Source organism: Sabethes cyaneus, chromosome 2 (genome assembly GCF_943734655.1).
Source record: "Sabethes cyaneus chromosome 2, idSabCyanKW18_F2, whole genome shotgun sequence".
NCBI lineage: Eukaryota > Metazoa > Arthropoda > Insecta > Diptera > Culicidae > Sabethes > Sabethes cyaneus.
Genome location: NC_071354.1, coordinates 79,719,648 through 79,780,595, shown reverse-complemented (window position 1 = coordinate 79,780,595; position 60,948 = coordinate 79,719,648). Strand labels below are relative to the sequence as shown.

General features: G+C 40.5%; 1 protein-coding gene across 1 annotated transcript; it reads left to right on the top strand.

Annotated features, from left to right (window-relative positions):
- The first annotated feature begins 1,258 nt into the window (after nucleotides 1–1,258).
- On the top strand, nucleotides 1,259–29,272 carry LOC128733816 (phospholipase D2). The gene is made up of 10 exons (XM_053827625.1): nucleotides 1,259–1,395; nucleotides 23,787–24,183; nucleotides 24,253–24,442; nucleotides 24,502–24,684; nucleotides 24,843–25,511; nucleotides 25,675–25,785; nucleotides 26,932–27,700; nucleotides 27,761–28,331; nucleotides 28,400–28,640; nucleotides 28,710–29,272. Exons 2-10 carry the CDS (start codon nucleotides 23,792–23,794, stop codon nucleotides 29,148–29,150), a joined length of 3,567 nt encoding a protein of 1,188 aa, XP_053683600.1. The 5' UTR covers nucleotides 1,259–1,395; nucleotides 23,787–23,791; the 3' UTR covers nucleotides 29,151–29,272.
- The last annotated feature ends 31,676 nt before the right edge of the window (nucleotides 29,273–60,948 follow it).

Genomic DNA, 60,948 nt, shown 5'->3' with positions numbered 1-60,948 from the left:
TGCATTTCTAGGCGGATTGTGCTTATATGCGGCACATGGTAATCATCTGGAATTTTATATGGAAATTTACCATTAGTTATGTGCAGAATATTTTGAATGTATTAAGCGTATAAAAGATTGTTATAAATATGTTACTATAAAATTGCTGGTCAATTTATCTATCCAATGACATATTAACAGTTATGCGTCGTTCAGTAATATGGCAGCTATTAGCATTTGAAATCTTTCATTCAAATTTTACACTTCTATTTTCGTTTTTGAAAAGTACTACCCGGAATAGTAAACAAAGGCGTAATACTACGTCCAAATGTCACGTAGCGGTTCCCCAAACAACATCGGAATAATTCCTGGACCATGTGACGCATGATCACGGCCACTCTAGGAATTATGAAAATAGAAAAGCTTTTTGGGAAAATTTCCAAATATGGTGAAAAAATAATGAAGAATAAAAAAGTTACGGCCATTTTAGTATTTTTTTCGGAGCTAGAGATGATGTTGACCTTAGAGGAATTAATCTTGTTAATCTAGCCCGCAGAAAGTGTGTCTCATATGAACCTTTATTGCTTCGAGAAAACTGCGGAAACACTGAAACAAAATCAATTTTTACTGCGAACAACACTGAAGTAATTTAAAATTTATTGTGATAGAATTAAGAGGAACATTTTATCCATTTCCTCATTGAAGTTTGCAGTATTTTTGTAAATAAATTTTGTTTCCGATATCTTGGTAAAATATTTTTGAAACTAGTTTACTATGAAATGAACATCTTCGCCGTATATTACGAAAAATAAACATGTTTTGAAGCAGTCCGGTAATTTATTATATCCTGATAACAATGTGTGACTTGTTATCTCTTATTAACAAGAGATATAACAATACCTATGTCTTATTTTATTGTTACAGCGTCCAGGGTATAGTAGTGTCCTCTCGAAGCAAACCAAATTTAGTTTCGACGACATTAGTTCTTTTTCGTTGCATTTGCCAAGTCCTAACCGTTTGTCTGATTTCATTTAGCAATGGAATATAATAGCAAGCAATAACTAAAACGGACCCCATAATAATTCTCACAAAAAAGTTTGTTTTTCTCTTCTCTCGCGGGGCTCTGGCTCTGACGGTCGACGGATTGTTCCTATAAGCAGGCAGACGCGCCCAATGCGAGTCTAGCACGGTGTACCGCTGGTAAACAGAATGCACACTCCTCCAGTCAGTCAGGCAGTCAGTCAGTCAGTCGCACTCAAACCACAGTCGCTCGTGATCGTGTTTTATGTTGGCTCGAGTTGGATCGTCAGTGACCTCGTCGTGCATATGTAGTGTGTAGAGCAGTGTTATTTTTTATTTTATACATTTATAATTACTTGGGCTCTTGCCGATTGCCGATTGAAGAGTTCGAATTGTGTGAGTGTTTGATAACCATTTATGCATCAGTAGGGCATTCATGATCATCCATATTACTCAATGAGGTGTGTTTGTTTGGTAATCGACCTCGTAAAGAGCGTCAAATATCAAGGACAATTTTATGCTCTAGATGAATGGCGTGTAATATACGACAAATATGAGTCACTCGACAGGTATTTGAAATACGATGATCGTTTGTTTCAGTGAAGTTATCACGTCGTAGAACTGTAAGCAAAGAGGTGTGTCGTTTCATCAAAATTAAAAGCCCTTGATAAGTACCAAATCGCCGACCCCGATTCGGAGAAACGAAAATAAACTTTTTTCTGTAACCTATGCTTGAGTTATAAATTGTGTCAAAGAAAAAACAAACCAAGTGTTGATTTTTGTGCGTGTTGGTTGTGTGTGAAAGTGAACTGATTTTGATTCCGTTTATTGCTGTTTGGACAGAAATGATGGATAGAGATGAGTGTCAGTGCGTTGCTGATTTCTAACGAGTGCCTTAATTTGCAACGGAAATTGTGGATAAACTTGTGTCGGCTACTTGCCAAGAAGGTGCCATTTAAGTGATCGATTGAAAGTATAGCATATTCGTTTGTTTGCTGTGTTTGCAATTTATTCCTATCAGTAGATCTGGCGGGGGAAAACAATCTTTAAGACTCATTAAGTCAGTTCATGTAATTCTTGATCTGCTAGGTAATTATCTAGGTATCTATAATGGTTGTGTCTGTGACTTGCTGCTTTGGAATGAAAAAATCAAGAGGGGAGATTACTATGCAATTGAGTTTCAAAGATGCAGAGAATATCTCAAACGTCAATTATGCATCGAGTTAGTTAGTATCTATCTTAACCTGTTGCGTTCCGAGAAAACTTAACACGAGAAAACTCGTTAGCTCTTTTCAAACAAAGAACAGCATCTAACCTGATAACTACAATTAGATAGTGAAACGGCATGCTACAGAATCGAGCATGGAGTTCATAGTCCTACGTCAACCATGCGGTCGTTTCTTGGACACCACATTCCAACTTTTACTTCGTAGTGAAAATTCATGTAATAGGGCTTTCAAGTCCGGTCAGTAATCAGTTTTGTTTTATATTAAAATCCAGTGTTTTTTCATCCACTTACACTTCCATCGAAGACGCAAAGATAATAATGGGATTAGTGCGTTACAGATTCAGGGAATGGTTACGTTGTTTTTATATTTATTTATTTATATTGCTCAATCATTCATCTGACAACTTAATTAAAGGCTCTTGAGAGCAGCAGTTCTTTGAATTTACTACATGAAATATGGAAATTAAAATAATTGTATAAACTGTTAAATAAACATTCATTCTGGCCATATTCGGTGCGTCTAAAGTCCAGTCGAAGAAACTCTGTTTCGTAGGAAACTTGGGATGAGACTGATGTTGATTTGAGCCAGGATCGTTGGGCAATCTAATTCGCCCACTAAAACCTCTCTAATGAAGAGGATTCTTTCAATTTTCTGTCGTCTTTCCAAAATGTCAAACGACAGCGGTCTTGATACGGAGGCAGATCGTATGTGTTTCTCCATAGAAGATATTTAAGCGCGTATCGAACGAATCTACGCTGGATGGCTTCCAATCTGGACGATCAAATCAAATACCTGTATAAGGGCTCCACACTACAGCTGCGTATTCAATTATGGATCGCACAAGAGAGTAGCAAAGAGCGCGCAGGCAATATGGATCTCGAAATTCCTTGGTGACTCGAAAGATAAATCCCAAGTTTTTGTACGCGAAGGTCTATCATAACTGAGGCTCTATCCAGTGACTCGCCATCGATCGTGTAGTTCCATTGAATCGGTTGTTTTTTTTTGCGGCTGAAAAAGATGACCGAGCATTTACGTACATTGATGAGGAGCTCGTTCGTTTTGCGCCAGTCGACGAAGTTGTTGAGCAGCCTTTGAAGCTCGCGACAATCTTCATTAGACTTTACACTGTGGAAGATCTTCAAATCATCCGCATACAAAAGTCTGCACCCTCGAGGTAACACAGCGCATACATCATTGAAGAATAGTGAAAACAACAAAGGGCCAAGATTGCTACCTTGCGGAACACCAGATCGATTAGAAAATTGATTCGAACGTGCGCTGCCCAGTCTGACAGAAATACGCCGGTTAACCAGATTTGACCACACGGTCAAAGGCCGGCTTCAGGTCTGTGTAAACAGTATCTATTTGAGTGCCGTTTTCCATGTTCTGGATGCAGAATGATGTGAACTCTGTGAGATTTGTGGTGGTCGATCGTCCTGGAAAAAAAGCCGTGCTGGTCACAGGAGGTATGACGCTTTACTTCCTAAAATAGCAGCTTATTTACGAGAGTCTCCAGTAGCTTCGATCCTGCGCATAAAGAGGTAATTCCTCGGTAGTTTTCCACAGCCGTGTGATCGCCTTTCTTAAGCACAGGAAACAAAAATGATTCCTTCTAGGCATCTGGGAATGATGATTGATTCAGCGACAAGTTGCAAATTGCGGTTAAGGGTGCACATAACGTACGTGCATAGTTCTTAAAGATGATTGGTGGTATACCATCTGGTCCCGGTTGCAAAGACGGTTTTAGCTTGTTAATTGCAGGTGCAACGTCTGATTCGGAGAAGGAAATATTTCGCATGTCGCATATTTTTCTAGAGAGTAGATATCAGTTTCTCAAAACTATCGTTTCATTACCAGCTATTACTACCAACTGGTGTTTTGGAAAATCTCATATGTTTATAGAGCATTATCCAACAAACATTTTTGCTGCAGAACAGCTTATCAAGCGCTTGTTACCCGGTAATTGGCCATACAACAGTTGAATAAGTTACTATCCAACAAAAAAGTTTGGTGGGTATGTCATCTAAAGCTTCTGATCAATTATATCACCTATTACCGTTGCCCCCGTTCGTTTGACCGTGTTTAATCTGAATACTTTTTAATTTGAACCCCGCTGATTTGCACGACGTGCTAATGAAAAATGGTTCAAATGTCATTCTCAACATGACATCATTTGCTTATGCTGACAATGCACATAAACACGATTTATTTGTACTGATCTAGCGTGTTTAATCTGCTTCACATTACGTTTTCCCAACGATTATGATAGAAATCCGTTAGGAGAATGAAATATTCGCCGCTTGCAACTGCCAACTGAATCAAACCACCAAAGCAATAACAAAGAGCAGGGCGGCCAGTTCATACAAGTTTCAGCATATTTAGGATTGCCAGCTGTTCAAATTAGAAACTATAACGGGGTTTGCATGAGGAATTGTTCAAACGAAGGGGGCTTCACTGTATTTTGATAACCTTCATATGAACATAAATATGAGTGAAGTTTTACACCTTTACACAGATAGCTAACGATTCTTATCGTATATCTGAGTATTCTCGAAATACCAAAGTAACTAACAAACTTCGATGGCGTTAGAGAAAAAAACTGCAGGTCTAACAACCACATTTTTGGTTACTGTTTAAATTGACACGAACAATAGAAAAAAAGCTAATAACACCAGGACAAGAGAGTAATATCAAAATATCAAACTATCAAATCTGTAACAAAAACACTACCATGGAGTGCAACTGATTGCAGTTGTGTTGGCATTAGGTGAGTAGGTATGCATATGGGAATTGATTACGGTGCCGGTTAAATAACAAAAATAATAATAACACTGGCGGTAGCGACGATAGCAACGAGCGATGTATATTTCGCCGATGCTACCAAGCAGGCTACTGACCAGGTGGGTGAAGCTGAAAAAGCAGGAAGTGATCTTTTTTACTGTGCCATATAAGTCGTGGTTTTGCTTACACATTTGGGCTTGTACCATTCAAAAATACGCTTGTGAATAATAATGATCACCAAATTGCTTTCAAGAGGATAACTATTTTTCAGCTTATACTGCTCTTTTCAGTCACTTTCTGCTTGTTTTTTCTTATACATATATGCGGACATCTTTTGTAAGTGTAAAAGCAACCAAAGCTGTATAAAGTAAACTCTAAGTTAGTGTTTGAATAAGCGACTCTTAAGCTAGTTTAAGTTCTTCAAGTCAGCTCTGCCAGAAGCTGATAAACAAGCGTGATCCTTTTGTTCAACAACCTACTTCTAAATAGCCATATAAATCGAGCAACTTTTTAAGGCTGCTTGAAGGTATTAAAGTGGCTTTATAAACTAGTTCAAGCGATAACTGATCGATATTAACGACTGATTTAGGTGTTACGATATTCTCATTATCCGTCCTGCAGATGCAGATTGGACGGATCATACAGTGACAGTGACTGCTTATGGATGAGAAGATGGCAGTTCAATTCTTAAATAAGATATGGAGTGATGTGAAGCGGGATGATGAGCTCAACGAAGATGAAATCGAAAATACTTTAGGGACAAGAAGGTCTTGGTATTAAACATATTTGCTTGAAAATGGAAACTGAGAGAACCCTGTTTCAACCCCGACCTCAGGACCTGGATGTCAGAGTAAACAGGGGCTCTCACAGTGTCTAGTTGCATGCGTGCCGGTCGAATTCCGGCGGCCTCTGATATAATTGGGCTAGTCGGCTCGTGGGCGGTCTATTTACGCGGCAATGGAAATTCTTCAGGGGACAGAAAACTGAGAAATCCTCGCAGACGCCTGATGATTCAGGCTAAATAGACCCCTGCTTCTACTTCGCCTCAGGACCGAGATGACGTGGACGACAGAAAGCAGTACGGCTGCAACGGTTTGTTCTGAAGGTCCCGAATGTTTCAGAATGTTGATTTGTCCTGAAGGTCAACTGAGTCAGAAGCGAACCGCGGCTCTAATGCGACCTAGTTGCGTACGCCCCGGTGTCGCAGCTATCCGATGGAATTGGGTTAGTAGCCGATTTCCACGGATTTCCATCGTTTTTGAATGTGACAGGCAACGTATTGTATCGCGATTTTGCGAAATAAGAGAAAGAAACTGTGACTTTGGGTCGAAATATCGATTCGCATGTTATGATTGTTGTGCTTATTTGGTTTCGAGGTACGATTTACTTACTTACTTATGTGTACATGTCCGCCGGTCCGGCAGAACAAAGTGATGAAATCAGAGATCTCCACTGCTGACGGTTACCCGCCATGGTTTTTACCTGTCCAGGACAGGTTCACGTCTACAGCCCGAATGTCGTTGGCTAAGCTGCGTCGCCATGAGCTGCGTCGCTGAGACGCACTACGTTTCGTAGGCATACAGCAGTGCGGACTTAACGTTTAGATTAAAGATTCGGATTTTTGTACGTAGAGTGATCTGGTTTGAGTGCCAAATGTTTCGCAGACCTGCAAAGGCACCTTGGCCTTCCTGATCCGTGAGGTTATATCAGGCTTGGTACCACCATCGGGCGTTCTCTGGCTACCAAGATATTGAAAGGCGTCTACCTGCTCAACTTGGTGTTCCGCTACTGTGAAGTTGGTGGAATTGTCAGTGTTCACTACCATAGACTTAGTTTTTACTACATTGACTGTGAGACCTGCTGCCTGGGAGTTCTCGGAGAAGTAATCTAACTTGCTCTGTATATCGTTTCGGCGTTGTGCGAGCAAGACAATGTCGTCGACTAGGTCGAGGTCATTTAGCTGCTCCATCGTCAGAGGATGCCAAGAGAATCCTCGATTTGGTCTACTGTCATTTGCTCTAACTAATATCTCATCCATTACGATGAGAAACAGAAGCGGTGATAAAATGCAGCCCTGTCTCATGCTAGCAGTAACTCTTATGGCGTCTTGCGAGACGCCGTCGTGCAAAACCTTGCACGAAAACGCCTCGTACTGAGCCTCGATGAGATGGCCTAGCTTATGTGGAACTCCTTTTCACCTAAGTGCACCGCAGCTGTTTTCGTGATTGAGTCGGTCGAACGCCTTTTCGAAGTCAACGAACACCAGCAGACGAGAGTCCTGCAATTCGTTGAACTACTCCAATATAATGCGGAGTATGGTGAGTATGCGGAGTATGAGTGGTATGGTCTACACATGAACGGCCAGCATCGAGGTATGATGCTAATCTAAAAACAAACCAGTTGTAAGTTCGAATCTGCTGCTAGATAGGATTGTTGCACTAACCGTGCAACTGTCCTGTACTCTAATAGCCGGCTATGCAGTCTGTCGGTAAGGAACGGTCAAGTCTCAGAAAGGACGTTTAAGCCCAAGACTGTTTTTGTGTTGAGATACGTGTTTGTATTATGCAACATACTGTGCATTTGTATTTCGCATTGTAACTCCCGTAATGCTGATATCGGCAGTACAAATGCATCAGATTCACTGTATGGGTTTATTGCTGGATACAGGCGTCGCTTTTTAGAAATAGCCTTTAAACAGCCGTTCCGTAAACGTTGTAGTGAGTTCATCTGTGCTTTACCTGCAGCTCCGCATATCGAGATTATGTACGAAGAGTCGAATATAAGCTCTAAGTATTTAAACTTTTCTTTTCGGAGGGTTTTAATTGTGTTTACTACCATATTGACACTAGTAACAGATGTAGATCATGGTGTTCAGAACATCATAACTCATGCTTTATTTACATTAAGAGATAGAGGGTTTTCAGTGAAATACTATCGGCAGCGTTGGATCAGAAGTATGAAGTATCATCAGCGAATAAGAGCGGGTTTCCGTGTAGCTTTAGATTGGCTATATCATTTGTATAGATTAGGAAAAGTAACGGCCCTAGATTGGTTCTTTGTGGAACACCCACTACTAAAATGCAAAGACTCTTTACTCTATTGGTCTCGATATATTGAATTCGTCATGGAGATAACTTCACTGATTGGCGATGCTCTGTATGCCATAGTAGCTGAGTTTCCGAAGCAGAATTTGGTGATCGACAGTGTCGAATGCTTTTCCGAGATCAAGGAATAAAACTCCCCTTAACTTTCCAACGTCAAGACCTTTGGTGATATCGTCAACAAGGTCACAGGTAGTAGACAAGGTATTCGAGCGAGTGCGGTAACTGTATCCAGCTTTTTTCGAACCAAAATGGCGGACCGCATAATCTGTGTTTGTAATATTTGAACAGCATTTTTGACATTTCCCAAACGCGTCGCACATTTTCTTTCCGCACGTTCTCGGTAAAATTAAAGGAACGTGCGGAAAGAAAACGCGCGATGTATTACAGAAATGTCAAAAATGATGTTCAAATATTACGAACACGTGTCATGCCGCCCGCCATTATGGCCCGTAAAAAGCTGGATAGTGTGCCGTTTGTTGAAGAACGTTTGCAATCCTTTTGGTTCACAAAGGTAGAATAAAATAAGTTTTAAAAGTGTTTTATCAGTCTAAAACTTAGGTACAACTCATCCTTGGGGCGAACCAACCAACGGTTGAAAGCCCCATCAAATAGTAAATAAATAAATAAATAAAATAGGTACAACTCAACTGAAATGCTAAGAAACCGCTATCGACGACACTTTAGTAGACAATTTCTAGGATTTGAGAGGAAGAGAAACCATCGGAAGAGTTAATGCAAGGTGTATCCCATATATAGAAAGGATGATCGCCTAGATTGCTGTAGTAAATACACTACAGCATAACACTGATCAACGCCAGCCACAAAGTGCCTTTCCAGATTGTCTAATAGCCATTGTCTAATAACAGTGGGCTGTGATAAGGTGATGGAGTGACCCGTATCCAGCTTTTTACGAGCCACAATGGCGGACGTGTTCGTAATATTTGAACGGCATTTTTGACATTTCAGTAATACATCGCAAGCCATGTTTCCGAGCGTTCACGGTAAAGGTTTGCCATGGTGCCATGGATTGCGACTATCCAGTTTTTTACGAGCCATAATAGCGGACCGCACAATCTGTGTTCGTAAAATTTGAACAGCATTTTTGACATTTCTTAAATACGTCGCACGTTTTCTTTCTGCACGTTCTTGGTAAAATTAAAGGAACGTGCGAAAAGAAAACGTGCGATGTACTACAGAAATGTCAAAAATACTGTTCAAATATTACGAACACGAGTTATGCCGCCCGCCATTATGACTCGTAAAAAGCTGGATTGACGGCGATGAACTCGGAATGGTTGGGAATGGTGGTTCATATATTTAGAATTTCTGGGATTTCACCGCCGACAATAATACGAGCTGGAAGTTGGGCCTACTTTTCTCTCCGCAGTGTAGCATATGAACCACGAATTACAGGTACTAGAGTGACTATATATAGAGTGGCGACAATGTCAAAATTGGAATGATAATTATCTGTCAGTGTCATTCCAATCGAGCAGACGACCAATCCAACGCGTATGCAGGAAAGAGAAAGAAAATAAGCATTGCTAGCATTGCATACTTTTGGGATGTCGCCATTCTGTATATAGTCACTCTAACAGGTACCATTGAAGATTCCCATCATACACCTGGTAAAAGCTATGGTGGGTCGACTACGTCGCAAGGACGCTGGATGACTGAGCAGCATCGTCAACATACAATGTTTTGCTTTGTTGGACCAGGGTCGTACTTCGAGATTAACTAGTATGATTTTGTGACAATAATCACGACAAAACCAAAAGCTAGCTTCCGTATATCGTCCTTCTTAATTCTGTAGAATTGGTTTCTGCTGCAAAAGTGCCAAAAATGGTTTCTCTTGGTCCTAGTTTCTAACTCTCCACATTATCAGAAGCGGGGTCCAGTAATGTAATGGGGATTTCAAGAGTTTTGAAAGCCTAGGTTTAAAGCCTACGGATCGCCCTTCTTTTGTGATTGCGAGGCATTTAAAAAAGGGAAAGATAAGTGCCGATCGCATGGCCTCTTTTTGACTTCCAGCTACTTGTACATATATTAGCGGTCCGGAAATTCACAATTATCAAAGAAACAATGCTTTTTTTAATCTTATCTTATTTGAATCTCCCCTGCCAACCTTATAGTTAGTCTTTAGGTACAACACTGGTCTAACAAGCCAGTCGTCGTATGTTTGAATCTCGTATGAGAGAGACTGCTTGCGGTTAGAGTCAACATGCTCATAACACTAGCCCCGCAATTATCCTACATACTAACAGTTGGCTGTGAAGTTTGTCGAATAAAAATCGTATCAGATTCCGATTCTCAATACAGCGTCAGGATTTTGCTTGACCACCATTTCTTAAACTCTCAAGGCTGATTCTGTTACGACACGGAAAATGTATGTCAAGTTTGATGAAGAATCGTCCTGGCGTTTCGGAGTTTTGGTGGAGCAAGCAAACGTACATACATTGACTTTTATATAAATAGGTATGTGATTTGCGATGAATTTCATGTGTTTTAAAATGTGTAAAATCATAAATAATCAAATGTTCAGTGTTTGAAAATATAGTCAATCAATGTATTCTAGTGAAAATCCAGACGATTAACAAAAATCACAGTAAATTGAGTTAAATTTACCTGTTGTCTGCACTTTATGCAAATACGTAACATTCAATGTATGACGGCACAATGCTAAAAATAAGTGAGCATAAGACATGGTTAAATCTGGAATTCTTGGTGTCTATTTACAGCAGATTATTTGCCTGAATAATATGCAGATGCGAATTGAAGGTCAATGTTTCCAGACGTAGAACCTCTGCTGAACGTGACACAGCACACACTCGTTGATAAGTAACCGCGATTGGCGAAGCGCTATTCACCATTTGACAAAGATGAATCCTAATGAAGACACGTGCCGCTGCAGCGGTTTCTTATCATGCCGAATCAACGTGTATTTTTACATAGGCCAAGTTGCGTAAAACTATAGTTTGCTTATCAAACTAAACTAAAAGCTATGCGATAATACAATACGCAGGGCTTACCAACACTTGCCTCCGCACTGATAGCGCAGGACTGCCGCAGAACTTCCCGTACCTCCAGGTGCCCTGCATAGCGCATACACAAATGATAAGTTGTACTCTTTTTTATTTAGTATTATTTCGACTGTCGCGAAACGTAGACGCCATAACAGAGACTTGCCGGCCGGTGACTAATCGTACAATTACAGCAGTACTACACTCGGCGCGGTAGTACTCTGCAGTGTTACTTGTCTTTACTTTTGGAATTAGCACTTCGGTCGGGAACCGAAATGGAAGCGCATTTCAAGCGAAGGCCCGTTCATCGGAGTATATCGTTGTTACTTAAAGATATCGGTGGGTGCCAAACGGAACGTTCTAAATTTTTTACTACCTGATGGGTCACTAATTGCTGAATTAATTTTCATGCTCCGTGAGCTGATAGTTCTGGTCGATAAAAAAAATTGTGTTACTTTGCAAATAAAATCCACTGCTGGAATCACCTTTGTAGATTAACAGGTGTTTGCCAGTGCCTTTAGATAAGGAAGCAAATAATGCGATTAGTGGTTCCTGTTTGAGAAAAGTTGTGGTCTCTCACGATTTTTTAAACTCGAATTGTCTGTGAAGCGGGGTTTCCTCAGTTAGCTGAGATGAGCCATAAAGAAAAAAAAAGTGACGTGCTATCATAGTCGTTTGTGTTTAATCATTTGGAATCAGCTGAATATACCTACGCATTTCGAGCTTTTTTTATTCTGGATGGCAGATTATTATTACAGCTATGTGGCGTGAAGAGATACGACAGCTATCGATTGCTGTAGTTGTTATCAACCGAAGGAAAGTGTATAGAAAATGTTATATTTCGCATGGTCTATGTATTAGAGTGATAATGTTTTTTAGACCTCCACAAGCGCATTAATATTTCGATTCTAGTTCATATTACTTAAAAATATTATGCTAAAGCCATATATATTGTGGTTCTAGAGTTGCGTTGAATCTGGGCTCGGTAAAATTAACGAATTTCCTTCATCTCATAGATTTTTATTGAAGGAAAATTTATGTGGTAAACTTGACATTCAAGGGTGAGCTATAAATGGTAATTCCCTGTGGTACCATTAACTCCGCACTTCACGAGATAATTTCAAAGATTTGGGAGGAGGAGAACCTACCGGAGGAATGGATGGCTTGATTGCTGTAATTGCCGCGGCATTACGCTGATCAACGCCGTCTACAAGCTGCTCTCCTAGATTTTGTTAAGACTTACTTACTTACTTATGTGTCCATGTCCGCCGGTTCGGCAGAACAAAGGGATGAAATCAGAGATCTCCACTGCTGACGGTTACCCGTCATGGCTTTAACCTGTCGCCAGGGCAGGTTCTCGTCTACAGCCCGGATGTCGTTGGTTAAGCTCCGTCGCCATGAGCCTCTGGGTCTGCCTCTTCTACGCTGTCCTTGTGGATTCCAGTCAAGTGCTTCTCTATAAACCTCGTTCGCTCCTTTCCTCAAGGTGTGTCCGATCCACTTCCACCTACGTTTACGAATTTCTGTGGCTATCGACCGGTGATGACATCGATGATGGAGTTCCTCATTGGATATCCAGTTGTTAGGCCACCAGGGCACGAATGATATATCGCAGGCACTGGTTAATAAATACCTACAGTTGTTGCGTTGTCTCCGCTGAGACGCACCACGTTTCGCAGGCATACAGCAGTGCGGATTTAACGTTTAGATTAAAGATTCGGATTTTTGTACGTAGAGTGATCTGGTTTGAGCGCTAAATGTTTCGCAGACCTGCAAAGTCACCCCTGGCCTTCCTGATCCGTGTGGCTATATCAGTCTTGGTACCACCATCGGGCGTTGTCTGGCTACCAAGATATTGAAAGGCGTCTACTTGCTCAACTTGGTGTCCCGCTACTGTAAAGTTGGTGGAATCGTCAGTGTTCACTACCATAGATTAGTTTTTGATACATTGACTGTGAGACCTGCTGCCTGGGAGTTCTCAGAGAAGTCATCTAACTTGCTCTGCATATCGTTTCGGCGTTGTGTGAACAAGACGATGTCGAGGTCATTTAGCTGCTCCATTGTCAGAGGATTCCAAAGCATTCCTCGATTTAGTCTACTGTCAATTGCTCCAACCAATATATCATCCATAACGATGAGAAACAGAAGCGGTGTTAAAATGCAGCCCTGTCTCACGCCAGCAGTAACCCTTATGGGGTCGGACAAGACGCCGTCGTGCAAAACCTTGCACGAGAACGCCTTGTACTGAGCCTCGATGAGATGGACTAGCTTATCTGGAACTCCTCTACGCCTAAGTGCGCGCCAGATGTTTTCGTGGTTGAGTCGGTCGAACGCCTTTTCGAAGTCAACGAACACCAACAGAAAAGAGTCCTGGAATTCGTTGATCTGCTCCAATATAAGCGTTGTGATATGGTCTACACATGATCCGCCAGCACGGAATCTAGCTTGCTGCCGCCGGAGAGTAGCGTCGGTCTTCTCCTGGATCTGGTTGAGAATTACCTTACAGAGTACTTTGAGAGTAATACAGAGCAACGTGATACCACGCCAGTTACCGCATTCAGTTAGGTCTCCTTTCTTAGGGACTTTGACCAATATGCCCTGCATCCAGTCCACCGGAAAAGTTGCGGTTTCCCATATATTGCTGAAAAGCTGATGCCTTATCTGGGTTGACAAAGATGGGTCAGCTTTGAGCATTTCGGCTGAAATACAGTCTATTTCTGGCGCTCTATTGGATTTCATACTCTTGATGGCTGCTACAATTTCATCCAGCGCACATAGGAGTATTTGACCCAAAAAGTTGGCCATAAGTCCGAAATATGAAATGCATGATTTTTATTTATATGTACATAGTATCTGTAATCTCAGCATAGCCTTCTAGTCACGTTAGTATGATTTTGAAGTGAATTCATGCTTTTCTTCGCTCAGCAAGCTGCCTATTTAGAACGCCATTCGGCAGTAAATTTTTTCGCTTTTAAAATGCGTTCTTCCGCTCGTTGGTGCAAAAAGCTAAAAATCCGAGTGAAATAGTGTCCATTCACTATGGATAAGTATTTATCAGCAAAGAAGAATGTTTTTCAATAGTTTTCATGTATAATTGCATAAAATAAATGAATGTCTTCGATACGAATAGTAATTACGAAAATTACCTCAAAATAATGGTAAGATCTTGATACTTTAATCAATGTTTTAGTAACCTTCCGAGCAAGTCCCGGCAAAATTTCAATCACCATCAGATAGGTCAAACATCACAGAATATAGTGGAATCGAAAAATCTTCCGCATGGTTCCGCTTTGTCGTTTTTTAGACATTTAATTATTTGAAGCCAGAAGTCGTGCGGGTAACACCGGCACTGGAGGCAAGACCAGCACCCATAGAGTTTTACTAGAATGCATTAATCAATTGTGTTATTAAATACTCAACATGTTTGTATTCATTATTTCAGATGTTTTAAAACAGATCGAGCTTACTATAAATCGTCAAATATCAAAATAATAAACAAAACAAACGCGATTGTCGCTGATGCGCAACCCGTTGTAACTTTTCGCGAGAAGGTTTTAAGCTTTATTTCTCAGAAGAAGTTTCAAACTAAATTTTAAGATTTTATATATTCTAGCTAGTATTGTTTTTCATTAGTGAGATTTAAGTAGAAATATGATAGATTAATAAATGTATAACAATCGTCTTCTTAAAAAACGTGCCATGGGAGTAAGAACGGCACCTTTCTAACGGGGTAAGAAAGGCATACATGCAGGTCGCCGGAAACAGTCACAATCTGCGTTTGTCTCGCCCTGAATTATTTCACACACTCGTTCAAAGTCATTTATAGAGAAAAAGATGTTATTCAATGTTACGGAGAACCCTCATTATGGTTACCGTACATGTACCGTATTAACCGTATTACCGTATTAAGGTATATGATTTGACTTCTATTGGGCTTGCCATCGAGTTCTAGAGTGATTAGAGGAAGTACACGATGGGCTAAGTTAATTTTAAATTTTAAATTTCGGTTTCAAACACTTTCGAAATTACAGACTAAACTTCGGAAGGTATATTTAAATTAGTCCTAATAAAAAACAATTTACTGTACCTACTAAATAAAACTTTGGTAGGAAATTTTCAAGAACACAATGCAACAGAGATGTTTTGAATAGACTTCTGCTTAGTTCGGATCCATTCCTTAGTAGCTCAAGGCCGATACCAAGAGAAAAAAGAAAACGTTTTTCAACCGAAACGTTGAAGATGTTGGAGGCAAATCCATTTCAAACTGAAGAACATGAGGAAAGCAGCGACTATGAAACAGAAGACTAGAATGTGATGCTTCTATACGTATACGTACACACCTACACATTTACATACATACATACACTTTTACATCACACATACACCTCTACATGCTCACATACATACAGATACACATACACATTTAATTTCTGATCATGTTTCATCAATATCGACTGGAAAGAAGCAATTTAGAATTTTGGCCAGCTTTTTGGGGCAAATACTCCTATGTGCAGCGATGGCGCCTCCGAGTTGACGCGATTAATTCGACGAATTTTGTTACGACGTCTATCCCTAAATAGCAAGAGAACCCGTAGGGCAGTATCAGGTAGGCATTATGAAGGCCCGTGCTGCTATGGGTCAAATTTTCACTATACGAAAAATCCTACCGAAACATCGGTAGTACAACATGCCCACGCATCATATTTTCGTGGATTTCAGGGCAGCGTACGATACAGTCGAGCCCCAACAACTATGGCATTACGAGAACGGTTTTCCGGACAACCAGGCGCGATTGATCAGGGCTACTCTGGGTCGAATGATGTGCTACATGCGTGTTTCGGAAAGGTGCTGCGGACAAATATAGTCCGGCTACATACAGAAAGCGGAGAGTGGCGGAGGTGTATAAACCACGAGCTGCAGGCACAACTTGGAAAGATTACCATCGTACACCTGGCGAAAGTTGGGAGACTACGCCTGTACATCCGTGCAGTGAAATCCGTTCCCTTTAAGAACTCCGGCATGGTCACCAGCAATAGAGGGGCAACGTACTAGATGACTAAACCAGGTTGAAGCCGACTTGCGTGTATCAAAACGCACACCGGATTGGTGACGAGTAGCCCAGGACCAAGTACAGTGTACTCTATGCTGCTTGAAGTGAGCAAGTACCATTAACAGCGCTTAAAGGGTATTCTTTTACTCAAGAACAATCAACTGGAAGAATGCTTCGTTTTTCCAAAGCAAAAATAGAGTAAAATATTAGACCACTGCTGAAAACCGTAAGTCAATATTACCTAAACAGAGTTTGAAGTCCTACAGTTATAACAATTAGTGCTTTTTACTAGCTCGTGGATGACCTGTGTTTGGTTGCATAAATATCACTTACTTCTAGTCTCAAATTCCTATCTGTTCACATTAAGCCGTATTGACTAGTGGTTTTCTGTAACATAGTAAACAATAATTGTTCATCGAATCGAATCTTTAACACTGACTTTAAGGTGATGTCCGAAATTTTCAATTATTCGATTACCGATTAATCGGTGAGCGTTGTCTGCACTAATCAATTAATTCAGCTATTCGTGCTAGTGGCGTTCGATTAAAAATATTCGAATATTTCTTTGAATAATTCGATTAATCGAACGATTATGAACGATTAACGAGCATTATTCGAGGATTATTCGTACTGCTTGAACTATTCGGTTAATTCAACTACTCGTGCGGACAGTATTCGTTTAAAAATTATTCGAATATTCCTCGATTCCTTCGATTAGTTGAATTAATCGAACGATTAACGGACATCATTATTTAAGACTGGAAGATTGGTGAATAACGAGATACCGAAGTCGCATGTTTATTTGATTCTACGATATGAATTCTATTAATAAAATTATGGTAATGGTCTGAAATTAAATGAAAAGGGAAACTTTTCCAAATTAAATTCCACTATTTATTTTTATTTGCGACAGATCCGTATTTCGCCTACGCTTGTCGCGACTAAATATAAATAGTAGAATTTAATTTGAATAATTTTTCTTTTTTATTTAATTTCAGGTTTCGTAATCTCTAAGACGCTCCAAAAACTTCAAGCAATTATAGTAATAGTGTTATTTATTTATATTTATCACGAGTTTGACGAGGAATCTTCACGAACATCATTTAATACAACATTCCGGTCTCCTCATAGATTGCATTATTGATCGATTAAACTTCGATAATGACTCACTTGAAAGAGTCATCTCTGCAGCAACCGTCGATCAATTCACTTGATTAGTTTTCTGCTGAGTGCTATGCAGCTATGTACAATTACCATAATTCTTTTATGATTGAAATAAAAATTTGTACACATGTTATGGTGGTTTTTAAGGGTTCTTCTTCTGTACCTACAAGGAATCGGCAATCGAAAAAAGCTGTTTGGTAGAACCGCTGACAGTGGATCGAATGTAGGTCTAAATTCCCCTGTCAGCGCTGGCTGCTTACAGGGTGAGGGGCCTGCCAGCTATTAAGAAGATCTGATTGTTCCGCGGGACAACATTCCGGATGCACAACACAATTTTATTGACTAGACTAATTATATTCACATTGAACAATTATAATACAAAATTCTGTATGGCTGTTAACGGCTTGTGTGCGCGGACCTTAGCCGTTAACTCTTCGTTCATATAATATAGGGTAAACGCACCATTAGTGGTGGTAGTACCAGTAGTGGTGGAAACTCGAATTACTCCATTATTTTTGCAGATTTTGGTACAAGTTTGATATTTATCAAATAATACTGTTACTGGTGGTTCGATACTTATCAAACTTGTACCAAAATCTGCAAAAATAAAGGAATAATTCAAGTTTCCACCACTACTGGTACTACCACCACTAATGGTGCGTCTACCCTATGTCCATAGGTAAAATAAACAATATGTGCTATAATAAAGACTAATTATTACTAAAATAAGTGATAAAGACTCATTACATAATCCTATAATCTAAAGCTTTATTGTTCATCGCGCACCAGACCGGCGTCGCTTAATAGCCGGTCGCTCACGGCAGAAAATCCCGACGCAGCGCAGGGATATTAGACTTATGGAGTCTCTGTTTTCATGTATTTCAGAAGTAGTTTTCTTTTGTTCTAGAAAGCTCAAATTTTTTTCTTTTCCATACTTCTTAAACAATCAAAAAACGAATAGAGTTAGGTACAACAGACAACTTCTTAGTTTTTGATCATAGAATGCAATAGAAAAATAAGCGCTTTTTCTAGCAATCGTGCGACTGTACGCATGTGCTGTCTACCTCAGTTATCGCTTAACTGGTGCTCATTTGAATTGCAGGGCACAATTAATTATGGTGACCTGAATATGATATAACATGGTGAATAAGTACCTACATTGATATTTATTTACATAAATTTTCAACCGATTCGATGATTTGAAATTTTCTTGATTATTTCGCGTTTTGTGAGTTATTTGTGAGTTATTCTGATTTACAATTTTCGTACATTTACATTATATTAGTTTAAAATGTCATTCGGCTGGGCAAACTAGGAAGCTTGAATCTTGATTAATGATATTTTGAAATTTCACAAATGCCTTATTGCAGTAAATGATTTTAGTTTTTGCGTCTTTATTATTTAATTAGGACTTACTTCAGTGGCTTGCCGTCTCAAGACGAAGCCAGTTGAATAAGGTTTCTCCAGTTAACTCGGTTGTGGACTACTAATTCTTTCTCCAATTTCTCGAACACCGAGTACTCTCCGCCATATCTCGCTCCACCTGGTCTAACCGTCTTGCTCGCTGTGCTCCTGGTCGTCTTGTTTCTAAAAGATTGGAGGCCACCACCATCTTTCGAGGGTAGTTGTCCGGCTTTCCTGCAACATGCCCTGTCCATCGTATCCCTCCAGCTTTAGCCACCTCTTGGATACTGGGTCGCCATAGAGCTGTGCGAGTTCATAGTTCATCCTCTGCTTTCCTGTACGCCTCCGAAGATCGTTCTTAGCACTCGTCTTTCGAAAACTCCGTGCACTCGCACTCGGTCCTTCTCTAGCACTGTCCATGTTTCATGCCCGTAGAGAACAACCGGTCTAATAAGAGTTTTGTAACAGAGTACACTTTGTACGGGGGCTTAGTCTGTTCGACCGCAAACTTATCGCCGTCGATCATTATACTACTGTCCAAACGGCGTCGGTCGGCCTCGGTTCTGCTGACCAGCATGTACTTTGCTTTAGACGTATTTACCTCTAACCAATCTGTAAAATAAATTTCTCTAAAAGTTAATGAAGTGAGTGATAGTCGGCGGAAAATGATTTGGGGCAGCATTGAGAACGGTGTTTGCTCGATAGTTCTCACAGTCCACCTTGTCGACTTTTTTGTAGATCGATCAGATAACCTCATCTTTCCACTCCTCCGGTAGCTGTTCCGTATCCTCAATTCTAACAATTAGCCGGTGCATACAAACGACCAGCTTTTCTGGTTCCATTTTAAAAAGCCCCACTCCGATGCTATCTTTCCCATTTGATTTGTTGTTCTTTAGCTGCATGATGGCCACCTTAACTTTGCCTATCGTTGGGGCTGGCACCTCATCCCCGTTTGTTGCACCGTCGAAATCGCTTTCTCCGCCACCAAGGTTGTTCACCTGGGCGTCATTAAGGTGTTCATCGAAGTGCTGCTCCCACCTATCGGTCACCTTACGATCGTCCGACAAAATAGCGTCATTCTTATCCCGACACATTTTGACTCGCGTCACAAAGCCTTTGTGGGATCCGTTCAGTTTCTGGTAGAGCTTTCGCGTGTTCTTAAAATGATGCAGCCGCTCCAACTCCGCATATTTCTGCTCTTTCAGGCGCTTTTCTCCCGGGAGATTCGGTTTCGTTGCATCTTCTTTTTTAATGTCTTTCCACGTTCTGACGTGTGGCATTGCGCATCTTGGCCGCCTGCGCAGCTTTCTGCTCATTCGTCACCCTCCTACATTCATCGTCAAATCAATTGTCCCGCTGATACCGTGCCACATGCTCGATGGAGCTCTCCGCTACACTGCTGGTGGCTGTTTTGATGGTGTTCCAACAGTCTTCGAGAGAGGCTTCGTCCAGCTCGTCCTCTTCCGGTAGCGCAGCTTCGAATAAATGCACGTAATTTGTGGCGACGTCTAGTTGCTTTGGCCGCGTGAGATCTAACCGAGGCGGTCCACAACGGAGAGTTTTGGGCGCATCTTACCCATCACTAGATAGAGGTCCGAGTCAACATTAGTGCTTCGATAGGATCTGACGTCGATAATGTCTGAGAAGTGCCGACGGTCGATCAAAATGTAGTCGATCTGTGATTCTGTCTTATTTGTTGACCTCCAAGTGTGCTTGTGTAGGAGTTTGTGCTGGAAGAAGATATTTGTCAGTTGGTGTGCGCTGAGCCCTCCAATCACCGGTTTGTGTTCCCCCTGCTGGCCGACCTGTGCATTGAAATCCCCGATGACGATCTTGAAATCATGTTCTGGGCAGCGGTCGTATTTACTGTCCAACTGCGCGTAGAATCCATCCTTGTCGTCATCGGTGAGGTGAGATCTGCGCACGTTGATGATGCTTATGTTAAAAAACCGGCCGCTGATTTTCAACCTGCACATTCGAAGATTGATTGGCCACCACCCAGGCATACGTTTTCGCATCTCGCCCATCACTATGAAAGCTGTACCCAGCTCGTGTGTGTTGCCGCAGCTCTAGTAGATAGCGAGTCTAATCGGAATAGAACAAAGCCACAAAAAAGTACTATGGGTTAGAAACGAGGAACATAGAACTGCCGATCTCTCAACCTTAAAGGGAGCACTCGAGTGCTCTCTGATGTATTGAAGAGTTCGATGCCGTAGCGCTGCAGGAGGTGTGCTGGAAGGGCTCAACGATACGTACGTTCAGAGACGGGCATATTATCTACCAGCAGTGCATAACTTTCAGCAGCTGCGGAAACAGGTGATTGGGTAATGGTCTGGTCAATCAATTCTCGAATATGCAAGCTGAGAATCAAGAACGGTTTCTTCAACATAAGCATCATTAACGTGCATTAACGACGAAGAGGAATTCTACGCGCAGTTGGAGCGTGAATGCTACCGCAGCTATTCAAAGACATAGACTCCTACACAAGCTTGTCCTCTAAGCTTTCCAAAAATGTATAAAACACTTAAAATTGCTTGAAAAATTATCGAGTTATTCATGATAGTATGTGTATACACCTAGTCAAAAAACGTTTTTTTGCAATAACTTGAAATTTTGGGGGTGTTGGGAAGATTTCAAATGTGTTTTTATGATGTACTAGGTGCGACTAACAACGTACACTAGGTCACTTGCAAAGTATATTAAAAAAAATTTTATTTGTCACACCGTGTTATTAAAATGGGATCACAGGAGCTGGCCTATTGTCTGCACCGGCTAATTGTGAGAATTTGAGAAGCAGAACAGCAATCGGAGGAGTTGAAAGATGGGGTTATCTAATTGTTCTACCAAGGAGGGCGACAAGGTTGACTGTGAGAACTATCGCGCGATCAGCGTTTTCAATGTCGCCTATAAAGTACTCTCCCAAATGATTTTCCTGCGACTATCACCAATTGCGAACAGGTTTATTGGATTTTATTAAACCGGCTTTGTTGACGGACGATCACCAACGTATCGAATATTTACACAGTGGCAGACCCTCCGAAAAGGTCGTGAATACAAAATACTCACGCACCATTCGATCATTGACTTCAAAGCTACATATGATACCATCAACCGAAAAGAGCTATGGAAAAGCATGGATGAAAAAAGCTTTTAATCTTCAATCTACGATGGATGGTGCACAGTGCTGTGTTCGAATTGCAGGTGGATTGTCGAGTTCATTTAAAATTGTACAGAGGGCTTCGTCAAGGTGATGAGCTCTCATGCCTGCTGTTCAACATAGTGCTACAAGGTGCTATGAACCGCGCGTATATAAAAACGCGGGGTACTATCTTCAATGAATCTAGTCAATTCGTCTGCTTTGCCGATTACTTGTATATTATCGCTGGAACATCTGTGTCAGTGGCTGAACAGTACACCAGTAAATTTCTACAAAAAAAATATGGTGGTGGTTCCATTTAATTGTAATACTTTTTGCGACCGTCAGCGGTCGCAAGGTTGTGGGTTCGAAAGATTTCTTTGCTTATTGAGTAAGTAGTTCCATAAGTCGTAGGTTGAGAGTACGTCGAGGCAATATATGTACGTCTACCGAAAGTATTACCGAGAGCTCTAGTTAGTTGAACACCCTTTATGTGTTAATATGGTAGCCTGATCTATTTTCTGTATCCAGGTAAATTAAGAATTCTATTCGGCCGTTCATTCTCAATAATGAACCTAATGAATAGTGCTAGACATATACATATAATTTGGATAGCTGAATTCTATTTTAGTTATATAGCTTTTCTGCCAACAAAAACATCTGCATATACCTATAGTAGCCAACTTCTGGGCGATGACATCATATGGGCTATGAATCATAGTGCTCAAGACGATTTTTATCTCTTCTAACAGGCACCGACAAAGCTGTGGTAAATTGAAAATGTTGTACATAGGGTACGGGAGGGTATTTTCGGCAGGTTTCTAAATTCAGCCTATTTTCCTTTTCTTTCGCTAATAGAAATACTTTGCCGATGCCAATTTTAATATTATATAACTATTTTCTCAAGACAGTAAGTAATCTACTGTTTTTCATTGAAAGAGCGTCAAAACCACCTGTTCTTCCACTAGAACTAGGCCATAGGCCGAAACTAATCTCCTGTACCCTATATACCTATAACACGGGATAAAAAGAGGTCAAAATGACTTTTGGTTGCAGTAAAGTCTCATTTAGAAAAGTTTAGATTTATATGTAGATAAGTTGTGTGATTTTTGAAATTTGAACGATTGTTTTGGTAGGGCTCAAAAATCTCAAGCTTTGAGTCGAATCCATTGTACTTTGTGTTGTTTAAGAAAATGATCGAACATTTGACTAAATAAACTACAGAAATAAAATAAAGCCGATGATGGTGACATGTATGGTCCACCTGTTTAAGTTTTTTGATTTTCTTCTAAACTGTTTCAACTCAATTTCGATAGGTAAAAATCTTATCGTAGGTGCAAGCCACCCGCAAAAAATAGCTGAGAAACTGCAATAGGCGGACAAAACAGTCCACTCGGGAGCTTGCTCTATATATGGAATACTCTTAAGGAGAAATGAGTCGCCATTGATTCTGTAAATTTCAAAAGCAGTTTGAACATAAAGTTAAATAAGTATATAAGTAATAAATTTTGTTCATGAAAATATATTCGCGGTGTTCAGATTGGCAAGAAGAATGCAGTGAATACATCTCTTAAAACGGAACCCCGTTTTTGGGTCCAAAAACTGCTTGCGAAATTGGGCTCTCCGATGAAAAGTTGATAACTGCTATTTTCATTTTAATTTAATTTAATTTAATTTAACTACTACTAGTTTATATTTAAAATATAATCTCAAAGCTATTATGTATGAAAACTTAAAAATTTGTCGTAAGAAATCATAATTAGGATGCCTATTCGTTGAAACAATATACCGATCTGTTTAAATCGTGTACCCATTAGGAATCACAACTTTATTTGTCCATCATCACTTGTAGAAAAAATACAATAACCATTTGTTGCAAATTCAATTTTGACCCTGCAGATGAAATGTCGCTTGCAGATGTCGGATCGTCGAATCCGGCAATAAACTGTGAGGACAACGGCACAGTCAGCACAGCACCGGTCGACGATATAGACCTAACCTTCGACAGCAGTTTGGCCTGCTACTCGTTGGCCGACGAGTACGATGAGAATCTCGGCTTTTCCGACTCGATCACCATCGTATCGATGGGTGGCGAGGGTCCCGTTCTGGTACAGCGAAAAGACGGAGATGTCGATAGTGTCACGACGGAATCGGAAATTCCGTACTCAAGCGTACATAGCCCACCGGTTAAATTTAATTCCATGCACAGGAACATCTTCGTCCCCGGTCTGGAAATCAACGTTGAGATTATAGACTACGAGCGCAGCTTGACGGCGCATATTCTAAATCCAAATCTGTAGGTTGTTTGGGTTATGTAATTGAACAATTTACTCCATTGATTAAATACTGCTTCTTTTTATCACAGATACACAATCAAATTCACACATGGTCAGTTCACGTGGACAATCAAAAAACGGTATAATCACTTTCGGAATCTGCACCAACAGTTGACCACATTTCGAACGTCACTCAACATCCCCTTCCCCACCAAGAGCCACCGGGAACGACGGACCAGTTTTCGGAATATGCACAATGTGCACCAGAGCACAGCTTCGGTTAGTCGATTGAAGTCTTAAGTTCTAAAAAGTGTTTTGATCAATTCACTTTCCTACAGCCAACGATGAAAATGAAGCTAGAGAAACCCAACAAAAAACGAAAACGTGGTGCTCTGCCAAGATTCCCACTGAAACCCGACTCTCTAGTATCGTTCGATGCAATTCCCGAACGCAAGAAGCAGCTTGAGGAATATTTGTACAACCTCCTGAACATTTCTCTTTATCGGAACCACCAGGACACGGTAAGTTGCCAGTGCTGGTTTAGTCCACAATTATTCTAGGAGATGTTGTTAGTTAAATCCAGCACTTTAATTGCGATCTTGTCATACTGTTGTATAACCAGGATCGCGATATTCTAATGTTTTCATAACAAGGAAACTACAATTTTCAATTTTTGCAGATAAATTTCCTCGAAGTATCGCACATTTCCTTCATCGCTGCACTTGGTGAGAAAGGCAAGGAATGTCTGGTAAAGAAACGCACAGGATCGACCCGTGCTGGACAAGCCGGATTCAATTGCTGCGGTTGTCTGACAGCCGGTTGCTGCATCCGGTGTAGCTACTTTTGTTCGGATGTTGTTTGGAGTAAGTGGCGCAACAGATGGTTTTTCGTGAAGGAAACCTGTTTCGGGTACTTCCGGCCGAAGGACGGTGTGCTACGATGTGTGGTACTCTTTGACCACGGGTTCGATATATCTTCGGGTATGTATAGTACGGGCATGCGCAATGGTTTGCAGATTGCGACCAACAGCCGTTACCTGGTTATCAAGCATCCTACTCGTCGGACGGCTAAGGAATGGATGTCCTTTATGAAACGGGTTGCAAACGAGACGGCACGTGACTTTACCATGCCGAATCCGCACCAGTCCTTTGCACCGAGTCGTCCCGGAATGCAAGCCGGATGGTTTGTGGACGGCGCTAGCTATATGAGCGCTGTTGCAGATGCCCTGGAGGGAGCGACAGAGGAGATTTTTATCACGGACTGGATGCTAAGTCCGGAGATTCATATGAAGCGACCAGCCCTCGACGGGGATTATTGGAGGTTGGACAAAATTCTCAAGCGAAAAGCGGTAAGTACAGGGGAATGTCGTTGCTATCATTTTCAAGCAGAAATCTTTCATTTTCACTATTTCATGCATGACTAGAAGAAGGATGGAGGTAATTTCACGTTCGTCGTATCTTTTTACTATTCTTTTGATATTTGTTCATCAATTATTGTTTTTTTCCTTTTAGGAACAAGGAATCAAAATATTCGTGCTGCTATTCAAAGAGCTTGACTTTGCTCTTGGGATTAATAGTTACTATAGCAAGCAGAAACTGGTGGAGCAACATGAGAATATTAAGGTAAGCAAATCAATGAAATTGGTTGATACAGTTGCCGATTAGCTCTACAAGTGAAAGCTTGGAGGAAATTAGATTAACAATCAGTAAGTTCAGAAAACCAAATATCTATATGAAAAATAGAAGCTCAAGAGAATACAACGTTTGCCTTATCCGGGCATTTACTATTGACGGTGATGAACTTAAAGTGGTTGATGAGTATTGGTATTTGAGATCACGGGTGTAAGTCAACGACGCCATCAAGCTGAAAATCCACCCTTCTCTGCCTTCCACAAGACATTTCGACCAAGGGGCATACATCACAGCAGGAAGCTGATAACTTACAAAACGCTACTATAACTTACCTATGCGCACTTGCGGTATTCGAACGAAAAGTGTTGCGGGCCATTTTTGGTAGAGTACAAACGAAAAGCGGAGAGTGACGATGCAAGCATTCTTTGGAGGATCGGTCACATCACCAGGATGCCACACGGCAGTGCAGCAAAATTTATTATTTTCTTGGTTCCAGGAATAAAAGAATGCAACGTACTATATGTGTTGACCAGATTTAAGCTAGGTTGCGCCTTTCAGCATCACTTTCTTTGTTGTCCATGATCCTTTTCCTGAGTATTAATTCAAATGCTCATCGAAGTGCTGCTTCCAGTTTTCGATTACCTCATGATCGTCCGTCGAGATGCTTTCTTCCTGATCCGTCACAAAGATTGCAAGATGAGCTGTTTAGTGAAGAACTTTTACATCTCATGTGAAAATTACGCTTACTGTCTTTGCTTTTGTCTGTATCGCTTTAGTACTCTATTCACGTTCACGCGCAACATTTTTCTCATCCAGAACCTGTTAATACTCGCTGTCACTGCACTCTCCGTTCGCTCAGCCCAGGTTGTTCCCCCGTAGTTAATTGCTACTTAAACATCCCTAAGCATTGGTTCTGAAGTCGTAGATGTCCGAGAAATGCCGACCATCTATCAAGACATGGTCGATTCTGGATTCCGTTTGTTTTGGTGACTTCGAGGTACAGCTGGGGTACAGCTTCGAGGTATTACGGGGGGTGTCATATACTCGCTCCAGCTGCGTGCAAAACATTCAGGGGTTCATCGGACATAACTCCCAATTCCAAGTTTCGGCTCCAAACTAAATATTAATCTCTTTCAGGTGCTCCGACATCCGGACCATGCTCGGGCCGGTATCCTTTTCTGGGCACACCACGAAAAGTTGGTGATAATCGATCAAACGTACGCATTTGTCGGTGGGATCGATCTGTGCTATGGCCGATGGGATGACTACAAACATCGACTAACCGATTTGGGGAGCATTTCCAGTAGCAACTGCAGTTCGGTCAATAATACCACGATGCGAAAACCATCCACGGTCGTAGAACTGGACGGAGGAGGCGCGGTATCGAATCTGATGAGAGCATCGAAAAATATTGCGGAAGCAACGGCACTGGATACGGTCGACAGGGGATTGCCGGTGCTGGAGCCAGGGGAAAAGTTGCTCGTCGCGGCCGCACAAAAGTTGAGCCAATCACCACCACAGAAAAATGAAACCGAGGGGATACCGGAAAACATAAAGAAGGATACACCCGAAATGGAACGAAAGAATATCATGGGAAAGATTAAGGACATGGGAAGAGATCTGAAGAATAGAATTATCTTATCTGATAGTGAAGGAGAGCAACCCGGGAAAAGCAGTTCTAGCAGCCCCGGCTACTTATCCGACGAAGAGAGTAGGAAAAAGAGCAATTTGGAAAAGGAAGAAGCTGTGCCAACTAATGAAGTGCCTCCTAGCGAAGTAACAAGTCCAGTTCCGTTCAAAAGTAAAATCGTGTTTGAACTGGATGGACAAGCTAAACTCTGGATCGGAAAAGATTATATTAATTTTATCGTGAAGGATTTCTCTAATCTAGATATGCCTTATGTAGGTAAGTAATCTCTAAACCATCGTGATAGTGCAACAAATTATTGATTACCATTTCATGCAGATCTCGTGGATCGCTCAACCACCGTCCGTATGCCATGGCATGATGTAGCTACCGTTGTGCTCGGTCAAGCCGCCCGTGACGTCTCTCGCCATTTCATCGAACGATGGAACGCAGTCAAACTGGAGAAATGTCGAGAAAATGTACAGTATCCGTACCTGTTGCCGAAAAGCTATAATGATATTCGGATAGACAGCCGGTTTCTGGATGTCCCATTACAGCACGTAACTTGCCAAGTATTACGCAGTGCGTCTAGCTGGAATTGTGGTTTCATAGAGCAAGACTATGTTGAACAAAGTATCCATGAAGCTTACGTGCAAACCATTTCTAAAGCTCAACATTACATTTACATTGAAAATCAGTTCTTCATCAGTTTGGAATTTGGTAACCCGACCGTGAAAAACCAGATTGCAGAGTACCTTTTCAAGCGCATTATGCGGGCTCATCGGGAGAAAAAGATCTTTCGAGTGTACGTGGTGATGCCTTTACTTCCTGGCTTCGAGGGGGATGTCGGCGGTGCTTCGGGAATCTCGCTACGGGCCATTACCCACTGGAACTATGCATCTATTTGCCGGTACCTAATGCTTATTAACATTTAATAATTGTTTTGAATTCTAACGTCATGAATGCACATTTTTGCAGGAGTAAAAGTGCGATTCTAACTCGGTTGAGCGCAGCGGGTATTAAGAATCCTCTCGAGTACATATCGTTTCACAGCCTTCGAACGCATTCAATGTTGAATGGTGTTCCGGTAACTGAACTTATTTATGTTCACTCAAAACTACTAATTGCTGACGATAAGGTGGTCATCTGTGGATCAGCTAACATCAATGATCGATCACTGCTTGGAAAAAGAGATTCTGAGGTGTGCGTTATGATTACGGTAAGTTTATTCAGCGAATTGCATTTGGCGGTGGATTTTTTACCCTAATATGTCAACCATATCTTTTAGGACGAAAGTTTCGAGGAGGGACGCATGAACGGTGAATCCTACCCCTGCGGTGTTTATGCCGGAAAGTTACGCAAGTATCTGTTTAAGGAACATCTTGGTTTGTTGGAGACGCTTACCAATCGAAGTCCCGTCGATGTCACCGATCCGGTGATCGACTCCTTCTGGAATGGTACATGGCGATGGACTTCGCGCAAAAATACTCGTCTGTTTGACGAAATCTTCCGATGCATTCCATCGGATAATGTACAATCGTTTGTAATGCTGAAAAAGTTTCTCGAAGAGAAAAGCCTAGCTCAAACGGACCCGGAGGGAACGCAGAAAGCACTGCAGCGGATCGAAGGCAATCTGGTGGATTTGCCGTTGAAATTTTTGGGCAACGAGGTTCTAACGCCACCGGGAACCAGCCGGGAGGGCATCATGCCCACCTATATGTGGACGTGAGCGACTGTTGTTGAAAGTTTTGTATTATTTTAACGTTAACAAAGTGACACAGTTCTTGTGGGGGTAAACAGTATCAAGTTTCAGGAAGCATTCCATGGGAGCAATTTTATTTTTTAGTTTTCATCTCTGCTACGTACTAGCCATTGCTAAGCAAAGGTCAATAAAAATAAATGTTTTATTTTATTACTGTTGAAAATCTGGCTCTTTTTGTTACTGTTGAAAATCTGGCTCTTTTTGTTCAATCACGATTCTCAAATTACTGCTTGCTTACTTACCTATTGGTCGATGTCCGCTGGTCCGGCAGTACTAAAGGATGAAATTGGCGATTTTCACTATCAACGGTTTGGCTGGTTTTCAACCAGAACGCCAGGAAAGGTTATCGTGAAAATTCCGGATGTCGTTGACTAAGCTGCGTCGCCCTGGGTTGCTGGTCTGCTTCTTGTACGTTGTCCTTGCGGATTCCAGTCGGCCTTGTTGCGGATTTCCTCAAGGAGTGTCCGAGTCGCTTCCTCTTATGTTCTCTAATTTCCGTTGATTACGTCGATGATGGAGTTTCTCGTTGGATATCCATTTGTCAAGCCACCAGGCCACGAATACACTGTGGTCTAGAAAGTCAAATTAGGAAGAATAAATTATTGTTTACTCAGTAGTAAATGATTTCAGACTATTTACGTGTTAGCAACAAAATCTTAATTTGGGATGCCGCTTTTTTGACATAGACGGATTTCAAGCCAACTCGGCCCTTAGAGTACTATCAAAAAGTTAATCTCTCCTGTTTCGTGCAACCTAAATTATCAGACTGATCGTACTCTTACGTATCTAAATTACATCGACATTTGGGTTATGCTTTCAAGTTAAAACGTCGTGACATGAAGCAAGCTGCCCGGATCTATTGCAAAATGCATCATAAACGCACAAAAACAAGAAACTTGCAGATATTTTGCAAGTAAAGCCCCAGCAGCGAGATGTTTCATGACCATTCATTAGGAATGACACTCGTAATAAGTTGACATAAATATTTGATAGCTCGCTGCTGGGATTTTAATTGCAAACTGTTTACAAGATTTTTGCATTTCGCGTTTTTAATGCAATTTGCAATATAAGAAAAGTTTAGTAATTTTAGTTTCTTAATTTAAAGCGTCAGCTGTTATGGAACGAGAATATTATTTTCAGTGTATCTCTACAAAAATGTGGCCGTTTGATTGTGAAGTGAAAGCTGTCTATCAAGCTTCCTTGAAGCTGTCTCAGTGGTGAAAAGCTCGCTGAAGCTCTCCGTAAGCGGTAAGTTTGTTAAACTGCTGGCTGTAACGAAGGTGGGAGCCAAAACAAATCAAAACAAATAAACTGAAAAAAGTGCTCTGCCTGATTTGTATGTAAGCGTTGTAAGCCCCTGGCCAGCTTCGGTTCTCACATAGCTGTTCGATAAAAATAATTAGATTTTTGCTTTTTATTTGGTGTTTCAGTCTGCCAAGGAAATCAGAACAGTTTTTAAATTCTTTCCGACGTTTTGATTTTGTATATAAAACTTTTTCAAGGATTGGGATAATGTGTCTTGTTAGTTATAGGAATAATTATTAGTGTTTTGTTTGTTTTGTGAACATATAAATTAGTTTTGGTAAACATTGAGAAATTTAATATCATCCACATTATAAATAAAGCAAAACAAGCGGTATTTAATTTCGTTGTATATGAAAGATTTCCATCTGGCAAGACATCTGATTGAACTTGTTACTGACGTTGACAGATAAAATCTTGATACCGTGTAATCCTGTAATACTTAAAGCTCTATAATATAAGGTCGGCAATGGTAGTCCACCAATCGAACTGTCAAAGTACGTGCCTATCGAGCTAAGTGTCTGCCATGATAGACCTCGATATAAGACAACCTTGATGTAAGATAATTGTTACCCCGATTAGGGACAACTTTTTTGGCAACTAATTTTTATTAGAAAAAATTCATTTAAAAATGTTCGCTTTTTGTGATTCGCTGTGCAAGATGGGATTAACATTCTAATAAAGTATTCAAAGGAAAACGGTTGGCCGCTTAAGTCACAATTCTTTTTTTGAGAAATGCGTTCAGAAATACTAGACAAGATAGCGAAATATTCAGTTTTTGAATTTTGTATTCGAAAATCGTGTTTTTGGTTAGAGTGGGGGGACTTAAACAACTCTGTCCATTAAATTGAACTTCTATAGTAGGTATCTTCTTTTCTTGTATCATTTTGCAGTATTTTTATTTTGAATCATGCGTTACAGGAGCGACGTTTTATTACAACGAGTTTATTCCGCTCTGTACTAGAATACTTATGTGTACACTCAAGTACTTATTTTACACTGTTTTTTTTTTGAATATTAAGAACGTTGCAACTTAGGGACCATTCATTTATTTCTCAATACACGTAAATGGTCCCTAAGTTGCACCGTTCTTGAATAATCGAAAAAAAAACAGACTGTAAAAAAAAGACTTGAGTGTATGATCGTTTTTCATCCACTTCCCTTGGTCAGATCTTCACACGATTAGCTCCTCTATTTTTAGCACCGCAAAATTCATTAAAATTATCGTCATTATTTAATCTTAATACTTTTCACCAAGTTAGGGAATAATTTTCCCGAAAATCGGCTGGAAACTGATATGACCGCAGTCGATGAGCTGTTTAATAGAATCAACATTCTTCAAACAAATTTCCAAAAGTAGACAGACTTGTCTAAAAAAGCAACGTTGCTGTCTTCCAAGGGACATCAGAACAACCCCACAACCATGTAACATATGACCACGATCTGTACGGAGCCAACAATCGAGTGAATTGGAGGAATTGCATTCATCAGACTCAGGCAGAAAGCCAATTTATTTCCATTCTCTGGAAGAAAGCTAAAACCAGGTCTCTGACAGGATGTCATAAGAGGCTAATCGGTAACTAAAAACAGGCCCCTGACAGAAAGTCTTGCTTTAGTATCAACTGCTCGACTGGACTGGTCATCTCTACTGCCGGACTGAGCTACTCGACTCGACTTCTCAACTCAACTGCTCTATTCAACTGCTCTACTCAATTGCTCCACTCAACTGCTCGATTTGACTGCTCGACTCAATTGGTCGACTGAACTGGTCGATGGTGCTGCTTCATTTTTTCAGTTTCAGGTTATAACTCTTCCATATACAATATCCTAGAGCTACATTATTGCAATCGTAAGATCTTCGGATGTCGTGATGCAAATGAATTTAATATAAAGCTCAAAGAACTAATACAAAGATTAAACATCTTCGCAAACACTGGCAAATGAAATGTAACCGCAGTTTTCTTGACAGACATTTATATTTTCCGGATCGTAAGATTCTGGCTCAACTAGTTAAATAATAATACCGTCCAGGTTGTTTTTAAGGATACACACTTATGATTTTGTCCATTCAATTTGAATTCATTGGCAAATTCACGGTACTAGTTTGTTTGCATGGTAGATTAGGTAATTTTTGCGTTAATTTATGTTATCTGTAAGCTGTTTTTGTTGAAATTTTTAAATATGCGAAGAAGTGTAAATAACCTAACGCAGTTCTGCAGTGGATATAAACTCCAGTGGTGCAACTCACATTCACATTCCTCGGTGATGTAGGTACAAAATGTCATTCTCGTCATTCAAAATACCATGCTAGAAAAACCCAAAGCACCATGTTTACCATTAGCGTAAGTCACAATAAGTATGGAAATTACATTTACTATCAAAGCGGTATCAAAACTTCCGTATCACCATTATCGCTACAAATTTTTACCACCACAAAGTCGTTCTAAATCAAATCCCTCACTTGATCACGTATGCTGTTTCTCCCTGATGGATTCTTGTCCTACGGGATCTTCAGCAGTTTTTTTTGCTTGCCTGCCGTGATTGGCCGCATTAATGTTGTTTTTTTGTTGGAAATGTGTATAACCAACATCGCCTTGCAATTTCCAACGTTCCAGTCGTTTGTGCTTCATCTCCGCTCCAGTGCAACCTGCATCTCAGCGATTGTCATGCGGACTATATAGCAATAAAAAATGCATCACAAAAAAGGGGTTTGTCTTCTTGTGAGCTCCGAGAGCTGCCTACTGTAAACCGAACCTCGACAGACAACAGTAAATTGCAACGTTACCCTCGCCAGCTCGGCAGATCAATTAAAACGGTACGGTTATTAGATGCATCCCATGCATCCATCCAGAAATGTGTCTCTTGCCAACAACGTCTAAAGGCGGGCCGGACAAAAACTTGAATAACATTTTGGATGCGTGTTTGTCTGTTGACAAATTAAAATTCGGAAGAAAAGGAAACGATAATGTGTTTTGCAATTACGACAATTTGGATAATAGTTGGTTGTATTCTAGATATAATCAATCAGTGAATTTAATAAACCGCCCCTGATGTTCAAACACCTAAAAAGTGGCTAATCAAATAGCATAATTTATAAAAAATATAACAATTTTGCTTCAACCGTATTACGAAGGTCTCTGCCCGGAAATGCATTCACATTAACTGTGGTTATGCCATTCCTTGCCGCGCTGAGCTGCACCATTCTCAAAATGGCAAATTTCCTTTTCAATATAATTAATGGATTTAGCCACAAATCGAAATATGAATGCCGGCCGGACGGAAATTGCCTTAATTATACTCCTGGCATCGTCATAGGAAAAAAATGGACAGTTCGTGTTCGAGACCAAGGGCAGACGAACCTTTTGCCGAAACGAGTGATCATAACCTTAACCCTTGCCGTTAGCAACGACGGTTACATAACTGGTTCTGTCTATCCTGCATTACCGTGTCCGGTGGTAATTTATCGACAGTCGTTCCACAAGGATTTCAAATTTAAATGCAGCAGGAAACGTGAATCCGCTTGCTCCGCGCTACGAACACAAAATTTTCAAAAGCGAACGCTGTTGGGATAAGGCCAAGAGGTTCAAGCTCACCTAGGTCAATGGCATTCAGAGTCTCCATCCGGAAAGGGAAACAGCGCAGACAAAGGGTCCCTGAGAGCGATAGGATTAGTCAAAGGTTTCATTAAAAAAGGTGTGTGCTGGTTTTTTAAAAGAATGCAAATCATCAACAAAGCGGATGATTTGGTCATCTGTTTTCATTTGGCTATAAATAAATTTGTTTGCATATAAAAAGAAAATTTTCACCGACCCATTTATCACTTATCACAAATGTTTTTGAATCGTTTTACCGTTTACTGTCAGAATTAATAGTGGTTCGAAAAGTCATTTTCCTTAACTCATGGCAATAATAATATGTGTGAAGACAAAAGTCGGGCGTGGTTTCCTTACAGTAGATCCATTTTTTTTAAGAGGCGAACCAGCCGCAGGCTGAAAACATCTCTAATATAGAATAAAAAAAAAAGATCCATTTTTAGATGAATTTCACGCTAATACTGTTGCAGAAAGGCCACAAACGATTGGGTGTACCCACAAGCAGAGACACTTGTGCGCATTCCGGAGATGTGAGAATCTGCTTCCAGCTTTAGGAACCTTTTAACCCACGTGATGGTTTGTTTGGTAGAAGGACGCGTCTCCTAAGTATCAGACTATAAGGACCCCGGTCTGCACTCCACTCCATGACCCAGTCCTCCACTCATATGATATCCTGATGCGATACCCATCCCATATTGAATATAGGTATTATATTATACAGTAGGGTCCTATTGCCCATATTAGTCCTATTTTAGATATTATAGGCTAATAAGTAAACAAGTATCTCGAAGTTTTTTTCACCTAAATGTAAGTTTTATCAACACTTCCAGGCTTGTCATGCACTTTACGCTTCGATTCTGCTCTTTTGGTTACTGCACCTCAGCCATCAAAATTTGAAAAAGAGCACTCTTTTTGCTACCAACGGGGCAGCAGCCTTATTGCACCGAAATACAAAAGATAAAACATTACTTTCTTCAGCAATATTGCAGATAATAACAAATTCTACAAATGTCCCATACACCAATTTTTATAATTTTGCTAGGCTGAGGTGGAGTAACCAAAAGAGCAAAATCGAAGCGAAAAGTGCATGCCAAGCCTGCACTCTTCAATTAAAAAGTACGGAAAATATCGTTGATATAGCATTTTAAAATGCAACAGGATGGTGAACGGCTGGTTAATGCGTAACATCGGTTCTTCGCGTACCTGCAGGTATAAAATAGACCTCACAGTAAAATCCATCTCATCTCTGCCTCACATGATACCATTGGAAAGACGAGCATCCTAAGCAGTGCTCCGGTGGAAGCTAAGGTCGTATACCGGCAGGGAAGGAGCCACGCGCGAAAGCTAAGTGTAGTAACGAGGAATAACCTTGCTAGCTTTAAGCTACTATTCCCATGCCAGAGGCGGCTTTTGATGGCAGGACGATTCCTCAACCAAGTTAGGAGCGGCTCACGACAGCGTTTGATCCGGAGCGGGCGGCATTAGGATTATTGTGTTGTTTCGCACTAAAGTTAAGATAGCAGGCCCATCACGAGACTCAGTAGCGTGGCCCTTACTGGTAGGGCAACCTGCCTAAACCTTCCTCACTACGAACAATCAAGGAAATTCTATTCGGGATACTCGGCATGGACAAGGGCGAAGAAATAAATACATGGAATGGGTGGTTGGTATCTAGAACTGCGCATCGCTAAACTTCGTTGGTGACAACAGAGTGCTGCTAGGAAAGCTTGAACTCCGAAAGTTCGGCATCGTGGCACTGCAGGAGATCTGTCGCATAGGCGAGAAGGTGTAGAGGACCGGGATCGCAAGGCTAATTTTGACTAGAACGGTGAAGCGACCAACGAGCTAGGAACGGGCTTTGTAGTGATGGGCAGAATGCAAGATCGCGTGATGGACTGGAACGTGCATTGCCCTTACGAAGGTAAACTCGACGATGATAAGGAAGCGTTCTATGCCCAGCTTAGAATGCATTCGCCACGGGATGTCAAGGTCGTCATTGGGCATTACGCCCAAATCGGCAAGAAAGCGATTAACAGACCGGGGATCGAGCCTCATAGCCTGTAAACCGACACTCACTATAACGGCCTGTGATGCATCAGCTTTGCAGCTTTCCGAAGCTTGGTGATCACAAGCGCATTCTCTCTCTGCAAATGTATCCTCAAAGCCACCTGGTCATCTGACCAACAAACATTGAACCAAATCGATCGCGTTCTTAAAGATGAACGATTTTCTCGAACTTCACCAACATACAATAACCTAGTAGCAGTTCATGTGAGCTTGAGACTATCTTGGAAAATTATATACGCATTGCCATGAGGAAGAATTTGTACAAGTATCGACGAGCGTGGAATGAGTTGACTAAGGTCTTGAGGAGGAAAAAGTACCAGAAGGAGGATAGAGATCGTGAAGAGTTAGAACAACTATTCCGGGTTAATAACACGCGAAAGTTCCATAAGAAGGTGAACCAATCTGGTAAAGGCCACACAGTGAAGCCTGATATGTGTAAGGACGAGGAGGGAACCCTAGTCATGAGTGAGTGAAAGCTAGTCAATAGGTGGAAGCTATGCTCAAAGGCGATATAACAGAAAGAGACGCAAGTCAACCTAGAAATGCTTACAAACGATAACAGCACTCGCGATCTCAAAGAGATCCGGCTAGAAATCGGTTAATTGAAGAATAATAGAACCACCGGAGTTGACCGACTTCCGGCAGAACTCTACAACAATGGCCATGAACCGCTAGCAACGGCACTTCAAGAATTTGGGCAGAGGAGAAACTACCGGAGGAGTGGACAGAAGGAGGACAAAGATCGTGGGGTGCTGGAACAACTATTCCGGACTAATGACACGCGAAACAGGCTTGGTATACACTTTTCGCTTCGATTTTGCTTTTTTGATTACTGCACCTCAGTGAATCAGAATTTGAAAAAGTGGTGTATGGGGCATTTGTAGAGCTAGTAATTATCTATAATATTGCTGAACAAATTAAAGCTTTATCTTTAATATTTACGCCGCTTTAGGGCTGCTATGCCGTTGGTAGCAAAAAGAGAGCTCAGAGTAGCAGCTTTGTAGCGCTGTAAATACTAAAGATAAAGCTTTACTTTCTTCAACAATATCATACATAATTACCAGCTCTACAAATGCCCCATACATCACTTTTTCAAATTCTGTTTCGCTGAGGTGCAGTAATCAAAAGAGAAAAATGGAAGCGAAAAGTGTATGCCAAGCCTGCGCGCAAGTTTTACAAGAAGGTGAACCAAACTCGTAAGGGCTACACACCTAAACCTGACATGTGTAGGGATGATAGAGGGGATCTAATCACAAACGAGCGCGAGGCGGTCGACAGGCTGAAGCAGTTTTTCGATGAGCACCTCAATGGCGATGTAGTAGGAGACTCAACGGAAGTTAACCTAGGAGTGCCTATAAACGTGAACAGTGTGCCGGCTCCCGATCTTGAAGAGATCCGGCGAGAAATCCGTCAGCTGAAGACTAATAGAGCCACCAGAAAGGACCGATTTGGTCGGAGGACCCAGCAAACTATTTGGTTTGTATATCTCGGTTGCAACTGAGAGATACGAAATCATATCCGTACGAAAAAGTTATATTTCACACCACATAAGAGCATATAAGTACCAAAGTGGAGGCAATATGCGTGCAAAAATTTTGACAATCATTTGTAATTCTATCTGGCATTCTATTCCCATCAACAAAAACCCGATTTAATCCACCTAGTGGTGAAAGGAACCTTTGTTATACGGTCTTACTTGCTATTTGAGATAGAAATCGACACGTCTTCAGAAAATAATTCATCTATTGGTTGTAGTTGCGTAGTGCGTTCGTTTACATAAGATTTTTGAAAATTGAATAAGTTTACAAAATTTGAACAAAATAGGAACACTTTTAAATTTTGATGAAAAAAGGATCATGAAATTGCTGAGTAAGGATAAGTAAGTTGTTATTAATCTGAGTAAGTGCAAATAAAAGTAAGTTGTAAGAGGAAATCTTGTCCTTTAGCATATACATTGTCTAGTAAAGGTCTAGTTTATAGGTTTTTGAACTATGCATAGTTTCCTGTAATGCCATTCTATTTGAATCACATCAATAGAGTTTTCTTGAATAATTTTCATCAATTTTTATTGACTCACGCTGTTGTATTTTATACAACACGTGTAGGTTTTTCAACGCCATATTGTTATAAAGTTACAAATCGTTGTTTAACTAACGTATATTCTTCAACAAACTTATTGCGAGCAAAATATCATAATTATTCAATGCATTAATAATTTAAATTGTTGGGAAAATTTATGCAGCAAAACTATCAGCAAATGTAAAATGTTTAAAATGTATCCGTCTGCTGATAGTCGAGTAATTCGGAGTCAAAATTAGGGTATTCTTTATAATCAAAGTTCTACAGTTCCTAAACAAGCAAATATACAGGTATACTATTTTCAGAAAAGTTGTGTATTTTTACTATTTGTACAATTTTGTAGTACATGAAAAAGTCATGCAACAATTACAAAAAGAGCAATAATAGAAAAACTGATTTTACAAATTCATATACAATAAATAAGATTTTTCTATCTTCGCTGCAGAGATAAAAGGTTACTGTCTTTAGAAAAATTTCTCATAATAATATGCTCTATAACTTTGCAGAACACATCAATGTGTTATATTGACACTAAAGAAAAATATTTTTTTTATTTCACTTTTAGGGGGATTAATAAAAATTTAAATCCCACCAGACGATAGAGCTTTCAATTGCTAGAAACTCTTCCAAAGGTTCGATAAACCTAAAACCAAGTTTTCCTACTCAAAACTCTAGTGCACACGTTTTCTTCGGTTTGGGGCTATTTTGCGCGCGAGTAACTGTGTTACAAAAGTTGGCGCGAGTGTTCGAGGGTTAATATCTTTTGACAGGCAAAACCAATTCTTATGAAATTTTGCATATATATTCGTAGTCTCAAAACCTCTCGTTTGATATTAAAATAATTGAAATTAGATAAATTATCTTGGTTAAAATCATTATAAATTATTGTAAATTTTGGTGTGGTGTATACGGTTGCTCATAACTTTCAAATTAAACGTCCAATCAAAAAACCATTCAATAGTGATCTATTAGGATATATTATCTTTCAAATGAGACTAATAGCGCATTAATCGGTTTGGCCACCTCTGAGAAACAGGCGATAATTATTACCTTGTCAAAACAGGTTTTTAAAGCATAACTTTTAAACTACTTATTTATTTTCAATTAAAAATTCCTGAACAATTTAGCTTTAATAAGGGCTTTCATTTGATACTAAGATCGTTGAAATCGGTCATGTAGTTTTGAAGAAACCCGTTTCACGTATTTTTCACATTTTTGCTTATAACTTTTAAACGAAACGTCGTGTCACGAAACAACTCAATAGTGATCTACTAGACAATAACACCTTTCAAACAAAAGTAATAGCGAACCATTCGGTTCAGCCATCTCTGAGAAACAGGCGATAGAAAAAATCATTACATACATACACACACACACACACACACACACACAGACATTGCTTAAATCGTCGAACCCTATCGATTGGTATATGTGACTTGGCCCTCCGGACCTCGGATCAATTTCGTGTTTTTCGACCAATTTTTAAACCTTTGTTATAGTATAACAAAGGTAAAAGGGCGACCGGTTAGATTGCTGTAATTACCGCGGTATCACGTTGATCAACGCCACCTAAAAGGTGCTCTCCCAGATTTTGTTGCGTCGTCATCGTATCAGGCGGGCTTTATGGGGGCCGGTGCTACTACGGATAAAATTTTCACTCTCCGACAAATCCTCCAGAAGTGTCGAGAGAACAAAGTGTCCACGCATCATATTTTCGTGGATTTCAGAGCAGCATACGATACAGTTGAACGCGAACAGCTAGGGCAGATAATGTACGAGTACGGTTTTCCGGACAAACTGACGCGGCTGATCAAAGCTACCCTGGAGCGAGTGACATGCTACGTGCGCGATTCGAGGACACCCTCGAGTCCTTTCGAAGCGTGCAGAGGGTTGCGGCAAGGGGATAGACTGTCCTGTATATTATCCACTATCGCTATTGAAGGTGTGATCCGGCGAGCTTCAGTAAGCCTAACCTTTGCAGACGACCTCGACATCATTACCAGAAACCTTGGGACAGCGGTATGAATCGCGAGCTACAGGCACTGCGTGTAGAGATTCCCTTCGTACACCTGGCGGAAGTTACGAGACTACGGTGGATCGGCCTTGTCGCAAGAATGCCGGACGACTGTGCAGTGAAATCCGTTCTCTTCAAGAATCCCACCGGCACCAGGAATAAAGGGGCCCAGGGGACTACTAGATGGCTCGACCAGGTTGAAGCCGATTTGCGTGTGTCGAGACGCGCAACGAATTGGCGACGGGTAGCGCAGGACCGACCACGTTGGAAAGAAATTCTTGATACGGCAAGTGCCACCCCGGCTCTCGGCTGGTAAACGGAGGATAAACTACCGGAGGGGTGAATGGAAGGTGTGGTTGGTCCCATATATAAAAAGGGCAATCGATTCAATTGCTGTAATTACCGGGGCATTACGCTGATCAGTGTGTGCGCCTACAAGATGTGCTCCCAGAATTTGTTACGTCGTCTATCCCCAATAGAAAGAGATTTCGTGGGGCTGTATCAGGCGGGCTCTAGGGGCCTGAGCTACTACAGCTAATTTTTTTCTGCCCTGCAAATACTCTAGAAATATCGGGAGTACAACATGCCCACGCATCATATATTCGTAGATTTCAGGGCAGCATACGATACAGTCGAGCGCATGGTGCTATGACAGAAAATGCACGAGAACGGTGTTCCGGACAAACTGACGCGAATCGCACAGAAGGTTACGACAAGGGTATGAACTTTCCTCCAAGCTATTCTACATCGCTGATCCGGCGAACGGGCATCAAACCATGAGGAACGATCTTCGGCAACGGTAACCGACTCTTACCCTTCACAGATAACCTTAACAACATTACTAGAAATTTTGAGATGGTGGATGCAATCTACGTCAGAATAACAACGAAGGCTGAAAGTATTGGGTTACAAATCGATGGGTCAAAAACCAGATATAGGGTAGGAAGAGGTTCTAGAGTTCGGCTCCCACCCACGTACAGTGACTATTGACGGCGTTGAACTGGAAATGGTTGATGAGTTCATTAACGGTCGACTGGAAAAGTACCAAAACTACCGAGCATCTTACTAGAAACTGAAAATGAAAGAAAAAAGAAAAAACTTTTTTTTTCGAAAGAATTCTGCAAGTTATTTTATTATTTTAACAAATATAAAATATGCATTTTGTCTACGACTCGTAGACTTAATGAATGCATGTTTTGAAGTAGAATTAAATGCATTCTTTGGATGGACGTTTCAAAGATTTCCTTGAAGTCCTAAAAGTCCTTGAAACATTTGCCCTAGACAGCAAATGAACTAGTTTAATAATAACCCGATGACCAAAATGCCATAATTAAAACCAGAATTAGTAACGTTGGTAAAAACCCGATTTAATCCACCTAGTGGTGAAAGGAACCTTTGTTATACGGTCTTACTTGCTATTTGAGATAGAAATCGACACGTTTTCGGAACATAATTCATCTATTAATCAACCTTGCGTAATGCGTTGGTTTACATAAAATTTTTGAAAATTGAATAAGTTTACAAATTTTGAACAAAATCGCAACACTTTTAAATTTTGGTAGATCCTTTTTTCATGAAATTGCTGAGTAAGGATAAGTAAGTTGTTATTAATTTGAGTAAGTGCAAATAAAAGTAAGTTGTAAGAGGAAATTTTATTCTTTAACATATACATTGCCTAGTAAAGGTCTAGTTTATAGGTTTTTGAACTATGCATAATTTCCTGTAATGCCATTCTATTTGATTCACATCAATAGAGTTTTCTAGAATAATTTTCATCAATTTTTATTAACCTTCGGTTACTCACGCTGTTGTATTTTGTACAACACGTGTAGGTTTTTCAACGCCATATTGTTATAAAGTTACAAACCGTTGTTTAACTAACGTATATTCTTCAATAAACTTATTCTGAGCAAAATGTCATAATTGTGTAATGCATTAATAATTTAAATTGTTGGGAAAATAGATCAGCATAAACCGCCATCACAGAAACGAAGCAATCAGCAAGCGAGGTGTACCGCAATTGACCCCAAGTGGAATTTTCTCTCGTTTCTCCATATGGAAAAATGGTGTCTGTATGCAGCAAAACTACCCAATGTAAAATGTTTAAAATGTATCCGTCTGCTGGTAGTCGAGTAATTCGTAGTCAAAATTAGGGTATTTTTTATAATCAAAGTTCTACAGTTCCTAAACAAGCAAATATAGAGGTATACTATATTCAGCAAAATTGTGTATTTTTATCATTTGTACAACTTTGTAATACATGAAAAAGTTATACTACAATTACAAAAAGAGCGAAAATATAAAACCTGATTTTACAAATTCATATACAATAAATAAGATTTTTCTATCTTAGCTGCAGAGATGGAAGGTTACTGTCTTTAGCAAAATTTCTTGTAATAATATGCTCTATAACTTTGCAGAACACATCAATGTGTTATATTGACACTGAAGAAAAATAATTTTTTTTATTCACTTTTAGGGGGATTAATCAAAATTTAGATTGCACCAGACGATAGAGCTTTTAATTTCAAGAAACTATTCTAAAGGTTCGATAAACCTAAAACCAAGTTTTCCCAGTCAAAACTCTAGTACGCACGTTTTCTTTGGTTTGAGGCTATTGGGCGCGCGAGTAACTGCGTTACAAAAGTTGGCGCGAGTGTTCGAGGGTTAATATCTTTTGACCGCTACAACCAATTCTTATGAAATTTTGCATATATATTCGTAGTGTCAAAACCTCTCGTTTGATATTAAAATAATTGAAATTAGGTAAATTATCTTGGTTAAAATCATTATAAATTATTGTTAATTTTGGTGTGGTGTATTCGATTGCTCATAACTTTCAAATTAAACGTCCAATCAAAAAACCATTCAATAGTGATCTATTAGGATATATTATCTTTCATATGAGACTAATAGCGCATAAACCGGTTTGGCCATCTCTAAGAAACAGGCGATAATTATTACCTTGTCAAAACAGGTTTTTTAAGCATAACTTTTAAACTACTTGTTTGTTTTCAATTAAAAATTGCTGAATAATTTAGCTTTAATAAGAGCTTTTATTTGATACTAAGAACGCTGAAATCGGTCATGTAGTTCTAGAGAAACCCGTGTCACGTATTTTTCACATCTTTGCTTATAACTTTTAAACGAAACGTCGTGTCACGAAGCAACTCAATAGTCATCTACTAGACAATAATACCTCTCAAACAAAAGTAATAGCGAACGATTCGGTTCAGCCATCTCTGAGAAACAGGCGATAGAAAAAATCATTACATACATACACACACACACACACACACACACACACACACACACACACACACACACACACACACACACACACACACACACACACACACACACACACACACACACACACACACACACACACACACACACACACACACACACACACACACACACACACACACACACACACACACACACACACACACACACACACACACACACACACACACACACACACACACACACACACACACACACACACACACACACACACACACACACACACACACACACACACACACACACACACACACACACACACACACACACACACACACACACACACACACACACACACACACACACACACACACACACACACACACACACACACACACACACACACACACACACACACACACACACACACACACACACACACACACACACACACACACACACACACACACACACACACACACACACACACACACACACACACACACACACACACACACACACACACACACACACACACACACACACACACACACACACACACACACACACACACACACACACACACACACACACACACACACACACACACACACACACACACACACACACACACACACACACACACACAGACATTGCTCAAATCGACGAACCCTATCGATTGGTATATGTGACTTGGCCCTCCGGGCCTCGGATCAATTTCGTGTTTTTCGACCAATTTTTAAACCTTTGTTATAGTATAACAAAGGTAAAAAGTCACTTTATATCTAACTTTCTCGTTGATCTTTATTTTGACAGGGATAGGTAGCGGTTATACCGTTCAATCACGAAAATATATCGATAACTATCGATAAATATATCGATAAACTATCGAAACACAGTACAAAGTGTTTATATATTTTTTAGTTTCTCTAATGAAGAGTAAGGTTTAGCCCAAAAACAAACTTTTTCAAATTTTCAATGGCGCTTTTGACTGCAATTAAAAGACTGATCAATTATGGAGGATTTGCCGGTACACAAACTACAACATGTTGAACACTGACATAATCAGCGGTAATGAATTTGGTGATTTCAATTCAAAACATATCCTACCACCGGTGTGGATCAATCCCACTTAATTGCTCCAATCAGCGGCACGTCAATAGAAGTACCGCGACGATTGATGGAGCGCGGCAAATTTCGGGGTACGTTTTGAAGTGAACATCAAAACAATCGTTTTGCTAAATGAATAGATCCGGCCGGGCTCGAATTCGTTTCGCGTGCGTACGCTTTTTGCTTTGATTTTCTATGCGATTTTTGTTTTGTCCACCGTCATACCAGTTGTCCCGCACTCATCAAGGCGTGAAATTAGACGTAACGTAACCAAGGAAGGTGTCCACGCGCGCGCGTTTCTCACCGCGTTCCGATCCGACCGATCCATGCGATGCGAGGGAGAGGCGCCACCCGGGGGTATTTAATTGAGCTGTTTCATCTAGGTTTTACCTGGCCGAAAGTGTATGCCAGCAATGATTGGGCGGATTTTGCAGTTGGCACGGATGAGGTGAATTCCACGGTGATGATTGTCGGCGGGCGAGAACTGCCGCTAATTAGAGTGTAAATTTTTGGCATTTTGTTTGTGCTTACGAATCTGTAAGCTCGCTTATTAATGGTAAGTAGTTTATGAAGACTTTACAATTCATCTTTCGCTTTCGGAAAAAAGTATAAAGATGAAGCATGAAGAGTAGAAGCGGAAATGGGCTCATTCCTTCAATCGACAAACGTTAGAAAAATCTGCGGCATTTCCTGTTCCAAAATTGTTGCATGCTGGGAAATTATTCTATATTCTACTCTATATCCATGTAAAATTCTATATGATTATATTTATGTTGGCACGAATGAATAACAGGTATTCCGCAGTGTTTTCTATGATGATGATGTCTCTCTAAATATATAAGAGCCTACATGTAGCTACATACCTACATTTGGGTTACAACATCCCGTAATGTAGGTTTCCCAAGTTCACTTTCCAGAAAAATATGATGGATCTGGAATGCTTTATGACGAAGCTATTCTCGTTGTCTCACTGTTCCTGCTGTCTCACTGTTAACTAGTTTCCCCTATCATAGAAGAAGTGCATACCAATCCATGTTAACGCACTGGTTCACTATTATCTTCTCAAGCAGTTTAATCAACGTGTTAAGACCTGCAGCTAAAATAGCACAAATTATATTTACTAATTTTCTCAGTACTGAATAGCAAGAATGCTTAAAATGCACGTTAAAATGCTAATATCGACAATTTGACGTAATGTTACTTGCTTTTCTGCTGGACAATATGAAGCATGAACTGGAATGTTACCTACTTATAGATGATGATAGCAATTTTGCATAAAATTGCTACTATAAACCATCATCATTCAAGACTTCGTTTTTTAATTGGTTGGTTTAAGATTTTTGAACTGCGATCGAAGTGGAGCTGTGCAGTAATTTTCTGGGCTATACGATTGTTGACTGTCCAGTGGAATGTGCTGCAATCTTTAAAAGTTGTTTCCCGCATTCCCTTCGCAGTTCGGGGAGAGCCTTTCGTAACTTTGCCTCCACACGTGTTTGCTGTGCAAACTATGTTCGTACACTTTTATCCACGAGGCAAGAACATAAAATACAAGCTTGTAAGGTTATATACACAGATAGTCGTTTATTGCTGCTGCTGCTGCAACAGTCAAAGAAGGAAATCGTAACGAGGGTGAACGGGACCGGTGTTTAGGGGGTCACGAAATCAAATTGGAGGACTTTCCCCTCGAGGACTGTTTTCTAACCCCGACATGGGGCGACGTCTATCGGTATGTACTGTTGGGAGACGGAATCCATTTGCCGAAATTTTATTAGTTTACTCACCTCCCTCTTGTTCGTTCTGAATGACGCGATGGCTTGTGCTGGAATTTCTTTTTTAAAGACTTACAAAATCACCTCTTAACAATATGCATCAATTTCGAGAAATAACTACTAGGTAGGTGAATCGCTGGCAGACTTTTGTTTGTTGCCGTATACTTCCTCGACGGGTTCATTGGCTCACGTTGGACGATGCGTCGAGTGAGCCCGCCATTTCCTCACCGTCGGGTCGCGTTGAGGATGTCTTATGCATGCATAAAATTAATAACTTCTTTCATCCTTTTTCGCGTATGAATTATGTGACTTTGAAAAAGTTTCCTACTGTCGTGCTGGTGTGCTTTGAGGGGCATAGTCACGCGTAAAACCGGCAAATCTCCATCGAGATTTTTGGGCTTGCTTTTTTACTGGAAGTTAACATCGTCAGCAAAAATAATGTAGATATAAAGGGTCGTACAAAGTGGCTTCCTTTACAATAATGGCTAACTGCAGCGCAGCCAAGTCAATAAAAGAATGGCATGGAATGGTAATCATTTTTCCTTCCGGTGTTCTCCACACAAAATCTTGCGTATCGTTGCCACTATTAAAAGGAAATTCCAAATGCAATCTGCTAGGTCTGAAAGGTTCTAAATTTTTTCACTTTCAAAGAAATTTAAACAGTGCGGAAATGTAAATGGAAAACACCGATCATATGATGCATTAAGGATGGGAGGGTGTTTTCGCTGAAGAATTTAGCTGCAAATGCTGATGCATGGAGACTGTCGCAATGGAAAAAAAAACTTCTCAAATGGAAACATGTAATTGTCTGCAAAGTTTTGCAGAGAATTCGTAATGCTGGAGAATGCTTATATTTTATTTATAGTTTTTTTGTTCGATTCTTCGATTCTACCGATTCTACGTAATAAAGTCTGTGCCATTTAGTACTTGGTCGCACAAAATTTTTAATTTTTAAGGAAAAACACAAAAAAATCTTCGTGTTTTCTGATAAACTTTCGAACTTTTCGTTAAATGCCTACCATTATTTTCTGCACAGTGACATTGTGAACCGTGTCCAGATATATGAAATTCGTTCTCCTCGGCTACCGAGAACTACGCGAGAATACCGAATGAGGCGCTGTCTTCTTCCGAGGAGTTGGGTACTTCAACCTTCGAAGACGATTAGGTCAGAAAGCGCTTGGCCATCGGAGTAGCCGTTAGCACGGCACTACGGATTATACGAAGTGATTGGTCTAACGGGAAACATCAGCAAGCGGGGAAGAGAAAAAGTGGAAAAATTATCTAAACATTAGATATTATATTAATTAGATAAACCACTAGGGAGAACTTTTCCAATTACCGACGAGTAAGGAATCAGTTAACTACGATTCTGAGGAGTAAAAAGCGCCAGAAGGTGGACAGAGTTCGTGAAGAATTAGAACATGACACGCGCAAGTTTTACGAGAAGATGACCCAAGCTCGTCACACCGCAACTTGACATGTGATAGGGACGAGAGAGGGAATCTGATCACAACCGAGCGCGAGGTGATCGACAGGTGGAAGCACTTCTTCAATCAACATCGCAATGGTGAAGTTGCAGAAGGAGGCGAAACGGAAATTAACCTAGAAGTTTCCATAGATGATTGCAGAACTTAATAAAAATGGTCGGGAAACGATCGCAATGGATCTACACTGGGTAATATCCAAGATTTGGGAGGATTAGAAGTTACTGGAGACATTGATGTAAGGAATTGTTTGTTCCATCTCCAAAAAGGTGGGCGACTCGGCTGCTGTAACTATCGTGGCATAACACTGGTAAGCACCGCCTACAAGGTACTCTCATAGATCCTGTTATGCCGGCTGTCACCGATAGAATTATTAAATGCCTTATGAGGGTTCGCGTAGCTACGGACCAAATTTTTACTATCCGACAGATCTTGTAGGGTCAAGAACTTTGCAACGGCAAAGACAATCTATGCCAGACTAAAAGCGTAGTCTAAGAGGATGGGACTAAAACCAAATAAATGAAAAAAGAGGCACAAAGCTGACAAACGTGCACCCTCCTTGAACAGTAATCGTTGACGTCGATAAACCATAAGTGGTAGATGAGGACGCGGAGGACAACACACCACACTGTAAGGGCACCAGCTAGAGTGCAAGCGACCTGCGACGCGACGCGAGTTGTGGTTATACGCGCAGCCCTTCGCCCAAAGGGACTGCCCAGCAAACATTTTCATAAGCATATCAGAGTAACAAATGAGTTATATGTACTTACCTATATATATACCCTGCAAATCGTATCTGATGCACAAAACTAGCATATGCGTACTAATTTGGAGGCCATATACGTACTAATACATATACGTTAACAATTCAACTTTATAAGACTGTGTGCTATACAATTCTGTACTGGAAGTCGCAGGTCAATCACTTACTATCGTCAAATGCGACAGAATATAAACTTGTATGCATTTCATTCGGCTATATTTACGATCCTCAATTTATTAAAAGTCAATAACGATAATTTTCGTACATTGATATACGAGTTGGTGTTTACTGGGTGTGCATTTAGCGACATGTGGGCGAAGTCGCGCCGCATCGCAGTCGCTTTTACTCTGTTCGGGTCCTAAGGTAAATTTTTAATCGGCGAAGTAGGTCTATGATACCGTCTCGTGTTATCGTTAGCTGTTGCTCCATCAAAGTTGGACCCTTCCTGTGGTAATCAGGTTTAGATATCGGTGCTGAAAAGACTTCCGTACAAGTTATATCATTAATCACATAACCAAAGTTATGTCCTCTTCTTAGTCAAAGCCGAAAACAAAAACCCATGTTCAAGTTGAAGACTACTTCTAATTCCTCGCCCAATCCCAAGTTCAAATTCAAGTCCAAGTCCAAGTCCAAGTCCAAGTCCAAGTCCAAGTCCAAGTCCAAGTCCAAGTCCAAGTCCAAGTCCAAGTCCAAGTCCAAGTCCAAGTCCAAGTGCAAGTGCAAGTGCAAGTCCAAGTCCAAGTCCAAGTCCAAGTCCAAGTCCAAGTCCAAGTCCAAGTCCAAGTCCAAGTCCAAGTCCAAGTCCAAGTCCAAGTCCAAGTCCAAGTCCAAGTCCAAGTCCAAGTCCAAGTCCAAGTCCAAGTCCAAGACCAAGTCCAAGTCCAAGTCCAAGTCCAAATCCAAGTCCAAGTCCAAGTGCAAGTCCAAATCCAAGTCCAAGTGCAAGTCCAAATCCAAGTCCATGTCCATGTGCAAATCCAAGTCCAAGTTTAACTTGAAGTCCAAGCCCAAGTCCATGTCCATATCCATGCCCATGTCCAAGTTCAAGTCCAAGTCCAAGTACAAGCCCAAGTCCAAATCCAAGTCCAACTTCAAGTCCAAGCCCAAGTGCAAGACCAAATCCAAGTCCAAGTCCATGTCCAAGTTCAAGTCAAAGTCCAAGTCCAAGTCCAAATTCAAGTCCAAGCCCAAGTCTAAGTCCAAGTCCATGTCCATGTGCAAATCTAAGTCCAAGTCCAAGCCCAAATCTAAGTCCACATCCATATCCAAGCCCATGCCCAAGTCCAAATCCAAGTCCAAGTCCAAGTTCAAGTCCAAATCCAAGTCCATGTCCATGTTCAAATACAAGTCCAAGTGCAAGTCCAAATCCAAGTCCAAGTCCATGCCCCTATGGGCCAGAAATCAAAATTTCGGGACAAAAATATTTTCGGCTAAACGGCATGTTATTGCTCAATGTGGTTTTCGGAACTTTTTGAATAAAAAATTGATGCATATTTTGAAGGGGTCGTCCAATATTTAAGCGTTACTTAAACAACAATTTAAGTAAATAATAGCTTTTTAAGTAAACTTTTTTTTAACCTTTTTGCTTCCAAAATATTAAAGATAAACCAATTTCAAGTAATTTTTCTGAAGATATGAAACTTCTACCTTTTACCCATTTTCAGCAATAGACCTTTGTTTACAAACGACCCCTCAAATCACATTTCTTCTTGTAACATGTTTATTTCAACAGACAGCTCAATATGGTGTTCTAGAAAATATTTTGCACATAAAAAAGGAATATTTTTGCTGAAGACTGTTTTGCTTTATATGTATTAATTAATAAGATATAACTAATTTTAGGTTAAAAACCATCTGATGAAAAATCCGAATATCTTAGCCATCTGCAAGTATCTGCAATTAGTTTGCATACCAATTTGTAGGCAATTGTTTTAGTTATCTATTGTTATTAGTTTTATGTTTAGTTATCTGTCCAAATGTGTATTTCATAGAATACCTGGGAATACCTGGGAATAGTGCGGACTTTTTTTTTTTTCAAACATTTTATAACTTAATAAACTTGCGTTCTAGTGTCAAACAGTCTTCACAGAAAATATGTATTCCAACATACTGAATAACGTTGTAGAACGTTTGAAAGCAACAAAATAATTGTGTGCAAAGTTATTGAGTGAAATTGATTTTTAAGTACTCTTTTTTAACACATCATTATATTTCGCAACCGGTAAGAGATAGGTAGTTACTTTATTCAGCAAAGTTGCTTATTTTAGTATGTTCTGCAACTTTTGGAGAAAAAACTTTTTTTTTTTAAATTATTTAAGAAAACAAAAGTTTGTATCACCTTAAGGGGGCATAGTACTTTTTCAATTTAAGAAAATCGAAATTTTTTTTATTGATTATTTCGAAAGATTAACATGTTGACCATATGTGTTTGAAGTCGTTTGGATGAAATCTACAAATTGACAAAGTTACAGCTATTTGTACCGCGTATGTGTGGAGCGATTACACGGCGAATAAAAACTTCAACGCTTTTTTTCTCGAAACTAGGTTTTCAAAGTCGGTACCATAAATATCTCAAGAACGGCTCAAGCAATTCTGTTGATTCTTTTTTGTTTGAAAGCCAACAAAATTATCTAGTGTTTGACCCATCCTTTTTTCGATATTGCAATTTTTGTATGTTTTAGAAATGTTTAAAGTTAATTTTTTCGACTAAAAACCTTACTTTTATGTTTAAATGTCCGCCATTTTGTTATGCGTTCGAATTTTAAAAAAATCATGGGTCAAACATGAGATAATTTATTATACTTTGATGTCGTTTTGGAATTTTTCAATTCGGATAAGCCCCCCCAGCGCCAATTCATGGTACCGCAAATCATGTTTTTTTTTGAATGATCATGTTCAAGGAGCCGTAGGGGAGAGGGGAAGAGGTTCACATATGCAAACAAAATTGTAAATATTAGTATAAAAGTGCAATGTTTTGAAAGCAAAAAAACCCGAATCGATTCGCTTTTCGCGTTATCGAGAAAAAAATATTTGAAATAAGGCAAAAAATATGGTGTAAAAAGTACTATGCCCCCTTAATAGGTGAATTCATGGTCACCCTAATAGTGCAGGAAGATGCGCTATATTTTATTATTTTACTTCTCTGAAGACACCACCCTTGAAAAATTTCACATTTTTCATCAGAGGGTTTATAACCTAAAATCAATTATATCTTATTAATTAATGCAGAAAAAGCAAAACAATCTTCAGCAAAAATATTTCTCTTTTATGTGCAAAATGTTGCCTAGAACATCACATTGAGCTGTCTTTTGAAATAAATGTGTTACAAGAAGAAATGTGATTTGAAGGGTCGTTTATAAACAAAGGTCTATTGCTGAAAATAGGTAAAAGGTAAAAGTTTGATATCTTCAGAAAAAATACTTGAAATTGGTTATCTTTAATATTTTGAAACCAAAAAGGTGAAAAAAAATTTACTCAAAAAGTTATTACTTAAATTGTTGTTAAAGTAACACCTAAATATTGGACAACCCCTTCAAAATATGCATCATTTTTTCATTCAAAAAGTTGCCGAAGACCACATTGAGCTGAGACATGCCGTTTAGCCGCAAATATATTTGTCCCGAAATTTTGATTTCTGGCCCCTAGTGCAAGCCCAAGTCTATGTCCAAGTCCAAGTTCATGTCCATGTGCAAATCTAAGTCCAAGTCCAAGCCCAAATCTAAGTCCATATCAATGTCCATGTCCAAGCCCATGTCCATGTCCAAGCCCATATCCAAGTCCAAATTCAAGTCCAAATCCATATCCATGTGCAAATACAAATCCAAGTCCAAATTCAAGTCCAAGCCCAAGTCTATGTCCAAATCCAAGTTCAAGTCCATATCCATGTCTGAATCCAAGTCCAAGCCCAAGTCCATGTCCATTTGCAAGTCTAAGTCCAAGCCCAAGTGCAAGTCCATGTCCAAATTCAAGTCCAAACCCAAGTCCAAATCCAAACCGAAACCCAAGTCTAAACCGAAGTTCAACTCCAAATTCAAATCCAAGTCCAAGTTCAAGTCCAAGTGCAAGTCCAAGTCCATGTCCAAATTCAAGTCCAAGCCAAAATCTAAGTCCATTTCTATGTCCATGTCCAAGTTCAAGTCAAAGTCCAAGTTCAAGTTCAGTCCAAGGCCAAGTCCAAGCCTAAGTCCAAGTCCAAGCCCAAGTCCTTGTCCATGAACAAATCCAAGTCCGAATCCAAGTCCAAGTTCAAGTCCAAATGCAAGTCCAAGTTCATGCCCAAGTCTAAGTTCAAGTGCAAGTCCATGTCCATGTCCAAACCTAAGTCCAAATCCAAGTCCAAATCCAAACCCAAGTCCAAGTTCATGTCCATGTCCACGTCCTTGTCCATGTCCATGTCCATGTCCAAATCCAAGTCCAAGTCCATGCCCAAATACAAGTCCAAGTTCATGCCCAAGCCTAAGTCCAAGTCCAAGCCCAAGTCCAAATCCAAGTCCAAGTTCAAGTCCAAATCCATGCCCAAATAGAAGTCCAAGTCCATGTATATGTCTACATCCAAGTCCAAATCCAAGTCCATGCCCATGTCCATGTCCATGTCCAAACCCAAGTCCAAATCCATTCCAGTGATGAACCGATCACTTTGATTCAATTTTGATTCATTTGACTGTACCGTCTCAGCCGAGAAAAATTTGACAAAGTTATGTATGGGACATTTGTACACACTTAAAAAAAGCACCGGAGTCGGCAAAGTTTTGCCAAGATTTGGATAACCAGGCGTTCGGTATAAATTTTAATGATACCAAACGTTAGTAAAAATCCGTAAAAGTCGATATGCACCACCGAAATTTTACCGAGTTTTTTTTAAGTGTGTAGAACTAATTATTGGCTACAATTTTGCTGAATAAAGTTTTGTTGTACCTTTTGTAGTCATATGACGAAGATCAGATTTGCTGATCACTCGTAGTAAATACTTGAAATGTTGAGCTATGATTCAAATTATTTCCACTTTTTTGTAGGAGTTGGACCGCTCTTGCACACGACTCAGAGAATTCATGCATAGATTTTTGTAAACAATAGTACCTTGTCCACGTAAGACGTAAGAAATTTTGAATATGACAAAGTGCAGTTTTCGTATGATGAACTCTCGCTGGAGCATGAAAACTTGTTACACTAAGAAATGCAAATTTCGAAAAACTTTATCTGGCTAAGTGAGTAACATGTACAGGCAAGGAGTGCCAGCCTTATCTCTTGTGAAAATCTTGAATACTTTAGAATATAACTCTTTCATAACTTGAAATAAAACATGGATCGTATTTACGTATGTCGAAGTGGGTCCGCTACCCTATACAGAAAAAGATTTTGTCAGATTTTTTACACATTTTTTTACGTTCGAATCGACACTATTGTAAATCTGTTGCAAAAAAAGCATTTTCGAAAACGATAAATAAATAATAAAATTAACAAGAAAAGTTTCGGAATTTTCCGACAAACATGAATTTTAAAAATAAAAAGCCTGCAAAATCTTCGATTGATTTAACATACATCAAATACATTAAATTATCAAAAATTTAAAAAATGCTTGTGAGGTTAGATAAAATAACTCAAATGTCGTATTTTCATAACGAATTTCTTTATTCCACAAATAAACCTTCTTTGTCAGAATTTACTTATTCGAAAATGGAACCTTCGAGGTCCCGCAAGGTGTAAAAGTGCAGTTTGCGTAACATTCGTAAAACAAAAACAATCCAAAATTATTCCGCTTAATCAATATGTATGTCGATTTCCTTGGCGGAAAAAATGAACATTGTGCATAATCATGTATTCGAGACAGTAAGCAGCTGCCTGACCGTTGCTGCTCAGGGCAATGTGATCCCGATTGATGGATTACTGCCGACGGCGTGTAGGCTCGACTGGCTTTAAGATAAAAAAAATCGATCCCGAAATATCCATCAGTTTTTTTTTCTCTGAAACCCGATGTCTGCGTAAATTGGGGCCACTGGGCGCTGCCTCGCACGTCAAAGCAACTTCTCGTTCTCCTTATCCAGCTTCAAATCCACTTTTCCGACCGTCAAGTAACCATTATTTTCGCTTTAGGTATTTTCGGCGATTAGTGCTTGAGAGTCCGCTGAAGGAAGAAGACACGGCTTCTCGTTAATATCCTCTCGGCATTTTTTTTCTTTCTTTGTTAAAATCCCTCGACCTCCGACTGTATCGGACCACGACGATCTGGCTTGCCATAAATTTCCACTCCGGTGGTTGGTGGTAGATGTTCTCCGAGCGAGCAACGATTTGCGAACAGTTATCGCATCGTTGCATCGTCCTTTTCGGTTACATTCTGAATCATCTTCAAAAACTTGCATTGAAACTGCTGGGAGGCTGGTTTATGGGTGACCGGCAGTTGCTTGGGAGGAAGACAAATCTCGCGAGACGCCCAAGAATCCCATAAAGTAAACCAATCGGAGAGGATCTGAGACTGACATTCGATACCGAGAAAACTGGTGAATCGCAGGGTCATTAGCATTTTGCTCGCAGTTCTTCGCGCGGACCACCAGAGGGATGCGATTCAACCATGAAAAACTGTACTATTTCGTTTTATACGAGGGGCCCTGTATGGGGATCTACCGGTTAGATTGCTTGGTAGAATCTACAATAAAGGTGGTCTGTAGAACTGTTATGAGTGAAACAATGTCGCTCTTGATATATTGTTTTAGCAGCCTTTGGGCTATTTTAGGTAACAAACCTTGCTGTGATTCTAAAATATCCACCGGCATAAATAAAATAGCACAAAAATAGAATAAAATTAATTTCTGACTTCAAACAACGAGGCATGCTAAAATTATCACATTTTGGTCATGTTTTTCCTTACACCCAACGTAAATATTGCTGTTCACCAGAAGAGTTCAATGCCTTCATGTAATTTATTCGATTTCTAACCAGGCTACAAAAGAACGACATAACACAGCAAATCAAGATCAAATTTCACCTACTTCAGAAGCACAACTCGGATAATCAAAAACGAATAAATGAAAATGAAACCGCGGCCAAATGACAAGTCTGTATTCAGCACAAAAAAAGCTCCTAAAATCAAATCAGAATTGACTAAATGATTAATGGTCTGCCAGACGTAATTAAAATGATTAATTCAAATGTTCCAAGCACCGCCGGTAAGCTGGTGTTTCATTCGGTTGTCACAAGGCGATGATCCTCTCGTGACTTCATTCGTCGTAACCATTTCAAATTCTACCAAACTTCGACGTTGTTGTTTGACGTTTTTAATATTACCAACACATTCAAACAACGACGGACACAGGTATGCAATTTCGCCTGTCATTATTCGACCGTTGGCGATTGTGGCAATGTCTGGCTAGCCTGGCTACTTCTTTCGTTCTTAGTGCCGTACCTACGTGTTCGCGCGGACTTAGGCTATTAATTTCTGTTTTATGATCATTAGACGGAGAGCCGTTGTGTTTTGATCGCGTTCTTATTCTGTCGTGTTTGAAGGCGCCGCACCGGCCGTCATTCGTTCGCACAGAAACCGAAACTTTCCCGGAACGTAAAGCGCCACTACCAGCAGGTCTGTTGTCGTTCCTGATGAGGGCTGCAGGGTAAGTTGCAATTAGTGATGCGATGTATCTGTTATAATTAAACAAACTATAAAGTTTAATTATTTTATATTCGTAAAATATTCAAAATTTCAAAACAATTTACTTTGTGTACGTAACATCTGCATTTTTATATGACAACGTTTTGCGACTATTTTTTCTCTACTACTTGTTTTAAAAATTATAGATACTTTTCCGAGTCCGTCACACGAGAAGGCAGGGTGACATTCCAACAAATAAAGAGCTAAAGATACGGGGCCACGAATGCTGGCTGAGTTTTGAACGCTAATAACTCTCCTGTTTACTAATCGATTTTCAATATTTTTGCACCAATCGATCGGAAAATTATCTACGCTTTCGGAAAATTTTTCAAGGTGATGCCTAGTCGTATTATTATCGTTCTCAGTACATTTAGTAACGAACGAGGTGATTTACTAGCACAAACATATTTAATCATTGTCAGTGAGCTGAAGAGCAAATCAGTTTTCTCTAGTTTTTGAAAGTATCAGTTTTTGACTGTATCACGGTCTGACTGCTTTATTATTGCCTTCCTTGCAGAGCAGTTTAGAAACCAGGGCTTACTTACTTTACCAGCCGAGGCTCTTGCCGTATCAAGAATTCCTCTCCATTGTACTCGGTCCTGGGCTACTCATCGCCAATTCGTTGCGCGTATCTACACACGCAAGTCGGCTTCAACCTGGTCGAGCCATCTAGCACGTTGAAACCCTCTATTCCTGGTGCCGTTAGGGTTCTTGGAGAGAACGGATTTCACTGCACAGTTGTCAGGCATCCTTGCGACGTGACCCAGTAAACAATTTGGTTTGTATATTTCGGTTGCAACTGAGAGATACGAAACCATATCCGCACGAAAAGGTTATATTTCACACCACATAAGAACATACAAGTACCAAAGTGGAGGCAATATACGTGCAAAAATTTTGATAATTCTATCTTGCATTCTATACAACAATTTTTGGAACACGCAACTTAATTATCCTCAATATACGATTAAGATATAACTAAATGTTACTGTCATCAATACTGCTTTACAATTTACAGCAATAAGTTGTATATGACGACACGCCCGACCGCAAAACAACTTATTTTACACTTCGCCTTGACATACTCTAATCATTATGCAATTCCAATGTAAAATTCACATGCATACGACTTAATATGCACTTTCTATTACGATCTTGTGTTATCTGGGGACCAGCCCACCATAGTATCCCAACTTTCACTAGGTGTTCGATTTCCAGCATGATAGGAGCCAGGGTTACTCGTCGCTAATGCCAGAGCCAGGTCTACTCATCGCTAACTCCTTGAGCTTCTTGGCATTCGCAAGTTTACTTCGATGTGGTCGAGTACCTAGCACGTTGGGCCACTATTTCTTTAGCCTATGCGTTCCTTGAAGAATAACTATCTCACCCCATTGTCATCCGGCATTCTCGAGACGTGGCCGGCCCCACGTATCCTCATGAGTTTTGGCAGACATACGATGGGAATCTCTCCAAGTATTGCCTGCAGTTTAAGACTCATGTGCCTGTGCCACGTTCTGTTTATTGTATTCTGCCAAAAATAGTCTACAATGCCTTCGAATAAGGCAAATGCGCGTGCAGCGTCAGTGCCAAAAAGCGCGCCCTTATTGCGTTCCGTAAAATAAACGGTGGATATTAATCTCAAGTTCGGCACAAAAGCTTCCGCGACGGTAGTTTAATTTCATTTGTCATTTAGCTTACCACTCTTAGGGGCAACTCTATTTGTTGTCGATGCATAATTTTACTCACAGTTATACCATGCTTTGGACTGGCGCGATTTTTCGCGGCCACCAAAACACAAACATTACCGTCTGCTTTGGGTCACCTACGGCTCAGCTCACGACTGTGGTCCCCTCTCATGAGCTACCACATGTTGAGTTCACGCGCAACGTAAAACTTTCTCAATTAACATAAGTCTCGCTCTATTCTCTCTTTTCTCAACAACTGGTAGGAATTCTCTAAGTAGGAAAATTCTAGTACTTCTTACTAAGAACATTTAACGATAGTATAAAACCGGCGGCGACACCGCGGGCAAAGAGTGATTAGTTTATTAGTGTTTTAAGGCAGGGAGATTCATGTTAAGGAAGATAAAGGAATTAGTTCTTTTAGTATAAAGTTTAGTGTGATATAGGAAGTCCACGTTAAGTATGATAAGGGTAGATCGTTAGGGAAGTTAGTTAGAGGGTTAATGTAGTTGAAGCTAACATTAATAAAGCATCAAAGAAGTTATTTTAATGGAGTTTGATTTATTTGAAGCTACATACAGCTACATATGGTGACAGCGGTGGGAACCGAACCCACGCCATTTCTGACTGGTACCTTAAGCACGGTTACAGACTCTAATCCGTAGACGACTACTGGTTTCATTAAATTAAAAACGTACAATCGGTGGCATATGCTCCTTGATCGAGGCGTGTACGGAGGTAGGGTTACGAGTTGTCTTAACTTAAGTGGATGGACACAGCGGGTCCTTAGTTTACCCTGTTTAGTTTTGTCAACCATATGCTCTGCAGTTAAATTGGTTGAAATACTATCAATAGGTGCGTGTGAGTAAACAAATATTATTATATCTAGAAAAAAGAAAGCTTAAAAAGCAAAAAATACCCATGCTTCTCCACAGATGAAACTAGTTCTTAAAAACTTGGTGCACTGATAGGGCTGCCAAATAATACTTGCATGATGACTGACGCACTATATAAAAATTTTAAGTATGGATGATCTTTGAAATCTCTCCCAGTTTTAGCAATAAATGCTTTCTAAATAATAGCAGAATAGTGGAGGTCGCTAACTTGATCTACCATCCGGAGATGTATTCCCATGCATGTTGTAGTCACAGATAATTGGGCCCTGGATGCAGTAGAATGTGAGTACCTCACAGCTTGCTGTGCTTGCAATCAAGTAGGTAAGGTTGCTACTAGTTCACGAAGACGTCTAGTAATCCAAGCGAAGAATCTGTAATCCTAGGTCGATCTGTGGTGCACAAATATTGGTGAATCGAAAATCTGTAGCACACTTTCCCAACTTCTTTCTTTTTCGGCGACAATACGCTTATCGAATCCATGCCGAATTCAGGAGCCGTCTCCACATTACTCCGTCTTGGGCCGCCACTCTCCAGCCGCCCCTAACACCCGCTGTTCTAGCATCCTCGTCAACAGCGCTCATGCAACGGGTACGGGGTGTGCCTCGAAGTCGTCGCCTCTGTTGGGTTCCCTTCAAAATATTGTTTTCGCTGGTCTCTCATCCGGCATCCTTGCTACTTGGTATATTTCATGATTCATGCACCTGTGCCACACTCCTTCGTCTAATATGCCGCCAAGAATTGATCGCCAAGAACTCGTCGGTCGCTCTCTTTCAACGTCCACGCTTCGTGACCGTAGAAAACCTCCGGGAGAATTAGCGTCTTATGGAGCGCGAGTTTTGTACGAAGCTGTAGGCTACGGGACCTCAGCTGGCTACGTAATCCGTAGAAGGCCCTGTTGGCAGCCACTAACTGCCCTTTTACTTCACGGCTCACATCGTTGTCATATGTCACTAACGTATCAAGGTAAACAAATTCGTCGACCACTTCAAAAGTATCTCCATCTATCACCACCACAGTTCCAACACCCGAGAGGTTACCACGCTCTCTACTAGGCACCATATAGTTTGGTTTGGTAGAATTTATTATAAGCCCTAACCTCGCAGATTCCTCCTTAAGATGCATGTACGCTTCTTCCACACCTCTACGATTAATACCGATCATATCGATGTCGTCCGCGAACCCTAGGAGCCTATGAGAATTCGTGATGATTGTACCGCTTCCCTGCATGCCTGCCCTTCGAGTAGCACCTTCCAATGCAATGTTGAACAGCAAATTCGATAGTCCGTCACCTTGCTTTTTTTACGAGTAGGGAAATCTGCTATCAGACACCTGAGAAGACAATTCAGGGAGTGGGGTTTGGTATCCCGACCCCCCTACTGGGGCGTGAGCACTAAAACCCTACTCGAGTCTCCAGCCTCAATCCCCCCTGGAACCACCTTATCGGTATTACTTCAGGGAGTGGCTATTGTGCTTAACGCACGCTCTTAGATAACTACTGGACTATGGTAGTTAGGCTGTTTATTCGCCGTTGATCGGCTTTCCAGCGGTTTTGTAGCTCAAGTACGATCTGGGTAGCAGCCGCATTGACCGCACCCCAGACGTCCGAGCTAGAACACATCCTTTGGACTAAGTTATCCGGAGTAGTGTCCTGTCCGCTAACTGCCATCATGTTGCTTCTCACGCTCGCGAAACGAGGGCATATGAAGAAAGCATGTTCTGCAGTTTCCTCAACGTCCGCGCATTCGGGACACTCGGGGGACTCCGCATGCCCAAATTTGTGAAGATACTGTCTAAAACAACCATGCCCTGACAGAATCTGTGTCAGGTGGAAGTTGACTTCGCCATGGCGCCTGTTGACCCATCCGGATAGTTCCGGGATAAGTCTATGTGTCCACCGGCCTTTTGTGGAATCAGATCATGCCCGCTGCCATGTGATCATCGAGGCCGATCTTGTGGTACTCCGTATGCCTCTAGTTTCACGTTGGTTGAAGCACTCTACGTCCTCGCTGATGATGATACCAATAGGCATCATACCCGCTAAGACGCAGATTGCGTCATGTGAAACTGTGCGGTACGCACTCGCCACTCTTAAGCACATGAGACGATAGGTGCTTTCCA

Bases quoted from the DNA above. Each gene is read 5' to 3' on its own strand.
- LOC128733816 (XM_053827625.1), top strand. From the start codon at position 23,792: ATGTCGCTTGCAGATGTCGGATCGTCGAATCCGGCAATAAACTGTGAG. The intron at 24,443-24,501 runs GTTAGTCGATTG...ACTTTCCTACAG, and splicing joins TGCACCAGAGCACAGCTTCG to CCAACGATGAAAATGAAGCT. The intron at 28,641-28,709 runs GTAAGTTTATTC...CATATCTTTTAG, and splicing joins AGGTGTGCGTTATGATTACG to GACGAAAGTTTCGAGGAGGG.